The 72,089-nt window shown below is 36.7% G+C and overlaps 3 protein-coding genes across 3 annotated transcripts in view; 2 read left to right on the top strand and 1 right to left on the bottom strand.

The window, feature by feature from the left end:
• LOC131986310 (transmembrane protein 47-like) overlaps positions 1-9,359 on the bottom strand; it is a 12,955-nt gene extending 3,596 nt beyond the window's left edge. The window contains exons 1-2 of the mRNA XM_059351199.1: positions 9,028-9,359; positions 2,880-3,020 (exon numbers count right to left, since the gene is read on the bottom strand). Coding sequence (XP_059207182.1) covers positions 2,880-3,020; positions 9,028-9,244 — 358 coding nt within the window. The 5' untranslated portion in view covers positions 9,245-9,359. The remainder of the gene's footprint in view (positions 1-2,879; positions 3,021-9,027) is intronic.
• A 13,615-nt stretch (positions 9,360-22,974) lies between these two features.
• Positions 22,975-54,426, top strand: LOC131986308 (neuronal migration protein doublecortin-like). The gene is made up of 7 exons (XM_059351192.1): positions 22,975-23,114; positions 27,407-27,832; positions 31,972-32,306; positions 43,469-43,571; positions 47,137-47,223; positions 50,594-50,691; positions 51,584-54,426. The coding sequence occupies exons 2-7, from the start codon at positions 27,469-27,471 to the stop codon at positions 51,638-51,640; spliced, it is 1,044 nt and encodes a 347-aa protein (XP_059207175.1). The 5' UTR covers positions 22,975-23,114; positions 27,407-27,468; the 3' UTR covers positions 51,641-54,426.
• An 8,389-nt stretch (positions 54,427-62,815) lies between these two features.
• Positions 62,816-72,089, top strand: part of LOC131986303 (calpain-5-like) — a 17,063-nt gene continuing 7,789 nt past the window's right edge. The window contains exons 1-9 of the mRNA XM_059351186.1: positions 62,816-62,996; positions 65,727-65,915; positions 66,636-66,767; positions 67,784-67,992; positions 69,085-69,277; positions 69,366-69,556; positions 71,197-71,274; positions 71,360-71,555; positions 71,639-71,761. Coding sequence (XP_059207169.1) covers positions 65,751-65,915; positions 66,636-66,767; positions 67,784-67,992; positions 69,085-69,277; positions 69,366-69,556; positions 71,197-71,274; positions 71,360-71,555; positions 71,639-71,761 — 1,287 coding nt within the window. The 5' untranslated portion in view covers positions 62,816-62,996; positions 65,727-65,750. The remainder of the gene's footprint in view (positions 62,997-65,726; positions 65,916-66,635; positions 66,768-67,783; positions 67,993-69,084; positions 69,278-69,365; positions 69,557-71,196; positions 71,275-71,359; positions 71,556-71,638; positions 71,762-72,089) is intronic.

Below are 72,089 nucleotides of genomic sequence, written 5' to 3'. Positions count from 1 at the left end.
GTCAGTTTCTGTATCCTTTTCATTCTGGGTTAGATACATACAAAAATGTTTACCATGGCATGTTGGTATCATTTTTTTTTGACACAACCTCACATCTATGACCTGATAATTATTGTTTTACTTTGACTTACTAAAACACATTTTGGAATTGTTTACCTTAAAAAAAAAGAAAAGATCATGCTCAATGAAGAATTTTCAATGTTCAAATGTGAACACAGGTTGCAAATATAACATATCTGAGATAATAATATCTAGTTATATATTATATAATATCTATACTAAATATATCTGATCTTTACTCAGCCTGTCATCATCAAACACAAAATGGCAACAAGTTTAAAGCCAGAACTTCAGAGGGAAGCTGACGCCAGTTCTCCACGTTGCATTATTTTTATGTCGGGATCATAGACTGTATGAAATGTCATGAAGAAGTCATGAAGAAGTCATGTGTTATGATCACTCGGCCGACAGAATTATACATTACTGTCTAAATGCTTGTTCCAGCCATTCAGTCTAACCTATGAAAAGAGCCAAACCAATGCATCAAATAGAAAATACTAACTGTGTTGAGCATAGACTGTATAAGAGGACGGAGCCAGCGACGCTTTGTCACCATCAACTTTGGGCCTTGACGTGTTTATGAGACGCACCATTGACCGTAACGTCAATCTGTCACATGTTCATATTAGACGCCTGGAGTAAGTGACGTAATATAAATAGTTTGAAATCTGGGCAAGGTGGGTCAAACAAACCCTGGACTTCAACACAGGATCCATGTGGAACCAAGAGTCAGTGATGCTTTTTACAAGTTACCTGTGTAACTGCGTCTATTATTGAATTTGTTCATATTTAACCCCAATCCTGTTCTTTTACCTAAGTATAAGTGGTTTAATCCAGCTATTCTCAACCTTGGGGTCCCGACCCCAAAGATGATTTCTGGGGGTCGCCAAATCATTTTGGAAGTCAGCTCTGTCTCCACTGTGATAAAGTGTTCACGTGTTTTAGTCTTTTTAGTCATTTAGTCCAAAAATCTTTTTGGTCATTTATTGAGATTTCAGTCCTTTTCTTTTTTTTGTCATTTTGTGACTTTTTTTTGTCATTTTGTGTCATTTTTTTAGTCATTTTGTGTCTTTTTTTGGTGATTTTGTGTCTTTTTTTTGGAAATTTTGTGTCTTTTTTGGTCATTTTGTGTCTTTTTTGGTCATTTTGTGTCTTCTTTTTTTTTTTTTTTACCATTTTGTGGTCAGTTTGTGTCTTTTTTAGTCATTTTGTGTCTTTTTTTGGTCATTTTGTTTCTTTTTTGGGCCATTTTGTGTCTTTTTTCGGTCAGTTTGTGTCTTTTTTAGTCATTTTGTGTCTTTTTTTGGTGGTGTTTCGATTGTTATTTTTCGACACACCATGGGTTTGAAATAGTTAGTACACAACACAAATACACATTCTTGCCAAGAGTTAAATGAGTAGATTGACACCAGTCTTGCATGTGTGTGTGTGTGGTATTAATATTCTCTTCTACAGAAACTTTTACCAAGAAAGCAAATAAGAAAACAGTTTGCCAAAATGTCCGACTATTCCTTTACATTTAGTCCACAGAAACTGCAGAAGGAATGATATTTGTGATGCATGACAGGAAGTCTGTTTCTTATATAACCCAGTTTTGTTTTTCATAACTGGAACTGGACATAAACTGAGTAGCGGTAAGTGGTTAGTGTTGCATCACTGTTGTTAAAGTAAAGTAAGCACAGACAATGACTCAGTTATAACACGGCCTGCTTAGTGTATGGAACAATGTGTCTTGACTGCTTTGGTTTTAATTAAATGTTTCATAAATAGATCCTCTCTCACCAGTGTCAAAATGTGGCTTCACCCAGAGGACCTTCACAGAGAGCATGCAGGCAGCGCTGGGTGAGGAGTCTGTGGTGGGGTTTTTTTTTTCTTCAGTGACTTCACTTCGTTGGTAAGTCTGCAAATTCTGCGGCTGCTTTTTCTTGGCTCATGATCCAGCAGCTCCCCAGACTCCACACCACAGAAAGAATGAGCTCAACCAACAAGCCTCATTCAGCTGCTTCTTTCCTTCTGCACCCTTCTATTTAACGTGGAACAAGAAAACTCTATATGGAAATTGTTGTGGTCGCGGTGAACGTATATACACTACTGGTCAAAAGTTTTAGAACACACCAACTTTTCCAGAATTTAATTTAAAATTATGCCTCAGTGTACTCTGAAATGAATGCACATTTGCAACATTTAAAATTCTTGATTGAGCATGATAATGTTTTGAAAGTAAAAAAAAGATTCAAAATCACATTTTATGTTGGACTAAAGGACTAAAAAAAGACACAAAATGACAAAAAAAAAAGACACAAAATGACCAAAAAAGACACAAAAAGACACAAAATGACAAAAAAAGACACCAAAAGACACAAAATGACTAAAAAAAACACACAAAATGACCAAAAAAAGACACAAAATGACTTACAAAGACATGAAAAGAATTCAAAAATGGACAAAATAGCCCAAGACTCCATAGAGTTAAGTTGTTAACCCATTTCTTGTTCCCTGAAAAAGGCCTACTTGTATAATTCTGAAATGTACATTATTTTCCAGTTTTGGTTAACCTTACCTTTTTTTATTTACCTCTGGCAGTTCACCACTTACCTTTGTACCCTTTCAAGCTGTTCATTTGACTTGAACTGCTTGAATTTCAATAAAAAACTGGAAAAATTGGGGTGTTCTAAAACTTTTGACCGGTAGTGTATGTATAAATGTGCCGTCTTTCTGTTTCCAAATGTGCATGGAACATTGGATAAACATGCATACAGGACACAATAGTACAAATGATTTGAGAACTTTTTCATGGGAAATCAATAGAAAAGACGAACCTGCAGTGAAAAGGAACACAGCCACGGTGCGGTAGTGCCGTCTCTGCGTCCCCCGGCAAAGGGAAATCAGGGCCACCAGGAAGGCGATCAGAGTTGCCACAGCACCGGCAACCAGCAGCACCAGGGTGGCAATCTGCCAATCTGCAGGACGAGACGCACGCAGGTTAGAGTGCGGCAACAAAAGCTTGATTCACAGGATGCCACTGTTGAATTGAAGCGCTGTGTTGACAAACACAAAACAAGAGCTAATCCCACAGAGTGAAGTGAGTGAAGCAGAATGGACTCAGGCGTGTAGAGAGACAGGAACCTGGTTCGTCACTCAGCCGTCACAGATTAAACATAAAATGTACGTTGTTAAACGTAATTATATGAGATGCAAGTTAAGAGGGTTAACACTTCATTACCAGCTTGTAATTTGTAGATACATATACTGAAACCATAGCTGTTTCATTGGAAATACTGTCAATATTTTCATATTCCATGTAGACAAAGTCGACCAAAAATACAATTTGCTATGTTGTTGCACTTTACTTGAAGTTATCCTTGTTTTTACTTTAGTAGGAATGGTACGATACAACTTTTTCAGGTCGATACAGATATGGTAACCTTAAATATCTGCTGAAACCAATCAGATACCATCAACTAACTCTCTCTACAGCAGGTGGCCCAAAGTTTAGCGAAGCATCTATGTAATAGTTTAAGACTTATGGATCAGATTGGATTTTTTTCTTACGATATCTGATCCAGTGATTTTGGCCAATATCGGCCCGATACGGATACTGAATATGGGATTGGCGCATCCCTACTTTTACTCTCTAAAACTTTGATATTTTCTGATTTCTTGGATTTTTCCGAAGATTTCGAAATTTTCTGAAGTAGTTGCTCATCTATCTCCATCAAGGGGCAACCTCCGACTTCTGGCTTCCAAAAAAAAAAGATGGCAACTGCCAAAATGCCTAAATGCAGGTTTATAAAACAAGGTAAGACAACAAAGACCACGTCTCAAACACATCCCACTTCTTCACACAGAGGCTACTTGAGCATAGCCGATTCATTTCCCCCTAATTCTGTTCTCACAACCCTCCCCTCCAATCCTCGTTTTCTTTTACCTCTCTGTTCTTTCTCTGTTTGATTACAGATTAAAAAGGAACCACTGGGAACACGATCCGGATCAGTGCATGAAAAGACAGATCCCCCACTCAGATTCTCGACTTCCCTGGTTCCCTTCTGTCTCTTCACCGAATCGTAATCACTCTCTACCATGGACCAACGTCTCCCATCATCCCTTCATCGCCTCATCTTCCAATCGACCAAAATTTCAAATGAAGCTTCAGAAAGGTCGTACACAAACCAGTGGGTGATTCCTTTTATACAGTCTGTGATTCCTCCTGATTTTTACATGAAAATAAACATACTTTTGTCTATTTTGGTTCAATTCTGAGTGCTGATTAATCATCACTGTGGCGTCACATCTGATCCAGCGTGTTCCACACTGTGACATCACCTCGGAGTCGTGGCTGTCAGCCTTTCCATGTCGGTTCAGCCATGGTGGCCTTTCAAACAGCACATTTATTCAGTTTATTCCAAACAAACTCCTGGTGGAAAAGTTAAACTCGTGGCTTCTCCTGCGTCAAAAGATTATTTTCCTCGGAAAGACCTACACAACGCTAGGTTGTTAAAGCGCCGCGTTTCAGAAGCTTAAAACTCTCTATTCAGTCTGAGGACAGAAATGTATTCAGAAAAATGTTTTTCATTTTTTCGATTGCTGCCTGCATTGTGCATTCCCTCTTTGATGTCCCACTTGTCGGTGTCAGGAGAGCCTAACCTCAGAGGGCTCAGAAGGAGAATTTGCATGTGATGAACAATCTTCGCTGTGTGTGTGTGTGTGTGTTTGTGTGTGTGTCTCTCTCTCTCTCTCTCTCTCTCTCTCTCTCTCTCTCTCTCTCTTTCTCTCACAGCTCCTGATTTAATTGTCTTCAGGATGGCAGAAAGGACACATCTGAACTTGATTTGATTCAGCCTACAGGAAAAATGTTTTGCCTCACATCTTTGGTCCATTATGAGGTTATAAATCTGGTTTTGTCTAAAAAAAAACAAAAATCAAACACCTTCTCTTCAAAGAATATTAAACACTCACATCACAAGCATATTCTTCTATTGCTCGAAACTGCAACACTGTTTTCATCTGCATTATTCCAGTCGCCTGCAATTTATAATGCATTGAGTCACCTCCGGCCGATGAGCAAACTCCAAAGATAGAGTTGAAATTGAAGAATCTTGGGATAGGTATGAGAATGTGTGCATAATAAATCTACTTTGCCTTTTGGTGAACTGCCCCTTTAACCCCAACACGCCCCTCCACTGTTGCTTTAATGAGCTGTGCAGACACTCAAAGCAACCAGCACGCCTCCTTTTCACCCCGACACATTCCACAGCAGCAGAGATCGCTCCTTCACCCCGAAGATGTGCTCCCCTCCTCGCTGGGCATGTTTACATCACTCTGGCCTCTTAAAATTGGGTTAAAATCCAAAGTATTTGGCATAGTTTTGGCAATTAATAAGGACTAAGCTACAGGATATTTATTAAATGTACAAAAATAAATTATTTTTTTGGAAATTAACTAATATTTTACAGGGTTTTTCTAGTTTTTTTCTCCATTAAGTGCAAATGCAAAAAAACAACCACTTTCATTTCATATATTAATAATTAAATGGAAGTTGAAATCTTTTTTTTTACAGTATTATCCAAGTGCTTAATGGAATTGAATGAAACATTACAATGAACTATATGTTATCAATAAATAAATAAATAAATAAATAAAAATACATATTATATTGCCGAATGTTAATTTAAAGCAACTTTCTGTTTTCTTCCAGTAAAACTTAAAATTTAATGGGGAAAAACATGTAAAAATTAATCATAAAAAAAACAGTAAAAAGTTAAACACTTATCATCAAATAACAGTAAACAATTGTAAGTTATTTTACAGATAACAGGATGACTATATACAGTAAATATCTGTATTTTAATCTGTAAAATAACTAATTTTTATTATCCATATTTTTTTTAAAAATCTGTAAAATAATTTACGATTGTTTACTGTTATTTACGATTGTTTACTGTTATTTATACTGTTATTTGAGTGCTTTAAGACTTTTAAGATTTTTTTTTGTTGTTGTTTGTTAGTTTTTACATTTTTTGTTGTTTATGGCCTGGAAGTTAGGGATCGCCCATTCGAAACCCAAGGACAAGGACTGAAGTGCTCTTGAGCAAGGCACCTAACCCCTCACACTGCTCCTGAGCATGGTGTGTTCACTGGTGTGTAGGAAAGGATGGGTTAAATGCAGAGTTTGAATTTCCCCATTGTGGGACTAATAAGTATTTAGTCTTTTTATTGCTACTTCAACAGTCAGCCGTGTGTTTAATCCAGAGTAACCTACTGTTCCAGCCATCAGCCAAATGCTGCTAAATCTGCTACATTTAATGATTTCCTCCCGAGGTGGGGAAAGGAAACAGGGCTGGAGACATAAACTCTGGTCATGTGGCTTCTCTGGTGGGTCCAGGTCTGCTGAGGGGGGTGACGGGGAAGAAGATGCCGATGTCGCCTCTTCAAACCCACTCAGAGCCTTCTGGGGGTTGGAGAGGCTTAACTCTTTGTGTGCTGAAGTTTCTACATGCATGTGTTCAGCTTTATGTTATTTCTTATCCTAAACACAGAAACTGGCATTAAATAAAACAATGTAAAAGTGTTAATTAAACTCATAAAGAATGTATGATTTATGACTTACTAGGGGTGTTAACCCCCAGGTTTCATCACAATAGGATAAAGCTTGTAGCAGACAGATAATAATAAACTATAATAAACAAGTAATACAGATATAAATTACTTGTATAAATGCAGATCCCACTGTTCTCACTGCAAAAAAAGTTACTTTTTTACTCAGGTTTGATGCATATGATGGTGTCTTCTTTATACATTAATAATTTTCCTAAAATTAGATTTAAAAAATCTTACTACATCACCTTAGTTACAGTATTGCACTGTTTTGCAATATATAGAATACTGTATCATGATGCATATTGTATCCTCATATGCTGATACAGACCAAAAATTATTATTTAAAAATGAAATCAAAAATAAAAATATTTGTTATGCAGAATGGACCCACTCAGATTGTTTCATATATTCCAAATATATTGTCAGATTATTTGTATTTATGCTTTATGTAAGCAGTGTTTTAATTTTGTAAAGATAGCAGTGTTTTTATGTTAACTCTCAACCTTAAACATAACTAAAGCTGACAGCTAAATGCAGTGTTGTAAAAAGTACAATATTTGTCTGAAAATGTAGTGAAGTAGAAGTATAAAGTTACATAAAATGGAAATACTCAAAATAATATCCAAGTACAATACTTGCGTAAATGTACTTAGTTACGTTCCACCACTGAAACACAGTGATAATAGAACAAACAGATTAAAACAACAACAACAGCAACAACTGATGCTTCCTGGTGGATAAGTGGAGGCTTGCAGGCGGAGCGGAGCATCACAATGTGTTTGACACACGTCACTGCTCTGGTATGAACAGAGGACATTTATCAGCAGCAGAAGAAGAAAACCCTGAATGCCTCAGCTGCTGCTGTCTCTGCTGCTGTTTGTTCTTCTGCTACTGTTTCTGCTGCTGCTGTTTCTTCTTCTTCTTCTTCTGCTGCTGTTGCTGCTGTTGCTGCTGCTGCACAGGCAAAAACAAGCCAACCAAAACAAACTCTCCCTGGGAGACGGTGGCCAGAGCTGCCAGACTGTTCTTACAGTTCAACAAACATTCCTCTTTGTTTTTGTCAAACATAGGATGTGCAGCCTTTGTGTATAGCTCTAATAACAGACCCTGAAAAAGCCTGCTGATGACATGCTGCTTTAAAACCATACAGAGTTACTACACATGTCATAATTACTAACGTGTTGCACATTGTATATGACACTACTTCTTCTACTTTTACACATCATACTTTATATAAATATCTTTTGTATACTTTCTTTATCATATATGTTTTTCAACGCTTTTATACTATACTGTGTATATATTTGCATATATACACTTTTTATCTATTTATTTATTGTTCATATTACAGCATGCAACAACCTATTATCATTAATGTGCAATTTCTGCAATACAGGAAAAATACTACATGCATTATCAATAATAACGTTCAATAACAGCCATGTTAAGTATTTTATGTATATTTATGCATGTGAATAAAGTCTTATTTAATTATACTTATTTTTAAGATGCAAATTTGCTTGCAGTCTTTGTAAATCCTACATCTGTTTTGTTTGTTGTTTGGAAATTTACAAAATAGAACAAAAAAACCCAGAAATGATCATACAACAAAAGTAATATTTACAGAAAATGAAAAGCATAAAGGAAAGAAAATAATAACTAAAACAAAATATATGTTTAATCAGCAAACCATCGATAACTATAATATAATATATATACTATCTACTAATATACTATCAATATACTGGAAACTTTACATATGTCAAAATTAAGTATTTTATGTATAATGTTTATAATAATGTATGTATAATTGTGTATGTATATAAAGTCTTATTTGTTTTATATGAAAATGTACTTTTATATTCATTGTAACCAGTGGTGGAGTAAATTTACTCAAGTACTTTGTGAGGTACTTGTACTATACTTGAGTATTTCCACATATGTAATATGTAATATTATTTTTATACTTACACTTCACTACATTTTTAGGCAAATATTATACTTTTCAGGTCAAGATTTAACATGAAAAACATGATCAATCTAAAGTGATTGGACTTTAAAAAAAATATATATATTATTAAACCTCATAACAGTATATTAAGTAGTTAAAACACGCCCTATCTTTGCTGCTTACATAAATGCATCAATAATAATAATCCAATAATCTATTTGGAATATATTAAACAATCTGAGTGGGCCATTCTGCATAAGTGCTTTTACTTTTGGTACTTTTACTTACACTGCAGCCTACAAAATTAGAGTTTTCTCTCCATAAATACTTTTAAAATACTACAACCATAGCATTTTCACAATGCCTGGTGATTCTCTCTCCAACAAATAACACAAAGGACAGAAAGCTTTGATTCCTACCAGTTGTGAGGGTGGAGTAGCAGCTCCACCGAGCCTCCTCGGTCGGATGCCGTGCCTCGGACTGGGAGCAGGACTCCCACAGAGACAGGGAGAAATGCTCCGCGGTGACCCAGGCTGGGCTGAGCAGAGCCACCACGTCCAAACACAGCGCCAGGAAGACGCACAGCAGCGCGATGAGCTTGAAGGGCCGGAACACGTACACCTCGTTCACAGACATCTTCTCACAACCGGAGACACGCAGCCGCCGCAGGTCCGTCACAGGGGGAATGAGCTCGCTGGAGGTCCGCGTGCGTCTTCTCCCACCATAGCCTTCACTGCTCTGTGTGTGTGTGTGTGTGTGTGTCCAGCTGGAAAAGTTTAAAGGGAGACTTCCGTTTGGATCGGGTTTTCAAAATAATTTAACTTTTACTGGTCCACGTAACAAATACCTTCTATTATTCAAATATTTTTATTGGCTTTTTATGCTGAAAACACATACAACACAATCAACAAGACCGCAAACAGCAGTCACAAAATATATGGAAAATAAAGCCACAACAATAACATAAACATATACGTATAAAAAAGAAAATGGATAATAATGATAATAATAACAATAATAAAAACAACAATAACAAAACAAAAATAAATAAATAATAAAAAATAAAGAGTAGCCTACAAATTCTATTTTCTAGTCATGGTTCATCACGTTTTTTTTTCCACTTTGCAACTGTGTTTTGAAAAGTGCTATGCAAATATGTATTATATTACTATTGATATTAATGGTTGTGGTATTATGTTGTTACTTCTGTTTTTTTTTTTTTATTTTGAAGCCAAAATCGTTATTAATAATAATAATAATAATAATAATAATGATAATAATAATAATAATAATAATAATAATAATAATAATTTAAAAATGACTGCAAAAAAATTCTAATTCAAATTCAAAAAAATCAAATTGGCATTTGTAGCTGTCACCTAAAACCACATATTACTTTACATATAGTAATGAAGAACAATAAATCAAAAGAAAAAGAACAGCAATAGTTTCTTAATTAGCTTTTTAATTATATAGAACACAGTTTTACATACAATTAGATACATTTAAACAAAAATCCATCCAAGCATCCCTAGCCTATAACACCATTATAAAGTGTACCAGTGTGCTGAAAATAATTAATTCTAAAAAAAAAAAAAAAAAAAAAAGAGAAAACAGAACAGCAGTTTTAACAAAATGATAATAATGTTAAATTGTTAAATTTGAGATATTTCTTCATGGCTATCCTTTTCCATAACTAGATGGAATAAATTCATATTTTTTAAATTAAAATAAACATATATATATATTTATAACTTGATTATCATACTGACCATTGAATGAATGTTTCAATATACCATACATTTTTAATGGTGTAATAGGATACTTGTGGGATGTCACTAAAAATTATACATTACATTTTTTTTAAACCCAATCCCAAATTGATCATATTTAGTGTTAGCTTATTATATAAGGCTATTGGACACAGTTCTTAACCTTAGATGGACAAGATATCATCCAAGAAGAAAGGCATGTAATAATACAAACAAATTCAATCATTATAGTTTCATATGTTTTTGAGTAGAGTTCAAAATAGCAGTCCTGCTCAACCAGACCTCAAGAGCTGTGCTTTTATTTTGAAAGTCAAGTTAGGAAACCAGACTTGTTTAGGCTCTTTGGAGGCAGCAGCATCTTCACAGAGGAGCAGGAAGTTACAAAGTTGTTCCTAAACACATAAGGTTTGCAAAAGGTCAGAGGATTAAAATGCCGAGAGGAAACATAGGCTACTGATAATATACACTAAATACCTGTATTAAAATATATATATATATATATATATATATATATATATATATATATATATATATATATATATATATATATATATATATATATATATATATCTGTAACTAAAGGTGTTTTTTATTTTATTTTTTTAAACTTTAATATGACAATAAGTGTTTGGCATCATTTGCTGCCAGACTTTATTAAAATGTTTTTGTTTATTATTTCTTAAAAAAAAACTAAAAAAAAAAACGTTTTACATTAAATGTAATCTTTTACGATAAGAAAAGTAAAAATTGCCTTAATTTAACATTCAGCAACAATGTAAGTATCTTGATGTGTATTTGTATTTTACATAGAATCCATTGTAATTAAACATTCAAAACAATTAAGCAATTAAATAATGTTTTAAAAAATATAAAAAATCTTCATCGTGCCACTATATAATTTAACTAATATAATTTACAGATTTAACTTTTATTTAATGTTTAATATCATAGGTTGATATTTGCAATCAAAGTAACTTTAGCATGTAAACATGTAAAATAATACAGTACATTTTTGTAAAATAACTTTTGTGTTAAAAGAAAAACTGAACTATTTATTTAGTGTCATAAAGAAAGAGGGTTGAAATAAACATTGTAATGTTGTAATAGCCCAGCAGATGGCAGACATGTGACATTTTGGATGCTAAAGCCCTCTTAACTACTCTGTAGCACTAATACAGCAGGGCTGTATAATTATTAGTAGCAGATGACATTTTATGGGCTGCAGCAGCAGCAGCAGCAGCAGCGTTTATATGGACAAATTGATCATAAAAGACGTGAATAATCTGGGACCTTGCTGTAAATTGTTGTGACATAATAAGAATAGACATGTCTTTTTGCTTGCTGGTCTTTTCTTTTAATCCTATTTTGATGTCTTCACAAGGCCGGTGTGTGGGCCGAGCTCACAGATATATATATATATATTTATTTTATTTTTTTAACCTCTTTTGGGAAATAACGCTTTGATCCATGCTCAAACATACTTTGAGTTTAATATCTCCTATGAACAGCCACTGAATTCCAAAAACACCTAATAAATCCCCCCCAAATGAAATGACAAGTATAAAATCAGACTAGATTTGACTGTAGTCTAATCTGCAGTCAGTTAATATGTTTTGTGAAATATTTCCATCTCCTGGTGAACTAAATAACTGCAGGTTATGAACTCTAAAGCAGCACTTCACTAGAGGAAATGTCTCAGTCGAAGAATTACTGAGCTAGGAAATTGTACAACTATTGGAGCTTATGGAAACTTTTCACAAGCGGATATTAACTCAGAAAGTATTGAAATATAAAAAGTTCTGGCTGGCCGCCATGCCTGGATTTAATAATAATAATCCTAAAAACACGAGCAAAATTCAACAAATGTGCAGAATCTCATAGAAGGTAGACCAAAAAACAGATTAACTTTTTAATATAGACATAGGTACAAACATATCATGTTATAACCAGAAACCTCCCCAGTTTATACAACTTAGGAAATACAAGCTACAAATAAAGACTATATTGTTATTTCTCCTGTAAAAAGAAAAAAACAGTACAATTTCCATGCATTATCAGACATGAAGGCAGTACCCCAGACAGTGATTTTTATGAAAACAGAATGAATTTTTACTTCAAGCTATTCAGTATGAGTAAATATTGGAGCACAGCATTTGCTCTCAGAACAAAGTACAAACAAAACGTATTGGAGGACTTTGAATTGCACCTCAGCTGCCTTCTTGCCCAGTTTGGTTTAATTCTACCCCTCTCATTTGGAGCCTAGATTAGAGGTTTTCAGTATGTCTGACATAATGAGAGTTTCAGACTAATGCCACCCCTTCTCAGTCCTAATGGTGCTGCCAAGCTGCCAGCAGGGCATCTGAGTAGGGGGAATCTAGCATTAGGCGTATCCATGGACAGAGCGTTGCTCATTTCCTTTAAACGCCCCTCCTCCTCCCCGACAGAACAGGCAGAGCGCTCTGTCATCCTCCTCCAAAAAGCCCCTCATTAGAAAATCTGCCGAGCAGACAAAGCTACTTGAGACGGCACAATGGTGACTCCCCACATGGTGATTTAAAAGAGCATAAAAGGAATCCAGGTCATGTTTTACTTTTTTGGATCCTCTCTCCCAAAATCTGACTTATCCGCTGAGCCACCCACCTACAAACCTTCTGTTTAGCTCCATCCAGTTTTAAACACTCAGGTGATATTATTCAGACTCTAGCATGCCGACATAGGGGCTCACATGGCTGTTTAATTCAGTTTCTCTATGATAAAGAGTGAATAAAGTAATGGGCATTTGAAAAACTGAACACATGATGGTGATTCAGCCTATTTTATGCAGGTTTTATTGTGTCTGAAGAAGAAAAAAGCTTCCTCACAAACTACTCATCACATGACGTCACCCTTTATTGCTCATCACAGTCTTCCTGGAGTGGCTGCAGCTGATTCGGCTCGGGATAAGCCTCTCAAAGTTTTTTTCTTCTCTCCAGGCTATGAATAAGCTTCCATGGCAACTGCCGAGGCCTTGTTTAACGATGCTGTCATTTACTACAGAGGCCCGTCCGGCTCATCTCTTTCTTTACCGTAAAACAAAAACATCACACCATCACGAGTCATGCTGTGGTCAGACTGTGTGAGCAGATGTATTACCTGTAAAAACAACCTCACAGAGCAGGAATATTAACCCTTTATCGGGCAAAGAACTATATTTGGTAACTTCAGGTAATATTTCGAGAAAAGTTGCAAATTTACTAGATTAAAGAGGCAAATCTAAAAGAAAAAAAGTCGCAGATTTAAGAGATTTAAAGTGACAAATCTGTGCAAAAAAAGTTGCAGATTTATGAGGAAAAAAGTGGGAAAAAAGCAACTTTTTTCTCCCAGATTCATCACTTTAAATTTCATAAATCTGCACATTTTTTTCTTGTAGATTTGCCACTTTAATCTCGTAAACTTTTTTCTCAAAATATTATTTTCGTATGTATTTTTTACACATTCTGGCACTATGTAATATCCTCCAATATTCTCTAGAGTTGAAATTAGGAATTTGCAAGTATTTTAATGTGTGCCCTATTAAGGGTTAAGCCATTTATTCATACTTGTATTATGTTGGAGAATTGTGTTCTTCAAAATACTTTATTTGGTCACTGTTTGTCATTTTTCTACATTACATATATACATTTCATCACTATTTGTATATATGTACATTTTTGTTTATTATCAGTGCACTTTTCTTTATCGTATTGCTCAGTTTATTCTGTGTTTAACTGTTAGTAGTTTTTCTATTTAAGTATCTCTTAGTAAAACCCCAGTCAAATTCCTTGTATATTGCACACAAACTAGGCCAATAAACAGATTCTGATTTTGATTAAGATAATTACTTAATTGTAACAAGTTTTCTGCAATGTTATGTTTTAAAATGCAAATGGCTTTGAAAAAGCTAGGTTCACAGAGACAAATACTAGATTTTTTAAAGAAATGTATGTTTTCTTTGAAAGATCGCCAAGAAAACAGTATTTATTTTTTCAGAATTTGAACTTTCTGACAGTCCTTGAACAATTAAAACAACGTTTAGGATAACTAAATCCCGTTAAAAACATTAAATTCTGCTCCTCAGCGACACTGTGAAGTCATGATTGATTCTGCTGAGACAAACGGTCATTTGACAAATATTAACTGAAAATCAGTTTACACAGAGTAGAGAGGAGAGGACAGGAGAGATTGGAAGTAGATGTTGTAAAAACACAAATATGTCTAATATGTGGTATACTGCTCAAAATACACATAGAGGTACAGGACTGATATATTGCAGTGAAATACAAGGCCACAGTGAGTAAAATATCAAAAGAGCAAAAAACGCCCTTGAAGGTTAAATTATCTTTAATAATGCTTAACCAGCAAGTTTTTTGCCCGAGCATTAGATAAGTTGTTTTGTAGCTTAATGAATGACTTCATTTTCACAAAGCAGCCATTAAATGGGCTGATAACAACCTCCTCCACCTGCAGCAGCTACCTGGAACAGGCCACTACTCGCTTTTTCTTATGGGAATGATAAAAACATTAAAAACAGGTAATCTCACTTTCCCCTTATACTGACGGATTAAGACATAACTGCTTGTGTCTAATGTGTCACTAATGACACGTGAACATCAGAGCAGGTGGGGGTTTGCTCAAAGTCACCTTGAAACCTCAACCTGTTCAAATGTTGTCGTGACAGTTGCATTTTTTACTCTTCAGTGAGTCTTTCAAGTCAGTCCAGTTTACAAGTGCATCTCAGAGCAGCTGCGTTTGAAGTGCCTTGCTCAAGGTCATGTTGACAGTCAGTGTTGAGGGAGGTGACAGCGTGTCTCCTTCATTTCCTGCACTCAGATTTTAGCAGCTTGCCAGGGGAGTTAAACTGATGTCTTTCACAGTTTCCACTATGTGTCTACTATCAAGACTACTGCTGCTGCTGCTGCTGCTGTGATGACTCTGCAGAATGCTGAGGTGGATTATCAGAAGGACAGCGATGGATTAAATCGGACTGCTGCGCTGACGGCTTTCTCGCAGCATCATCATCACTGTCTCATCGTTTTCTGATTTTAACTTACGTCAAATTGAAAGAGACAGTAATTAGGGTGATGAACATGCTTAGGTTGCTGTATGTGGCCCCTTATAATCCATTTTAATACTTGATATGTGAATATAGAAAACACTGACCGCTGAAATTCTTCCCATTTGGATACAGAATAGTCAAATATGGGCCTTATTTGTGTCACAATGGCAGATGTATTTATGACTCCAGTGTGTGTACTCTACACTGCAAAAAAAGAAAAGTTGGGTGAACTCAAAATTTCAAGGCAACAAACTTCGATAAAATTTTAAGTTGGACAATTACACTAAATATTTTAAGTTTTGTTTTTGAGTCTGCTCAACTCTGAATTCTGATATTCGTCAACTCAACTGTAAGTTGTACTAACTTACAATTTTACATTGTAATAACTTTTAATCCTTACTTCTGCTAACTTCTGCAATGTGCTGAATTGGCACGATTGTAACGCCGCTATGAAATGTCAGCTAATGTTGCGACCTCAATTTTGAGTTAGCATTGATACGCTAATGGCTACTCTTGTAGCTGTAACAAGCAGCGCCGCTAGCATCAGTTAGCCGCTATCATCAGTTAGCCGCTAGCTTTCGCTAATGACCAAATTTCACCGCTTTCCCGCATTTCACAACAAAGAAATAAGAGTTAGCAGAACTATTGTCCCTTGTTGTGAACCCCAACTTAAAGATATAAGTAACAACAACTCACAAACTTGTTTTTGAGCAGACAACTGGCTTCCTTTGTTGTGCTAACTTACATTATTGCCCTAAATGTCAATCATTTATATTTCCAAGTTTTACCAACTTAAATCACTGTTTTAGGCCAAAAAATACAAGTTGGCTTTTTTGCAGTGTATATGCAAAGCTCTGCTTGGCTTCACAGTCACTCTGCAGTCCCACTGTGCTCCTGGATGTCCACCTGTCTCTCAGTGGCTCACCACTCTGGGCCTGTCTGCCAGCTTGTGGACATCTGTTTACTTCCTCCTCCATCAGTCGTCATGGCTGCAACCGCCCCCGCTGTAGCCACCAGACCCCTCCCCAGCCTGTCCCCTCGCTGGCCGGCGGGCTGGTCTTCTCCACCCCTCTCTCGTGTTTCCCCCCCAGACACCAGCTGTGAACCACTTATGCTTATCCTGCAGTCCACCTAATTCAGCCCTGTCATATTAAACACTCTTTCTGCACTTTACTGTTTCTACAGATACACAAACACCTTAAATAATGCACACTGTAATGTCCATTCAGCCTAAAAAAAAAAAAAGTAATGGTACTTTGTAAAAAAAGTTATAAATACATAAATAAACTATATATATATATATATATATATATATATATATATATATATATATAGTTTATTTATGTATTTTAAATACATAAATAAACTATATATATATATATATATAGTTTATTTATGTATTTTTATTTATTTTTCCAGAAATGTTCTATTATTTTACAATTTTGTCTCTTTCACTTGAATTATATTTTATTACAAATATAATAAAGAAATTATGTAATGGGACAATATAGATTATTTTTAATTTAATTGCTTGATGATATTGAATTTGAATTAAATTACAATTAATTATATGTTAAAAGAAATAAACTACAATGTCATATATATATATATATATATATATATATATATATATATATATATATACTATTATTTTACAATTTTGTCTCTTTCACTTGAATTATATTTTATTACAAATATTAACCATAAATAGAAGTTGAAAATAAATGATGTAATGGGACAATATAGATTATTTTTAATTCAATTTGCTTAATGGTTAATGCTTAATTCGCATTGCTTAATGATATTGAATTTAAATTAAATTACAATTAATTATATGTTAAATACTAAAATATATATATATATATGTAAAATGACGGCAACTTTAATTTTCCAGAAATGTATTGTATTATTTTTTCAGGATTTTTCTTGTTTTTTTCCTACATGTGTGTGAATTGCAAATACTATAAAAAGGTAAATTACCTTTATTACAAATAATTACCATAAAATGGAAGTTGAAAAAAAAAATTTAGCATTATAGAATTTTTTTCAATTGCTTTAATTTAAATATCATGAAACTAAATAACAGAGAATTCTATGTAAAAAAATATATAAAAAATACACATCATAGGCAACGTTCTGTTTACTTACAGTAAAACTTTGAATTTAATAGAAAAAAAGTAAACGTACTTATCGTTTAACAGATATACATCTTTAAAATACAGATATTTACTGTATATTATCCGTATTTTTAAAGAAATTATCTGTAAAATAAATTACGGTTGTTTGCTGTCATTTGACGATAAGTGTTTGGCAACTATTCTGCCAATTTTTTTACTGTTTTTGTTTTATCGTGTTTTTTTTTTTTACAGTGTAAACTGTACAAATGGTTAAATGGAATAAATCCACAGTATCAGTTAACTATACTGCAGGAAATTACTTCTACACATGATCCTTCTAACTTGTATTATTGAAGATGCACAATTATGTAGATACATAATTTATTGTGTGCCTGTTGCAGTGGAAAGTCTGGCTGACCTGACTGTGACACAAGCTGAAGGCTATAAATCTTTTGTTAAATTAAAAACCTTCAGTATAAAAGCTTGGTATTAAAAGCTAGTCATCATGAGCAGGAAGGACAATTGTGTAGCTAAGCCTCTTCATCACAATGCATCAACATTTAAGAGGCTGAATTTAAATCACTTCAAATTGTCTGTTATTATGGAGCTTTTTATTTGATGTATGAATGTGTTGAGGTCATTTCATTGCACTCTCAGTACTTTGGAAATGTTATTCATTGGTGTTTAAAGGCCCAGAAGTGACATCTTACTCTTTTCATATTATGCCTTGTTAAAAGATGTACAAAATGTTTGAAAGGCAAAAAAACAAACATGTGTATAACATGTGTGCCCACCAACTTTTCATATTGTATCACTTTTACTGTGGTTATTTCTCCTGCAAAATATCAGTGAAATTGATTAATATATGTTAAATACTTCCCATTAACATTATATTTATTCTTTTCTTTTTATCAAGTCTATGTTGGACAGTCTAACAAAGCATTTTACGATGATTTCATAGCTGAAAAAAGGGGATTATGTGGCCAGATTTGGAAAGTCGCTGATTACATGTTCACGTTTGGCATGAAACAACGTGTGACACAGCACCCGACTGAGAGCCAAATATCCAAATCTGCTCCTCCCTATGCCCCCAATCTGATAAACTACCTCCTGCATTGACGGTTTCTCCCCTCTCCCTCTGTGTCAGACTGCAGGCAGGGGACAGCAGCCCCTTTGGGGAGCTTGCTGAGGGAGGTGCGGAGCAGCCAGTGATCAGACTGAATTAGAGTTATGTGTGACATGCAAAGGAGAGGCTCCAGAATGTGACAACAGCTGAGTTTTAAAGTGAAGCTTTTCCGCCTGAGGGGAGAGGAATAGACGACAATGAGAGTGTGGCCTGCTGTGAAAGGAGTCAACTCCTTTTGTTGGCTCCTAAAAAAACACAGACCTGTTATCCACTGGTCTGCTGTTTAAAGCAGGCTGCTCAGTGATGTCTTTGCTATCAAAGAAGAGCCATTAACCAACATGGCTGTGACTGTTTAAATCATCTTCACTGTCCTTAAACCCAGCATGGTTAATACCCTCACGCCTTCAGCACTTCAAATCCCATGTGGCACTTTTATGTTTTTGTGTTATAATCAAAGACTGTATATATTTTGTAGGATTACTAGTTTGGCATTTTGGCATCTTAGCTTTTTAGAGTCAGAAGTGGAGGCTGGGTAGCTAGACTGGTTAGCAAGGTGCAAAAAATAACTTGAAGTACTGAGCCATTATTTTGAGATATTAAGCCATTATTTTGAAATATTAAGCCATTATTTTGAAATACTAAGCCATTATTTTGAAATATTAAGCCATTATTTTGAAATATTAAGTCATTATTTTGAGATACTAAGCCATTATTTTGAAATATTAAGCCATTATTTTGAAATATTAAGTCATTATTTTGAGATACTAAATCATAATTTTGAGATATGAAGCCATTATTTTAAGATACTAAGTCATTATTTTAAGTTATTAAATCATTATTTTGAGATACTTAGTCATTATTGTGAGATATTAAATCATTATTTTGAGATTTTAAGTCATTATTTTGAGATATTAAGCCATTATTTTGAGATACTTAGTCATTATTTTGAGATTTTAAGTCATTATTTTGCAATATTAAGTCATTATTTTGAGATATTAAGTCATTATTTTGAGTTATTAAGCCATTATCTTGAGTTATTAAGCCATTATTTTGAGATATTAAGTCATTATTTTGAGTTATTAAGTCATTATTTTGAGATATTAAGCCATTATTTTGAGTTATTAAGTCATTATTTTGAGATATTAAGTCATTATCTTGAGATATTAAGCCATTATTTTAATGGATTCATGTTATTCTGAATTGTGTGTGCAGCATGCAGGCACTTCAAGCTACCCCTGCAAGCCAACCCTCCAAAGTCAGGGCCCCACTTGAATCAAACCACCCTAATCAAAAAAGTTAACCAAAATTTTTGTTTAAAAAAAGGGTGTTGAGAAGACATCTTTCAGACAAAGAAACAAGTCCCTACATAAACTATCCTTTCGTGCACTAGTATTATTGAAATGATAAATAAATATAACATACAGACACATATACTTGATTAAACATATCAGTGTAACAAACCATGATTCTGAGAATGAAACTACTCTTTCATCTGGTTTGCCCTAAAGTCAGTGCTGTCCAAACACTGGACTGAAGATGAACTTTATGGAACCTTATACATTTGTATTGTGGCCCAGTTTTGAGGCCCAGAAGTCTTCACTGTTCAAGGAACATTATAACAGTGGAGCTCATTTGTTTGGGGATGTTACGGTTGTGTTTCTCTTGCCGCATTTTAGCCTGTCAGGAGTATCGTGTGGCACCTTTAAAACTCGACATCTCACCTTTCCCTGATGTTTGACACTGCTTGTGGAGTCTCCACTATCCTGTCGGAGCTGTCAGTGAAATCGATACTGCACTACAATAACTAGCACAAAGTCTTTTTATTCAAATTGGTTACATAGCCACGAGGTAGAAAGAGAAGTTTACATCCCCCAGCTTACAATGACCTATATGGGCATTATAGTGACAAGGTGTTTTGGTTTCCTTCGTGTGACAGTTCTTATCTGTGTAATATCTTAAAAATGAACCTGACAGCCTTGTCCATACAGTGACACATCCCTTTTGCAGCATCTATCATGCAAACTGTGCAGAAGTTCATGCAGAATCAACCACAAGCATTTGCTCCCATGCTCCTCTGGGATTAGTTGTCATTCCCATCACCAGGTATTTAATTATCCCCATGCAAACATGTAAAATTACTTCAAGAAAAGTAGAATACAATAGCTAGTCTTTGATGTACTTTTCTTTTGAATCTGTGCGACATATTTTCAGAGTACAGTGCAGGTGTTCTGTCAAAAGCGAGAGTAAGAAAGTAGGCTGAATGTGTCACATGAATGAATGTGAGCAAAACTTGATGTTAAGTCATTGTCATGAGTTAAAACACTAAATATATGGCTCCCTGACAATGGAATAGTCCTTTAACCAGAAAGGGAAGTCAAACACAAGCACTGTGGCATTCAAGCTTTTATCTTCTACCAACAAAGAGCTGCAGCAGACCGAGAGCATCAAACTGTGGTTTTTGTCAAAGGGACTCAGATGATTGCACGGACACACACAGAAAGCCAAAACCCTGTAGGGTGATAAGAAAATAAAATCAAGAGTTAAATTAGATGGAAATTTAAGTGAACAAAGTGTGCTTTCTCCTCTGGACAGAAAGCAGAAGTGCCTTAAACACACATATTATGTTGATCTCTAATATGGAAGCACATTTCTGCCAATCTGAGGAAAAAGAAAGTTCTGTAAGGAGTAATTTTATCAAAATAATGACAAAATAATATGTAAATATAATGACTTATTATTGTGTATAATGAAGGACTTGCTAAAATTGATGACTAAGTATCAGAAAATAATGACATATCATAAATAAGGAACTCAAAAACAATGACGATTTCTAAAAAAAATAATGAGTTAGTGTCTTTAGAGAACTAAGATTACTAAAATATTAAGTCATTATTTTGACAAAATGTGTCATTATTTATGATAGTCAGTCATCATTTTAAGATACTAGTTAAATTTTTCGGAGAAAGTTTCTCAACATTTTGAGATAGTCAGTAGTTTGAGAAAGTTCCTAACTATTTTTAGATAATTATAATGATAATTTTAATTTAAGTTTTTCATTATTTTGAGATACCAAGTCATTATATTGAGGTTTCTGAATTATTTCCAGTAACTGATTATTCTGAGAAAGTATTATTTTGAGGACATTTCTCATTATTTATGACAATAAGTCATCATTTTGAGATACTAGTTAAAGTTTTTGGGGAAAGTTTGTCAATAATTTGAGATGCTTAGTCATTATATCATGGTTTTTGATTATTTCAACGTAATTAACTGATATTCTGGGATACCAAGTTATTATTTTGAGGTTTCTCATTATTTCGAGATAAGTGACTGATTTTTGAGGAAAGTTTTACATTTTTCTTTAGATACTAAATTGCTATTTGGAGACAGTTTTTCATCATTTCGAGCTACAGTACAGGCCAAAAGTTTGGACACACCTTCTCATTCAATGCGTTTCCTTTATTTTCATGACTATTGACATTGTAAATTCATCAAAACTATTAATGAACACATGTGGAATTATGTACTTAACAAAAAAGTGTGAAATAACTGAGAACATGTCTTATATTCTAGTAAGCAAAGGGTGGTTACTTTGAGGAATCTAAAATACAAGACATGTTTTCAGTTATTTCACACTTTTTTTGTTAAGTACATAATTCCATATGTGTTCATTCATAGTTTTGATGCCTTCAGTGAGAATCTACAATGTAAATAGTCATGAAAATAAAGAAAAACGCATTGAATGAGAAGGCGTGTCCAAACTTTTAGCCTGTACTGTACATAACTCATGATTTTGACAAGGTTTTTCATTTTTTTGAGATGCTAAGACATTATTTGAAAAAAGTTTCATTTTGATTTCCAGTTTCCATTGATTTTATGACATTTTATAACTTATGTAATTTCCCAGCTTGGGATAAATAAAGTATATCTATCTATCTATCTATCTATCTATCTATCTATCTATCTATCTATCTATCTATCTATCTATCTATCTATCTATCTATCTATCTATCTATCTATCTATCTATCTATCTATCTATCTATCTATCAAAGCTAGTCTCATGTCATTTTTTTTTTTTTTTTTTTTTTTTACTGGTAAAAGAAATACTTTGATCTTCCACCCATAACTGTAAATAATAGCTTGGTTTCTACTGCTCGTCCACTACCTAGAGCTCCGGCCCAGCCCACTCTGACTGGTACCTACCTACAGTATTTCCACAGTGGGCGGGTCCGGCTGCTCGTTGGCTTTAGGACCCAGTGGCTCCTCCAGTGAGGCAGGCAGCGGCTCGGCTCTCAGACTGAAGCAGACAAAGGCGAGAGGAGAGACGGCGTGCCGCTATCCTGCAGCATCGACTCACACATTCACGCACACTCCCCCCCAGCACACACTCCCTTCTCTCCGCAAGCAGCGACGCAGGTGAGTCCGCTTACTGGGTGGGATTATCCACACACTTTTACTGATTTCAGGAGAAATTTAATTGGCTTCTTTTCATTTTTGGAGTGGGCAAGTTGGCATGACATTGCAGGTATTTGTGTGTGGAAGAAAAGGATTTTAGGTTTTGAGCAGGTGGATTGTGTGAGTAGGTGTGTGCGCACACCCAACCCCCTTTTTTGTTTCCTGGAGAGAAACTTGCATTTTCTGCCGCTGCTCTCTGCCATGTGGCCACACTCATCTATCATAAATGAGTAGTGTGGCATCAGAAAACTTTTTTTTCTTCCTTTTGCGATTGTGATTTGACACTGTCTGTGCGTGGCGTGGGCTTTTCTAGACAGATCAAACTGCGTGTAGATCAGCAGCTCTGGATGAAGAGTCATAGTGTGGTTGCTGGCTAAGGGTTGTTGTGTGGGTGGCTCAGCCAGGAGCACAGAAAGAGCCAAAAATATCAGTAATAGCACACAATGTTGCTGCAGTGCTGCTTAATTGCTTATTTTGGGGGAGAATTATACATTTTGCTGTTTTTTTCCAGCTGATAATAAAAGTCTGCAGTACCGATCAACCATAAAGGGAGATAATGATGATGATGTAGAGGAAGATGTCATTCAGGTTAACACTGCAAAGCTGTGATAGTGTCCAAACCATTGAACACTTTCTGGACTCCTCCAGCAGGAGCAGCAGCACTGATGGTGATGTCACTCTGAAGGCAAGGCACCCAGTTTGAGACAATGGACTGTCCTAGTTGATGCTCCATGGGGAAGGGTCACTGTTAGCTCTGCCCATTAGTGCGGCAGATGGGCCTGAAACCTGGCCTTTGTCAGCTGAGGAGCCCCGACAGAAGTCCCACCCCTATCAGATCAGCCTGCCTGTCATAAAACCCCAGTCAGCATCACAGCCAGGAGTTAACAGGGGATTGGAGGGCCCCGCCACATGGATGGGTGGCGGCAGCGTGTTTTCTTCCATTCTATTTTAATGGCTCCTGTTTGCCAATGTGGTCCTCTACAAGAGGCTTCATTTTATGTAGGACATTAAACCTTGGAGGATTACATATCATTAGAGCAAATGAGCATTGTTAAACATGGCTTCTTTCATTGGTTTACGTGTATTGGATGAAAAGGGTGAAAGAAAGGCTTCTGAGGAGATTATTTTTATTCTTTATTTTGTCAAATATTCATTAGAAGTTGTGATATGTTTGAGATCAATATCACAATATAATATTGGGGTGATATTTGATGCTAGGGCTGCAACCTATGATTATATTTCCTATCAGTTCTTCTGAAATTTTGTTGATTTGTAGATTAAACTAAGACTGGGTGATATATGTAACATCAAAATGATATTATGACGATGGTATATATTTTTTCTACTTAATTTCTATGGTGATGTTCAAATAGCATTACAGCAATATTTATGTCACTTTGGTGATTCTTTCTGTTCTGATCCTGAAACTAGAGTGAACCATAGAGGTGCTGTTTTACGAAAGGGACAAAAAGTATACAAAATTAGGCCTATGTGATTATTTCTTTTTTCATGAATTACCGAAAATGCTATGAATGATTTTATCGAGATATGAATGGACCTATATGGTATTAGAAAATGTCCACCATATCACCCCCATGATAAAATATCAGGTAATAGTGAGAAGTGTCCCTTATCATTTCCCTAATCAATGTTTATATTGATCCTTAACAAATCCTCACACTTGAGACACTGGATAGAGAGAAAAGTTGACACTTTTGTTGTAGAAAAGACTCAAATGGTTAATTGATTATCAAAATGGTTGCAGATTATTCTCATGTCTATCAGCTAATTGATTTACTTGCAAAGTATTTCAGTTCGTCAAAGAAACAAGTTTTACGCAGTTGTGCATAAAGTACATGACAATAAAACACTTCCCTTTAGGTTTTAGAATATTGTAAAACAATCACAAAGTACATTATTACAATATAATTCCACTCTAAGTAGATACGTTAGAAATTGCCCTCCTCTAATTAGAAAAACTTCTCACTGATGGTTTGGTTGAAAACTGCTAAGAAAATGGAGCAAAATATTAAAAATAAAAATTAAATTAGTTAAATAACAAAAGAAGAAAAACCGTGAAGTCATGAATGTCATTAATAGTTAACTGCGTGTTTGCGTACACAACCGGCTGCGTTGTGAACATAGACTGTATATAATAAATAATAATAATAATAAATAAATAATAATAAATAATTGTGAAAGGATTTGTTCAGTTACTTGCCTGTGGACAACGTGTGTTACAGGAGGTTCTCACTAGGGGGCGCACCAGAGAAGTCAGACTGTACACAACTACCTGATTTACAGGATTTAGATTACAACACTCCATGAGGTTACTATATTCAAAGATACTAGACACAAGCTTCTGGATATATTAATTCTGAGATTACAGCAAAAGTGACGGCGGCATCATCGTAGATAATATATAAGGCCCTTAACTGAAAGATGTCGTGAAAATGAGTACTCCTCTTACACTGTCGCTGCCGTGTGTTACATCTTGGAGTCATGTAGCGTTATTTTCTGCTGACGTGCAAAACCAACGCTTTAAACACGTAGTTAACAGCAAGTATATCTCCGATCTAAAAGTCATAGTGTGTGTATTGTAAACAAGCCACTCAGTGATGAAATGAGTTAAAAAACAAATCATACCTTATTTTAACAACTCATGAATTTGAAGTGAGGAAACACTCGAGGCAGGATAAGAAATATTCTGGCCTTTAACTAAGCCTTATTCATCAGCCGTTTTAATTATGTACTTGAAAGGTAAACTACATTAAAATATTGCACATGAAGCTCAATTTAAAGTGAGACCATAAAGGTAAAAAAAACCAATAAAATATTAGATAAATAAATTAATAAATAAAGCTCAATTAAAGGCCAGAATAAACTGGTAAAATACAATAAAATATTAGACAGATAAATACATAAAGCACAATATATTTGCCTTATTTTAAAAGGTTTTATTGTCATCAACACTGGGTCAAACTAGGAAATGAAGTTCTACTATGGCAAACCATAGTAGAACCAATATGAAGATAAGGATTTAAATTTAAAAGATAAGGATGTGATCACTAAAAAGGACAGTATTGAAAGTAAAATTGAGCTCAGCTTTAAACTGGGCACTGATAACTACCTCTTTTATGTGGGTGGGTGTGGGTGCTTTTTCTGGGTGTGTATCAGTGTATGAACGCTATGGTTCAATGAGTTTCTGTGGCTTTTGCAGACAGGAGCTGACGTTATCTTTTTACTTTTGGTCCTTACTGCAGCTGCACTGTAGTTGAAGTATGAAACATTTGGTCCATACTATTCATCATGGCTCCTTGAACTTTGACATCATTCATAGATGCTGTGCAAAGGACTGTTAGTCAGAATAGCTTGAACAGCATGCTGGTTTGCATACTGCACATTGTGACTGGATGTAGTTGGCCACCCTGGTTCTTTTGGCATACTATTATGTATTGAGACTCGTACAATCTTTTTGTGGCATACTAAATAGTGTGTTAGTATGGTTATTGGAACACACAGTGAGTTGTGGTCATCAGGTGGAAGATTAACAGGAAGAAACCAGTCTTTTAAATAGAAAAGCTGCTCCAGCCTTTTGGCCAGTCCACCCCACAGCATAAGTGGTTTATTGTTTGTTGGCCGAACAGATGCATCTTTTGCATAATTTCTAGGAAGCAGGAAGAGCTGGATCGCCTGTAACATTCAAATCGCCACTATTTTTGAAACAAACAACAGAGATAACATTTTCCTGCTTATGACTCAGCATTAATATGGTGAAATTTGACATAGATGCACTGCTACTCGCATACTGTAACACCTAATCCACTTTAATATCAAACACTACTCAGAGAATACATGATTTCTACTGAACAGCGCAGATGTACCAATGTGCAACAGCATCACAGGACTTTGATTTTGAAATTCAAAATAATCAACAGGACCTGGCAAAGATTCACTCAGTGTTCCCTCAGGCGATGTTGTGTAGTCTTCCTAAACGATGAGTAAATGACACAGAGGAAACATTAGATGGCAATCTGCAAGATAAACAAATAATAATAATAAAAAAATCAGTTTTTAGTGATCAACTTGACCCAGACAGACATGACCTCTATAAGTGGTTTGGATTGATATGGCGAATCTGAATTAGTATTGTTGTTAACTGGTTTCTCTAACTTGCCTTGTATTATTATAATTGCAGTTTTCTACCTAATGGATGCCTACATTAAGTCCATTGTTGTCCTTCTTTTCCCCAGACTCTCCGGAGCTGGTCCCCACCACCACACATCTGTCAAAACCATCTCAACTTTCAGTCATCATGGAGCTAGACTTTGGACATTTTGATGAGCGAGACAAGGCATCTCGTGCCCAGCGGGGCGGGCGCCTGAACGGACTTCCCAGCCCTACCCACAGCGCCCACTGCAGCTTCTACCGCACGCGCACTCTGCAGGCCCTCACCAACGAGAAGAAAGCCAAAAAGGTGCGCTTCTACCGCAACGGGGACCGTTACTTCAAGGGCATCGTGTACGCCGTGGCCAACGACCGATTCCGCACCTTTGACTCGCTGCTGGCCGACCTCACACGCTCGCTCTCCGACCACATCAACTTGCCACAGGGTGTCCGCTTTATCTTCACTATCGACGGCACGCGCAAGATCGGCTCAATGGACGAGCTAGAGGAAGGTGAGCAGGATGCACCAGGCACTCCTTATCTTACTAATGTATCATGATGAATAGTCAGGCGGCTTAGCCAAATAAAAGGGACACGTCGGACAAAAGCACCAATTCTTTTCCACATACTCTCTATCACCATAGGTTTCAATTTTTGGTAGGAGCCACTTCATCAAGATTGCGGATCAGAGGTGGCAGCCATATAAAGTCTATGAGAAATGCTATATCTTCCTAGCCACTTAGAAGGTCAATCTTGGTGTCAAAATCTACATTTTCTGGGTCAAGGAATCATTTAAAGCTATTGAGAATATCACTAGATGATTTTTTTGATCAAATATATATGTTCATTTTCACCCAGACTGGTAGGCAACTCGCTTCAAGTGCTGCAGCAGAGAATCCTGAGTTGAAAATGTTTGGAATCTATGTTCACGGCAGAGTGCGGATTAGCTGCCATGTACACTGCAAAATAAAATCAAGGGAACACTTTCATCTCATGTCAGATCTTGATTAACACATTATTTACAGTGAGTCATCTAGTGATATTCTCAATAGCTTTAATTGATTCCTTGACCCAGAAAATGTATATTTTGACCCCAAGATTGACCTTCTAAGTGGCTTGAAAGATACATTGGTTCTCATAGACTTTATATGGCTGCCATCTCCAATCCACAATCTTGATGAAGTGGCTCCTACCAAAAATTGAAACCTATAGTGATGGAGAGCATGTGGAAAAAATGTGGTGCTTTTGTCCGACGTGTCCCCTTTCTCCTCAAATCTGATACTAAACCGCCTGACTAGAAGAGATCATTTGGTCTGTCAGATTCTTTGTTCCCCAGTAGAACTTCTGCATTGAGTTCACATTGAGACATTTTCAAGCCACCATGTTGAAGATGATCTGCAGCTTCAACTCCATTTCTGTGCGGAGAAGATTTAGAAGCATAACATTTCCACTTCTGAGATTAGAAGTCTTATCTTTTCGGTCTAGACTCCTGTAATCTCCAGCATGTGATGTATCGACTTCTAATCTGCGGAGTTACTTTGGGGTCGATTGACATGGTCCACTTCCCTCAACTGTTTAGACAATGTAGGCTATTTCAGAGGAAATAAATTAGGTAGATGGATGAGATATGTATATGAGAAAATCATACATTATTTTAACAACTCATCAATTTACAGTTAGGAAACACCGGAGGCAGGATTAGACATAGATTAGAACTCTTAACTTTGGCATATGACAACATATACCAAGAAGTAAAACAGACTTTAAGTACATAAATAAAAAGGCGAATGAATCAAGTTAAATTAATGGCAAGATGAAATTGTAAAATACAATAAACATAGCTCAATTAAATGCCAGACTTTAAGGTAAAAAAACAACAACATATTAGTAGATAAATGAGTAAATAAAGATCAATTAAAAGCTCAAGTATTAAAGCAAAATATTAAGGGAAAATAAAATGAATAATTGGCAAGATAAATAAATTAATTAAGCTTTATTAAATCTCAGACTATAATGGTAAATGGCAATACAATATTAGACAGATCAATCAACATATAAATAAATAAATAAAGCTCAATTAAAATCCAAAGCCAGCCTATTAAGGAAAAATACAATAACTAATTGGAGAGATAAATAAAGCTAAATGAAATGCCAGACACAAAGGGGAGGTCTGAAGTTTGCTTCTAAAAATATCATCATACTCTGCTGCAAAACAACATCACAACCTGTTTCTTAGAGAAATTGTATTTCATGGGTCTACTGTCTCGAACCTGCGTGTAAAGCAGCTCTTTTGTCTTTGTCTTAATTAGACTCAGTGGTCTCTGTTTTGGGGCATTGACTGTAGCAGGTTCATACTGAGCCGTGAAGTCGGCTCTCTGCAGCTCAACGTGGGATAAATGGTTTATTAACTGATGACATTAGCATCTAACTCATAAAAAAAAAAAAAACTCCAGTCACAATTTGAGAGGTTTTACTGTCATTAGTAACAGTGGGTTGAAATCTTTGAAATGTATTTACATTTGCGGTTTTATGATTGAACAGTCAAGATATTTTACATATTTCATGCTGATAAATTCTGATAAATCGGGTAGTTTAAATGTTGTTCTCTATATCGGAGCACCAGAAGGCTGATTAGAAGTAATTTATGTTCTTACAGATTTATGAAAGTTGGGATAATATCATTTGAAATTCTTTTGGTGATTGAATACAATCTATTCTTGGCACCAGACAAGATGATCCACGCATTAGTCGGCCTGAGGATAGACAGATTTTAGTGAAACTTTTACCGAGATGCATCTGCAACCATCAATCAGATGTTTCTCAAGAATAATTCATAAGACCCAGTTAGATGACCCAACTTTAAGTCCTGGTCCACTTTATGAGATCGTTCTAAAGAAGTGGGACGAGGTGGACCAAGTGAACTAAAGCTAGGAGATAAACTGCCGCTTAATTTGTTCAAAATGAGATGATCATCTCTGCTCCTTGAGCTGCTTAGGAAAGATAGGAGCGTTTGTGTGTGTGGTGGGTGCAGTAAAGAAGGGGCAGCACAGTCAGCACTGTGGGTGGTGGTGGTGGGGCATTTCATTGTGCTTCCTCTTGTGGGATATAATTAATTGCTCAATCTCCTCTGCACTGTGTAATCCTGTTCTGTGCTTTTGTCTTTGCCGTAATTTCTCCACATTTGCCCTAATTGTTGCCTTCTGGATTTTCCCCCTTTTGTCCAAATTTCTCTTTCTCTCCATCGCTCTCCTCCTGCTGCATTTTGCCTTTAATTTAAATCCTCTCCCTGTCTGAGCAAGAACGGCACAGTCTGCTGTGGAGACTGTGAGTTGATAAACGGCAATGAAAATGGAAGATTATTTAGAGAAGTGGATGAAGATCGGGCAATTAAGGAAAAGTACATTCACAAAGAGGCTGTAGAACAGCTCAGACAGATTTTATTTTTCTTTTAAAAATGGAAAAATATATTATATATTAAATAATATTGCTTAGACTAGTATTTCCCCTAGTTAGACTACTTTGGTTTGGCAGCATAAATTAAATCCAGCACACATTTTGAGAGAAAATTGTCTGGTGCAACACTGAGGCTACACTAAATTACTGCAGCTATCACCAATCTGTTTTAACCCAATATTCCCTGGTCAGGGGACGGAGAGTTGTTCACTATAGAGTCTTTATGTTTTTCTGTTAAATCTGATTCATGACAACATTGCACATTACTCAGCGATTTCTAAAAGAAAATAACGAGGATTCCCTGACTATGCGAGTAAAAATGGAAGAGCCGTGTGCTAATAAAGCCAGTACAGTTACTGGGGAACCAAATAATGTGCAACAAGAAAGTCGGTCAGTCTTACAACAGGCTTTATCTGCAAGGCTGTTTATAATTTTAGTCTGTGAAGCAATTATTGTTGGCTGATCAGTGTTATGTGGCCTCGTGGGAGAACCTTAATGTTTGAACAGTTTTTTCTTCAACACCAAACAAAGACAAGTGCAAACATAGTCACACAGCAACATGGTATCTGTTCATGAAAATGCTCTCATTGTGTATACATTTTAAACCATAAAATAGTCTGACAAACATTAACTTGAAAACTTCCACTTTCAAAGTTTCCAGTCTCAAAAGGATTTTGAACTTGACTTTAATCCACTGATATTCTTTCAAATAACAAAAAAAACCAACACATTTTCCAGACGTCCCACTGGAATCCAACCAAGCAGATACTGTAGTTTTTGTGTTTTCAACATCCAATCCCGAGACTCCTGCTGTTCCCTAAATGCAATAGGGATGAATGACATTTAGTTTGTGTTGATCCAAGGATCAAAAATAACACTCTGAAAAACTCAATAGGAACATGTCTCTGCAGAATCAGTCTGGTTACTGAAAGCCTGTCTGTTAACAGTTTCTATTGACACCATCTGCAGTGTTTCCTTAAACAGAGTGATATAATTTTTAGTTGTGACATTAGATAAATGCCAGATGAAATCTGAGATGTGAAAGCCCAGAGATTCCCCCACTGGTCTTCATCTCATTATTTGCGTTCTTGCAGGTTCAAATGTTTCTGAGTGGACACCTCTGGGAGTCTCAGGTGTCAAAGTTGAATAGCTGAGTGTGTTACAACACACTAACCCAATTTTTTTTTTACCGTCACAGGGGAGAGCTACGTTTGTGCATCAGAAAACTTGTACAAGAAGGTCGACTACACAAAAAACGTCAACCCCAACTGGTCCGTGAATGTAAAGGCCTCGGCGAAGAACATGCAAGCCTTTGCTGCCAAAGCTGCCGGCGAGTCCAGAGAAGGCAAGGACTTTGTTCGACCCAAGCTCGTGACGGTGATGCGCAGCGGCGTGAAGCCACGCAAGGCCGTGCGTGTCCTGCTCAATAAGAAAACGGCACACTCCTTCGAGCAGGTGCTCACCGACATCACAGAGGCCATTAAACTGGAAAGCGGCGTGGTGAAGAGGATCTACACACTTGACGGCAAGCAGGTATGTCTCACCTTAGCCATTGCCTGGCTTCCATCATGCTCTCACATAAAAGACATTGTATCATGGGTTGCTGCAAAATTCATATGAAAATGAATCCTTTTTGATTCAAATGAGCCAAGCTGCCAATGCCTCTTGTTCTGCATTTCCGTAATGTCCTGTAAGGCCCTCTGTTCTTGGATAACTGGAACACAGCTGGTACAAAGAGTATGAAAGCAAAGCTACATAATAGGGAAATTTGTGGTCAGTATTGAGTTCATCATTTAAAACCTGCACCCACACCCTTCCAGGTATCAGGATCAAAGATAAGCAGGAAACAAATGTATTTGCTTGGGAAATGCAAAAAAAAAAAAAAAAAAAATGCAATCCATCTTTGGTACCATTTACCATAATGTACTTTCAAAATGGATGCAGGAGGTAGAGGACAAAATGTTTGCTCCTACCCTCAGTCAACAGTGAAACTGCAGGTTCATGAGAACCTGCAGCATCCATGAGAACAACCTGTGTACACAATGACCATCATTGTCTGCAGTCTTTATCCTGACTTTAGTCTGAGGCAACATGTTCTCCTGTGTTGTGGTTCAGGTCATTAGTATCCTGTCCACCAGCTTTTGTTGTGCAGTTAGTTTTTAGGCCATGAGTCCATCTGTCAGTGAAAAGCTCAAACGTCCGGGGAAGTTCTGTCTTCCTCCCACTTTGGTCGTGTACAAAGGGCCAAGCCCATCATTTTGTCCCCATTGTTAATCTATTTAGGATGGTGCACGCTGGTAATTTAGTAAAACGGTGAGAATATGGGACTAGAAAAAAACCTTTATTAGTGTCCACTAGGTTAACCAACTTTGCAATTAACTGTGCTCAAAATCCTAAATGTTATATAGATATATATTCGAGTTGGACGTGATGTGTGAGATAGATTATAGCTCTTTTTATAGATGAGGTTGGGGCTGAAACATTTTTGGAAATAAATGGTTGGTTCCCTTATCTGATTGTCCTAGAGGAGGTCAATCTATCAAAGACACTGACACATCTGGATTCTTGGCATGAATTCTCATTTTGAGATGATAAGAATTAAAATGCATACGTTTCTTGTCATGTAGAAGAAGAAGAAGAAGCAGCTTAAAGGGCAAACTGTCTTTAACAACCTTGATGATTCTCTGGTGTTCAGTTAAGTGCTCCTTTGGCTGTTGTCGCCAAATCAGGGCAGTGAAATCCCCACGAGAAGAAATGTTTAGTTTAAACCTGCTGGCAGTGAGCAGTAGAACCTGCACTGACATCACACCTGTATTTTATACACAAACGACAGTAGGTGATGGTGTCTCCTGAATTAAAAAATCAAGATGAAATCTCCCATTGCATATAAACCAAATGAACACATAGGCAATTGTTAAAGGATCAACCCCTAAAAATGTTACTGGAATTTGTGAAGAAAAGTCCAAAAATGGTGAAAATCCTTGATGAATTGAAGTAAATGTAGCACAAAACTTTATTTAGTTCTTGAAGAGGTGTTTTAAATAAGAATTAAGCAAATTGTTATGCTTTCTGTTGTTAAACGTGTCCACCGTTTACTTTAAATTATCAAGAATTTTCTCAGATTTTGGATTCTTGGTTCACGTGGAGGCATTCAAGAATTCAAGTTAACACTGCAAGTAACTGATAAACAAGGTCATTCTAGGAGTGAAGTCTTTGTTTACCATTTAAGCAGGGAAAGATGCATATCACACATTCATACACTTTAACTTGAATTTGGTATTTGGTTTCCGAAGGCTACCCTGTTAGCTTCTTGGTGGGCTACAGAAGCATAGTGCATACAGTTGAAAATATTATTTTTTTATTTGTCTCAATGAATGACTCAATTAAAGATTTTTTTTCCCCAAATCTGCTACTGTTTTCTGAATGAATTACGTAATTATCTCATTAATTCAGATAAAGCAAATATTATTTTTCAAGTGAATGCAGTTCGCTATATATATATATATATATATATATATATATATATATATATATATATATATATTTATTTTAGGAATCTCTTAATAGTTTTTTTAATTTCTGTTTGAGTTTCTAGCTATATCCAGTTTTATTGGATGGTTTCCCAGCGTAGATGTTAAACAGCACGAGTCATGCTGCAGCTGCAGGCCTAGCAGGCAAGTAAATGTGCCTCAATACGTAATAGTGCTGTTATAATAAATACATTAATCTAGTGTAGTCTAGTACCTCCAATAAAGGTTAACGATGAATATTAGCAGAATACATACTGTGTAGTGGGACACAGCTGTAAATTCAGCTGAAATAAAAGCACTAAAATAGTGAAATCAAATCAAATGATCCATATGAGGCACACAACATGCTTTAACTTTCCTTTAAAGTCACTCCCTGGGGAAGACTATTGTTTTCTCAACACACTGGCAAAGCTAAAAGGACATAATATTTTATTCATAATCATGCTTTATTGGAGCAGCCACCATGCAGGGTCACCCACCTGGAAGGCTGAGGAAAGGTCTGTGAGATGGACCGTCTAATATGTCCTTTAAATCGACATGTGTTCTACATTGTAAAGTAATAAAAAAAAATGAGGTGCAGGATAAAAATTTGGTCCTGAATATTATTTGATGCTGTAGGGAGTGACTTTAGCAACTATGATAAATAAGTATCTTCCAGATAAATGGTATTCATCTGTCTTTTCTCTTGATAATTTCCAAACACACGCATGTCACACCTGTAACCGTCTGCACAGATCAAATACCTGCTTTCTAGACTATTGAGATTCACAGTTAATTAACGGAGGCGGAGATGTAGAGCAAGCGTGAAAGCATGTGTGGAGACGAACACGGACATCTGTTCCTCAGTCCTCTCTTTGATATGGTTAAATGTTCACTAATTCTCCTGTGGGGACCTTTTTTCCTGTATTATTCACTACAGATGGACTGGGGATCATGCCCTGCTGAGCTCCTTTAGCTGGTGTACTTCAGTTTTTTTTCCTTCCTCTGTATTAATAAGGCTGGAATCACATGTGTGTTGGAGGAGGGGAGGTGCACTGAAATGATAGATGAGGGAATTTGATTTTAATGCTCTCTCCCAGGGGTGCAGTCTGGCTGCCCCAGGTCTCATACTGGTTTCCCTGCAGAAACACTTGCTAAGATGTTTGGATACTGGAATCACCTCATAGAATATGACTTTTAATGTTATATTTCAGTGTTTTTATCTTTGTGGTTTTGCTGTAGCTGGTTTGGTTTCCTCTTCTTGCCATTTTCCATAAATTTTTAATGATGATGTACTTCCACAAAATTAACGTAATAGCCACCATATGGTAGCGGTTTCAATCCGTGCATATTGATTCATTTGTCATCACTGCACATTAATCGTTTCATGATTAGTGTCCGCCGGTGCTGGACTCATGCCACTCTCATTGCAATGCACAGAAATGCTGCACACATTATTACGGCGTCTTTGTGTGCAGAGGCACACTGCAGCTGCTCTGTGGTGGAGGTGATATGGTAGAAGCAATATTGATGCAGTGCCCGCCCCTCCCTGACTCTGCGCCTCCTCTTCCCATTGCATTGCGATAGCTGCTGGGACCGGTTGCTAGGAGACCACATCCCAGGCACAAAGAGAGCCCAGCTGGTGTGGACTGGTCTGTCAGATACCACATCCTGTAGTGGGTGTGAGAGTTTACTATCAATGCAAGCCTTTGGTTTTAAAATCACATGTCATGTTTTTTTTTTTTTTTTACCTGGGTGTGGATTTGGACAATAATGTTGCTGCATATGGAGTTTCTAAGCATCAGTTTGTTACAGAGATAAAAGGTGATTTTAGGTTTTAATTCATTTCTGAAATGCCTACTTTCCACTCTTGATCTTACTCTTTCCCCTCAGTGCTGTGTCGACTCTAAGGACAGCCTGCCCTCCTCTCTTTGTCAGTGTTGTGAACAAAATCACTCCCATTTTCCTCTCAAATGCTGCTGCTTTTCACTTCAATCGGGGAAGGGTGGGGCCACGGGATTCAGGAGTCATTTTCCATTTCAAGAGCAAAATTAGGATAATTTTATTTTTGCTGATGGGTAATAATAATTGCCTGTGCCTAAAAAGGAAATGGTACATTTCTTGTATCTGCCCTCACTGCTTCTAAAGGCTACATTAAATCAGAGAGAGTATTTAATTGCTGGCAGCCATTTTGTATTCATTCCTTTTAGATAGAGGTGTCTGCGTAGGAGAATAGTTCTGATTTGCATTTAAGATGCACCGCTTGTTCGTCTGAATTGCACTTTGGCACGGTTTTCGTCTAATAGATGCCAAATCCAAATGTCATTTGTGAAACATGTTAAAGGTAAATTGTGCTGCAGTGGGAGTCTGCAGCTCTGCAGAGGGCTCTTTAACAGATCTGAGTGGCCATTATCATGACCTGACATGAGGAAATGAAATGAGGTTTGCATTTAAGTCCTTTTTTTTTTTTTTTTTTTAATTGATTTGTCAACAAAGAGCCAAAGAGTAAAAGAAAGGGATGCTTCAGGCACAAGGTCACACTGTTATTGTCAGAGAACAAAAGATTCAAATTTGCTTTAAAAGTTAATAAGAAATGATTCAGTGAATAGGATACGGATACAGGCACGGGTTTAGGGCTTCTTAACGACTAAAATACATCCAGTAATGGGGAAGAAAAGCCTGCTTTTCTTTGGTTATCAGTGCTCTTGCAGTCTGCCTGCTCTTTGCCATGCTGCAGAAGCAGTTGTCATGGCAATAAGCTCCGCCGTGATGGATTCAGTTTGTGACAATGGCTGTAATACGCTGAGTGTGCTCTTTACACTGGGTCTTACCTGCTGGTTCTCTGCTCCTCACCCGTCACACACACAGCTCACTGAAGCCACATCACTCACACATGCACGCCTACCACACACACACACACACACGCATACATGCAGGGTTAAACAGCGGCAGACAATCAGGCTGACAGAGGGGCGTGGTCCCTGTGATGAAGCATCTCATGCAGGCATGGAAGTCTGTGTGCATCTTCTCCGCCTCCTTTTCCCCTTCCTGCACGAGGACCACATCAACAAGTGAGCATGACCTGGGGGGGAAGAGAAGGAAGCGCAATTTAATAATGCTAAGGCCACATCAGTCAGCCAAATGGAAAGCCTGCTTCCTCGGGGTTGGGGAGGGGTGGGGTTAAAACAACATCAGGCACCAGCTGCTCCCCATGACTGTGCACTTATCGCTGCCTAACTGGCTCATCTGTGCTCCAAATGCATCCTGAGCACCTAGACACAGACACTGTACCAGTGCAACAAGGTCACAGAGGGGTCAGAGAGTCAACCGGTCATCATCAGAGGAAGAAAAAGTGACTGCTCATGCTCAGATACTGGCTTTCTTTTATATTTTCATCTACCACATTTGACTTTTGTGTGAAATTATATCCATCAACTGGGCTGCTCCTGCAAAATCAGACAGTCTGACATGATACCTCTGTACTGTCTGAGCTGAAATGGACAAAATGGAGACGCTGTGTGTATTTGCAAGGAATATTCCACTCGGTGCAGAGGCGCTGATATCGATCAGGTCTGTGTGCCTACAGTGAAGGAAATAGTGTGGGAGTTTCCCCGTGGGTTTGCAAGCAAGGTCTTACTGGTTCTTTTTCAGCTGCTTTCTTTTTTTTTATTTCTTTTTTTTAAATATGCCTCTGTGACAGCCGTGGCCAGAGGCATTATGTTTTCGGTTGTCTGTCCGTCTGTCTCATTCTCTCCTCCTCTCAGATATGCCTTGAGGGAATTTCTTTGAGTTTTGTACAAATGACTTAAGGATTAAGGAAGGGATTAGATTTTGGTGGTCAAAGGTTTCTGTAACCTCACGTCCCTTTCCATTCTTGCTTATTCTCTTTTGTGCATCCATGTTTTAGAAATTGAAATTGAGCTATGGCTACACCCTCTAGAAAGAAAAAACAAGTCGCCAGCGGACCGCTGAGGGGTTAACGAAATCAAGTCAAATCAATTTTATTTATATACCCCTGTATCACAAATAAAGAATTGGCCCCAAGGAGCTTCACGATGTGTACAGATAATGACATCTTTTTTCCTTTCAACTTCCAGTACATTTGAAAACACAATGAAATAGCAAATGCTGCAGTGTGCACCCTCTTTAATTTCAGCTTTTTTTTCATTAGATTTTTCGTAGTTTATTTTGTTTCCATGCATTCCTGATTTGTTTGGAAGCAGAAGGTCTCCTCTGTGGTGTCTGCATATGCTGTAATCAGTCAATTTGATTCTACTGACTGGCAAATTGCTGACTTGTTTAACACTGCCTTTACTGTTTGTCAGATAAGTGCTGATTAGATGAGTCATGACAGCGAGTCAAAATGCCGTAATGCAACATTGAGTAGCTCTTCTTCTGCACAGAGATCAATTAACTCGGCCGTGCAGACTCCCAGATAAGACAGATACTGCTGGACCTGAGAATCATCAGCTATTCATTCATTCATTAATGCTGCTGGAAGGATGAGCTGAAGTCAAGACAAGCAGCTGCTTGTAGAAGACAAAGGATGCATGAGCTTTGTCTGGAGATGTTTCCTGCTCCTTCACATGCAAGCTGTGGCAAGGAACTGCTGTCTGAACATTATTATCCTGACATATTTGTTTGGCAGATCAAATTGTACAATAGGTCGGCATTTATATGTGTAAATAGTTTGAGTTGCACCTTTACAACATAATATACATTATACTGGAAATATATGAGACAGAAAACAGTGAGGCACTGGTCAACCCAGATCATGATTGCTTTTTTCTATTATTACTTTATTATATACTGTATATATAGAGAGGAGGGTATGTCATTTGTTATTTATATCATGCATTAATGTTTTATGATACTGGATAAAATTGGTATCATATGGTGCAGTTATTAACTTTCATAGAGGCGATGCTGTATGTTGCGGTGAATTTCTCTGGTGTCTCACATAGCTTGTCACCTTGTGGTTTGATGAATGAACCCTATAAAAGGTGAAACTTCTGAGGTAATTACCAGACATTTTCTTTTCTGTAGAATCTGTCAATGAAGCACCGCAGGGAGGAACTATAGAAATAATAATAACTTGGCCAACTCTCTCTCTCTCTCTCCCACCATTCATATTCACAACTCGACTGCCATGACTTAATGAAACGTCAGCGGCCTGTGGACAGTTTGGCCGGGGTCAGGCCAAAGGAACTCTGAATAATTCAGTTGTTGTAGTTGGTGGATCCCTGCATAGCTGCTGGTGCTGTTGGTGGTTTTTGGGGGGTCATGTGGTCCTGACAGCTGGTGAAGCAGAGATTAGGGATGGGCTTGGTGGGACAAAGAGTCGGGGGCACCTGGAGTCTGGAAGGAGCCAGTTTTTCAGAAAACCCCACCCAGCTTCCTCAAATAATCACACAAATCTGTGTATATATATAGATGCATAAGCACTAACTCTATGCATTGCATGGACATTAAATATGCAATATAACAGGCTTTTGATTTGATAGCTTGGCTTCTCATATTGCCCTTCTCCCAGATTCTGTTGCCAGGTGGGTCTGATGACGCAGTTGACTGACCTTTTCAAATTGAGAGCGGATACTTCTTAACCTATATCCAAATGTTCCAAGCCAGCCTGCCCTTTCCTCACTGCAGCCAAGTTTCAAAGAGACTCTGACATTTTACATTTGATCTGATCACATGCACAGCAAAGCGGTTTTCCCACAACATTTCTATCAACTGTAGACAGATGTCAGGCCTGAAATTACTGTGACAGTTAACCCATGATAGGCATCCCATGTGAGGGGAGAAACAAATGCCTGGGATAATGTTATTAGTCAGAAGGCTGTGAGCATGCAGGACAGGGCTTTGGTGATAGTTGGAGTGTCTGAGGGCCATTGGATACACACTGTACATTAATTATTTGTGTGCTTAATGATGCAAGGAGGACTGGTCAAAGATCTGCACTGTAACTGTACAGATAATCTGGATCTCAAGTGATCTCTGTAGGGAATAGGATTAGAAGGATTCAATGTTTTTGCTAAGTACTTTTAAGGAGGATGGATGCTTTCTGAACCATGGGGTTAAACCACGGTAATCGAACCCAGGTCTCCTAAACCAAAACCTGCACATGAATGCAAAATCTAAAGCCAACAAGACCAGATCTTAATAGCAGAAGCATTCCGGTTCCCATTTGTAGTCTGAGTTATATTGAATAATCTTGTTTAAGATGGTTTTAGTTCAATGTAGGTAAATGGTTGATGTGGAGAGAAAATAAGAAGTAACGCACTGGGTCTTTATCTTTGATAATTAAGCTTTTTTTTTTTAGCTTTTTAACATTCATCTGCAATTGTATGCAGATATCTGTTAAAGAGATGAACTTAACTGCCAATGACATGCTAAACACCTTTGAAATGTTTGGATGAAGTTGGTAACCGGACTGTCAATGACCGGCAAACAGAAGAGGAAGTCTGAACCCAGGTATCCATTCTCCAGATATCTGCTGGCTACACCGGAAACCCCATAAATATTGGCCCTAAAATAGTCATCAGATCAGTAGCCAGCAGGCTTAGAGATTGAACCCAGTTATCTCAGAGTGTGCTATGTTTGTGCTGTGTCACCATACCTCTCATGTTTCTTTGTAAAAAAAACAAAAAAAAAAGCAACGAGCAATGGCATTACTTTGAGGTATTTATATTGAATTTCCTGAGTGGAAAGATTGACTATGAGGAAATAAACTAGTGGTGCCTGTTAGAACCCAACAGAGACGACAGAGTCTTCATTTCCAATGGAGATTCTGTTAAAGGAGATTAAAGTAGCAGTCTGTTGGATAAACACTTTATCCCTTTAATCAGCTCTGTTCATAAAGCTATTAAAACATGGACAAGCCTTTAGCCTCCTGCCCCTTCCCATCTCCTCCCCTCCACCCACTGGCCTTGTGGGGGAAAAGAGCGCTTCCTTAATGCTTCCATCTTATGATTAACTGTCAGGTGCCCTTGTTGCTGCACAACAGTTTAACCTAATGAAAGTAACATGTATCTAATCTCTTGATAATGAACACGGAAGAAAAACCCACATTCACAGCCTTTTAAATTAGGCTGGAAAAACCAATTAGATTTTGATCCCTGGAGTCAAAGCACCATCTCTGTACCTCAGCAGGGATCTTTCAGGCCTGTATCCAGGGAATCTTGTGGCACACAGAGAGGGGTACAGCTGTTGGATGCCTCGCCAGCGAGTCACCACCGCACACTTTTAGCTTGTCGAGCAGGACAGAGAATCAACATGGCAGCTGCTGGGGTGGGGTGTTCCCAATTTATCTGCAGCTCATAGTTTAGATGTGTATCACAAAGGAAACCGTGATGCATCTTGACTATCCTGGCTAACGTCCAGTCACAGGGAAAACTTTCAGGGGCCATGTACCTCCTCAGAAAGACTTGCAAGAGAGTCATGAAACAGTGGGAGTTTTTTTTAATTTTTTAAATTGCTTTAAATGTATAAATGAATAAAAACAGTGAGTCATCTGTACTTCAATTAGCTCATCTTGATCCAATAATTCAAGTGAGAAATGTTATCTGGTGTTGAAAGGCAAACTGGGAATGTGGATGAGATGCTTTGTAACAAATCTCATCTGCACCATTTTAAAAAAAACAAGGGGAAACAGCTTTTAGCTTGAATGGCTTTAATAGGCGTGCCTGAGCTGGTAACAGCGTCTGTATAATGGAGAGCAGAGGAGAAGGTGTGGCCCAGAGACATCTGTCCACTAAGGCCATATTGTGTCAACAGCTGCTATAGAGTGAAAAAGACCCTTGGGAAGGAAGTCGAGTCATTTAAACATTACAGCTAAGGTGTAACTTTATACTCTTTGTTTGGGCTTTTTAGTGCCTGTGTGTATGTGTTTTGTTACATGCAGCTACTATAGCTAAAGGCATGTTAACATGACATGTAAAGCACAAAGCTGGCCTACTGCTACCTGGAGCTGACTAAATCCTTTTGGCTGGCAGACAAGCAAGACTTTACTCTGTGAATTCATCCACATTAAGGGTGTGTGTTTACAGAGTTCATCCCTGTTTAAAAAAAAATAAAATCTTATTCGCATTTAAGTTTTTCATTTCTGTCATCACATCATCCATGGTGGTTCCTCTGCACGGCTATTAGCAATGCTTCATCATGCTGAAAATGTCTTAATCGGTCCTGAATCAGCATTTAAAATGCATTTAATTTATTTAATTAGGATTAATTAAAAACATGGAAATAATCAGATTAATGTGAGCAGATAATTCTCTAATGGCATTTGTATAGTGTTGAGTTCTGTGACTCTCTCAGTCAGTGCACTAAAGGTATTGATTGGCATTTAAAACTGATTTTTGGCTGCATGGAGTTAAAGATTGATAAATAGATTTTCTAATGGCCAGCAGGGGGCGACTCCATTGGCCGGCCCCTGCTGGCCATTAGAAAGAATGCAGGTTTAAGGCCCAGAGGTTGACCTTGTGCAAACATTACACTTGCTTACCATCAACATTTTGCAGAGTCATTGTACACATGTGAGCATGCTGATGTTAACATTTAGCTCAAAGCACTGCAGTGGCGGTTCTACACAGGGGCCTACAGGGGCCACTGCCCCCGTGAAGAAGCCCTTGGCCCCTGCTGTGGCCCCTGTGTCAAATTAATAATAAAATGATCAATGATCAATGACGGAACAATTCTTACCTATTTTTTGTTCAAGCAATATCTCATTGTACACAAAATGAACCCAGAATTGTGCAATATAAGCTTGTGTATATATAAAAAAAGATCATTCTTACTGTACTGCACTTTCAAAATAAAAAAAAGTAATTGTGCACAAAAATGAGAAATGTCATTGTCGTACAAAAATAGTTATTATTGTTGGTAAGTCTCATTGTTTCAATCAATGTATTTGTATCTTCCAAATATAGGCCTACTTAAATTAGATTGCTAAATAACCTAAAATGAAAGGGTTTGAATGCTTAAATATGATCTTTGGCGTTTTTTTTTAAGTGCCCCTCTGATTAAACACCGGCCCCTGCTTGGCCCCCACAGTAAAACTGGTCTAGAACCGCCACTGAAGCACTGTTTTGCTGAAAGTACAGCCTCAGTCGTTAAAGTTGCTTTAATATATTGTCTTTCCACAAATTCATGGAAGATTATTAAGTTTTCTGTCTGCTGTCTTCACAGGTTACTTGCCTTCAAGATTTCTTCGGTGATGACGATGTCTTCATTGCATGTGGACCAGAGAAGTTCCGCTACGCCCAGGACGACTTCTCTCTGGATGAGAACGGTGAGAGTGAAATCATTAGTTTATATGGTAACGCTTTATATTAAGGTCCTTGTAATAACCATTAATTAACAAGTAATAAGGCCCTTGTAAGTCCTTACAAGATGCTTATTAACATTATTGTGTGTTTATAAGCTTATATAAGTGTTAATAATGGCATTACAAACACCCATGACCCACCCATTATGTCTTTGTCATGCCTTTATTAATCTTGTTTTGTTTGCTTATTGATATTAAAATATACTTTATTGCTCATCTATTATAACAATGCCTTATTACTTGTTAATTAATGGTTATTAAGGACCTTATTATAAAGCGTTACCGTTTATATTATATTTATATAGAAGTACAAGAAAGGGTCATAGTCATAACCCTGATTATTTTTGTCACAAATTGAGATGAATATTATTTGACATGATTACTGATTTGACTTTGTAAACATCAGACATTTATTGAACTTTAAAAAAATACAAACTTTTTTAACAGTGGATATAATTGTACTTTTAACATAACTGAAACTATAATATAATTATAAATATACACATTTCAATAAAAAAAATATATATATATAAATACAGATAATTGGGTAAAAAAATGATTGTTGAAATAATATAATAATAATAATAATAATAATAATAATAATGTGTTGCCTGTATTTTACTGCACTTCCACCATCTATTGAAAACTATTATCACAATTGTTCAATATACCAATTTGTCCATACACATTAAAACATTGGCAGGGCTCTAGCACTTAAATTTTGGATTTAACATAAAACAGCATAACATGGTCCTGATAATAATGTATTTTGTAATTGTGATTTCAGAAAAATAATGAGCAAAATCCATAACATTCAGTTTAAGGTAACAATTTCCTGATATTCTGCTCCTGGTCTTCAACGTTGCGCTTGAGCATCTAAAATCATGTAATATGTATATAGAAAATAAAAATGTCCACATAGAGTGAGAGCTTGGGTGTCATTTCATATATCAGTGTCCTATTAAATACTCTTCAGACGTATAATAACATTATATTCACATACAAAGCTGTGTGCCTGTATGTAGTGGGGAGAAAAATGATGTATGTGAGAAGGAGGCCAAGAAAGAGGGAAGTCTGTTATCTGCAGCAGGCAGCAGGGAAAGGAAAAAGGTAGAGAAGAAGGAGAGAACATTAATCTGTCCGGTGACAGGTTTAGGCCAGCTGATCTGTTGGTGCTGATACTGCTGAGGAGTCGAGGAGAGAAAATGTAAAAACCAATCCTCTCACAGAGTCTCACTGCTCCCCACAGACCTGAAAACCCTATTTTTAACAACCCACTTCCCCCTAATGTCCCCTCCTCGAATCATTCAGTGTCTCCTGAATGTCTTTTAATCTTAACAGCGCTGATACAGGACTGATTTGTCATTATGCTCCTTTCATCCCGTCTCTTCCCCTCAGTTCCTCGTCAAATCTTAGCAGGGCGGAGATGCCAGTATATTTATAATGATCTGGGTCCTTTCCTTTCAGCGCACTCCCCCCGATGGAACCGGAGCTAAATTGTTTCATTCGGTCTATAATAACCTTTGGGCAATACTAAATAAAATGGCTGAGAGTCTGGGCCATCCAGACATCATTGAGTGGAGTCTGTGATACATCAAATGGACATAACGTTAAGACAAACAGATTATTCTGAATGATTTACAGTCAAATCCTGAAGTTTTGTAAAGCCATTCTCCCTATAAACTTGAATCATGAATGACATGTATTGTTTTGGGGCTTGAGGTGAACTTTAAATGTATTTTTTCTTCGATTCACGATTTAAAGCTCTGTCGGAATGACTAAAATAGATTTAAATCCTTTGGGGGGTTTTTTCACACTCCTTATGTTAAATACGAGACTATGATGGACATGCAGACAGAGAGGAGGACATGTGTACCTGCAGCTCTGTTTACGCCGAGACGGCATCAGTTGAAGCTGCGAGGGAACCTGCGTGGAGAGACTCAGGGCTATTTCAAGACCACTGAGTGGAGCAGACAAGCTGCCAGTCTGAAGCACTGTCAACAGCGTTAGTGGCACACCTTGCAAACAATAGTGCGTCTGTATCCAGCAGTGTGTGAAGGTTAAGAGAGAGAAGACAGACGTGGTGCGATCCCAGGAGACGGAGGGAGGACAGATAGTATAATTAGCATCAAAAGTGGAAGAGAGCAGGGAGGGGGGAGGAAAGAGAGAGAGAGGGAGAGAGAGAGAGGGAGAGCCTGGCAGTACAAACAGAGGGGAAAAATGGGAGGGAGGAGTAGCAATGTCTGGAGTCTGTCTACCCTGATTAATACAGTGACCCAGAATATACTGCCTACATTATTGTATGATTTCTACACATAAATACATACACAACATATATCAGATTATATTAGATTAGATGTGACTTTATTAATCCCACAATGGGGAAATTTCTTTGTTACAGCTGCAAAATTTCACACAATTTTTAAGATAAGATAAAAAAAACAATCTAAGAAAAGACATTTAACAATATACAAAATCTACAATAATATACTATATACAACTTAGTGCAAATTAAGTGGAGAATGTGCAGAGTGCAGATTATATGCAAAAATGTTGCAGATTGTGCTGGTGTTGTACAGTCTTATGGCAGCTGGAATGAATGAATGATACCCATTAAACCTAGGATTATAGAGAGGGCAGTTATTTACAATTAGGGCTGGGTCATTGTTCAATTTTCTTTTTCTTCCTTAAATTATACTGTAAAAAGCTGAACAAAAATAAAGAGGAAAACAAATAAAACCATAACAGACATGCAATCATGCCCTACTACAACACTTGCATACTTGGGAACAAGATTTACTAAAGAAATATATACAAATATATAAAATGTATTTTATATTGTATTTCTGCTGTATTTCCTCAAATGTATTTTGTTACATAGCCAGTATGAAAACCTGCATTTCCAAACAGATATCAAATTACACAAACCTGCTTTCTCTCACCACATTATTTCCATTTTATAAAGGAAGCAATAGTTCTCCAATTTCAAATATTTTTTTGGTCCACATTTGTCTTTTTTTTTTTTTTTTTTGGAAAGGTCACCTTTTCTATGCATTTTAGCCTTACATCCACATGTAAAATGCGTTTGTAAAACTCAATGCACAGATTTTCAGAAACTATTTGATATGATGCAGGGGATAACAGAGTTTTAGGCTGATAATGTCAGAGTGTGCACCTTATCATCTTAGTTAGACGTCACAAATTGGGCATCATTTTGTGCAATGGTGGTTCCAACTTTGTTAACGGGACTTATAAATGTATATGGTTACTCTTCCACTATATTAAGGAACAGAGCTGTCAGAAAGCAAGCGATACTGAATTTCCCCTCTGGGATGAATAAAGTAATTTTGAATTAGAATTTTGAAATTGCAGCCTGGTAGCCTTCGCTCTTTTTCAAGATTTTGAAGACTGAGGCTTAGGGTTTTATCACTGCCTTTTGTTTGGTTGTTTGGCATGCTTTTCAAAATTATTTTTATTAAAAAAAATGTTTAAAATGATGTTTTCTAACTTTTTCTGCTTCTTTCCACAGAATGCAGAGTGATGAAGGCTAAAGCTCAGCGTGGTTCAGTTAAGAGCCCTGGTCCGATCAGCCGCATCAAGTCTCCTGCCGAATCAAGTGAGCCCATAATTATCTCACCCACACTGTAGTGTAACACTTCCTGTTTAAAGTTACAGCAGGAACTCACCTCAGCTGCTTCTGTAAGTCAAAAAAAAGACTGCTGATGGAAAATATAACGTGCATCTGATGTAGTGATCAGATCCTGGTGCTGGTCTGTAGCTGACCTTGACCTTTGACCTCACTGCTTAACATACAGATGGATTTCTGCTTTCTAGGATCAATACTATAACATCAGGTGGCTAAAAACACCAGTCAAGCTTCCAATGAGCAAATTTCAAAGCTGCTAATGAGAGAGGAAATATCCAAACTATTATTTGCATTTTGTTATCTCAAGCCGAGAAGGAATTAAAATCCTGGCTCCTCTCTGTGTTGTCTGGCTGTGCTTTGAGAGCTGGAGTCGGACTGTTTTTACTAGGGGGGTCCATCCAAACAGCATCAGCTCCTTAATCTTACAAAAACACCTCATAAAATCCCTCTAATACTTGAGAATGGGGACAGTAAAAAAAAAAAATCCAGCCTTTGTTCATAGAAGGTAATCTGATGAGATTTAGAATAATGTTGCTATTGGAGGTTCCTTTTTAAAAAAAAAAAAAAAAAAAACACATGAATAAAATATGAAAAGTAAACATATACAGTGTAAACAGCTTTCAGCTATTTGTTTGACAATCAGGAATTTTAACATTTAATAATATCCAGGAGGCGATAGAACATAATAGAGAAACTGGTGCCTGCTCGTGTTTGAATCTTTTATGTGTGAAACCGCTTTTAACAGCAGAAAACAGTCCTCCACCTCTTTGTTACATTGCTGTCTGAGTTTATATAGCTGGCTGAACAGTTGGTGCCATGAAATCTGATCGGTTGCAGGCATGAGAAAAAAAAGCTGTTTTCTTTGACAGCTTTTACTAAACTATGAACACTGGAGAGAGAAAAAACTTCAAGAGATATGTCACATAACCGGTTCAAATTATGCACGTGTTAGACTATATATTTTGTAAAACTACATTAATTCTCCCACTGGTTATGCCACATGGAGGTTTTGGCACGTTTGTCACTTTCTCATACATCATCAGGCTTTACGGTGTCTCTCCAACAGTTGAACAACTGAGCAGGTGAGTTTTTTTAATCCCCAGGAGGATAAATGAAGATGCTCAGAGTTGGCAGGGTGTTAGCAGCAGGTAGCTTTTGTTTCACGCCACTTTACGCAATAGGGGGGTGTTGGCGTCTCCAGCACTGCAGGGTCCCTTAGTCCTTTAGCAGTCTTGAATATTTTATTGATTACTGATGGGGCCGATGGCCTTTAAAACAGCAGATGGTTGGCTAACATGCTGTGGAGGCAGTAAAGTGTTGAGCATTAACTACATCTGTAATAGCTGAGAGGTCAGCAGGGTGAGAGCGGGTCGCAGCAGTGTGTGACATGCATACGCTAACTGGGATTACTGCGTGTAAATAAGGATTATGAGAGTCTCAGTCATTCAAAAAGCACTTACCAGAAGAAAGAAGAGGCTAATTTCTGATACTAACTTATGATATCAATTTCAAACTGTAAGAATAAAACAACAACTGCACAAAGCCAATATACACTACCGGTCAAAAGTTTCAGAACACCCCAATTTTTCCATTTTTTTATTGAAATTCAAGCAGTTCAAGTCAAATGAACAGCTTGAAAGGGTACGAAGGTAAGTGATGAACTGCCAGAGGTAAATAAAAAAAGGTAAGCCTAACCAAAACTGAAAAATAATGTACATTTCAGAATTATGCAAGAAGGCCTTTTTTCAGGGAACAAGAAATGGGTTAACAACTTAACTCTATGGCGTCTTGGGCTATTATGTCCATTTTTGAATTCTTTTCATGTCTTTGTAAGTCATTTTGTGTCTTTTTTTGGTCATTTTGTGTCTTTTAGTGTCTTTTTTTGTCATTTTGTGCTTTTTTTTAGTCCTTTAGTCCAACATAAAATGTGATTTTGAATTTTTTTTTTACTTTCAAAACACTATCATGCACAATAAAGAATTTTAAATGTGCATTAATTTCAGAGTACACTGAGACATTAAACTGCATCATTTTCAATTAAATTCTGGAAAAGTTGGTGTGTTCTAAAACTTTTGACCAGTAGTGTATATGCATCCATTTATTGCAAGTTTTCACTTTAAACATTTCCTGGCATCAATTTAAAGCATCACATGCACAGAACCTGCACAGCATGCCACAAAAAGTCTAGTATTAGATTATTATTATTGTTGCAGTAATATGCATTGAAATATTGCAGCTGGCTGCATACATATGTACTGTTTGTAGTTTAATATGTTGTACAAAAATGCATCGTATTTTATATACTCATAGCTTTTTATAATTTGTATAATAATAAAGTGTAATAAAACGGAACAACAGTACTTTAATCAGTGTACTAAGTTACTTTCCACCACTGTATATATGTTTGTGCAGTTACCCTGCTGACCAGCACTTTCTCCAGCCTCTGACATCTTAAAGTAACCACTTGTATCAGAGTGCACTGGGTTTATTAAGCTGAATGCACTGAAAGTGTGTTAGCTGTGGCTCTGGGATGGAGGCCTACAATGAAACCGTGATCTTTAATTAAACATGGCCACCCTGGAATGGGTTTTCTACAGGGGGATGAATAAATCTCTCAAATGTAGAAAGAGACAAAACCTGAACAATGTGGACAACATGGCTGTATAGAAAAGGTTAGTGCCTGTGCTGCAGCTGAATGTTTGGTCTCTAAATGAAAGGGCTGCACTCTGTTCAGTATGTGTGGCAGAGCTACTCGTGTTTAGATATACTGATTTTAAGATTCCAAGATAATAGGATTTCAGGTTTGTCCCTCAACAGCTTGTAAAGTCTACATTTGTAAATGTGGCTAAGTGGTTAAATGAGGCCAGTGGCATTAAGTTGGTTAACAATGAAGCGTTGTGTTTTCAACACTCATTGGCTCAAATTTACACTGGCCATCTGGCTCATAGTCTCCAGAATTCTTTTCATCTCTTATAGACAAAAAACTCTTTTAAAGCACTTAACACACACAACTACATCACATCGCTCGGCTCTTAGATATAAACACAATGTTCCTCACAGAGCGGATCCTAGCAACGTGGCAGGACGCAGAGCGAGTGAATAAAATGTCGTCGGACAAACAGAAAGTCTGCAGCCCACCTAGACCTGCACCAACAGCGTCCCCCTGCACTGAAGCCAAATGAGGCCACAGTTCAGGAATGACTTTTCTCCAGAGCCAATGAAAGAGCTCCAGGCCTCTCTTACACACTTTCCAAACCACTACTGTTTACCTCTTTTTCTCCTCTTTCCCTCCTCCTCCTCCTCCTCCCCCCTTATCCCTCTCCTCTGTGGGCTCTCTCAGCCAACGGGACGGGCTCCAGCAGCCAGCTCTCCACCCCGATTTCCAAGCAGTCCCCCACCTCCACCCCTAACAGCCCAGGCCTCAACAACAAGCAGAAGGTACCCTGACCTCTGTCCCTCTCCTCTCCTCTCTCATCTTTTTGCCCCTTTGTCTCCAAATCCATCACTTCTTTAGACGCTTCAGGTTTAAAACATTTAACTAATATTCTCATGAGACTTCTCTAGTTGATTACTTACATTAAGACTAATATTTTTTGTGTTCCAAGTTTTCTATTTAAATATGCAAATTAGGCATTATCTTATTAAATATGTGATAACTTGGATATATTTCCAGAACAGAAATTGGATACATCTTACCTTAAATTGATTGAAATAATAACATGTTGACGTCAAAGATTTTTACAGAGGAAATCTTGGATATCTCTTTTTATCACTTCTTAAATCTGTCAACTGCTATTAAAACAACAAATTTTCACCATATTAATAAAATATTCCTTAAACCAGGCTACGATTGATATAAATAGACAAACCCATCTGTAGAAACCTTCAGAATATAGATTGGAATAAAAACAAACCGTTTGGTGTGTGTAAATGTTACTGAAATTGAGATTTCTGGCTCAGAGTTTGAAAAAACTCTCATTTTGAGAAAACAAAACCTTTTTAAGACATGTATTGTAAAATTCCATTCACTTGCAAGGCGGTACAGGTGAATAGGGTAAAAAAAAAAAAAGACGACTCCAGTTAATAACTTACATTATGACAATGTATGTATGATAATTCATTTTTAAACCTAAGGATGCAAACAGACAAAGTGTAGTGAAATAAACACCTAAATATGTATTTTAGACTTTATTTCCTCTAGTTTGAAGGAATAAAGCATAATAGCCCATAATCTCAAAATTGAGCAGTGCATTAACATTAACAGTGTTTTATGCCTGTTGTGTCTTGCATTTAAAGTGAATTTACACATGTAGTTTTCCTCTGTTTGCAGGATCTCTACTTGCCCTTATCTCTGGATGATGATGACTCTCTGGGCGAATCGATGTAGACCCTCTTCCTGGAGCCTGCCTCCTTTTTGGCCTGAAACACAGAAGTTTTTATACCTCTGCTGCTTTCCACCTTCACTCACAGTGCCACCTGTTGTCTAGGAGAACCACTCTTTGTCTCTTTTTAAGGCCTTAGCCACCAGGGCTATGACGCCATTTGCTGCTTGAGAATAACACAAACACAAAGGTTTTTTTTTTCTTTTTAAAAAAATCTGTTTCGACCACGTGGTAACAATCAGCTCATTAATGTTCAGATATATGTTTCTATGTGGAGATTAACCACTATTTCTCAAAAAGGGCACACAGTTCACTGACCAGCAGATTTCACGGTGTAAAAATTTCACTTTGGTCTCAAAACGTTTTGTTAAAGGATGCACTCTGACTTAAATATTTCAGTCACACAATTTCCAAGCAGCAAATGGATATTTTTAGGGTGTTAGTCAAATCTGACTCAACTTTTGTATCACTTGTATTTGTGACGTTCCTCCATGTCCTCCTGTCCTCCGGTTAAAGATGTGAAAGGTAATGGGTTCCTTGTCAGAGGAGATCTGCTAAGCCAGATAATGTCTTTCTAACCCGCTGTAAATACTGTGTATAGCTATCCATCATAACATCTCTGCCCACTGTTCATCGCTGTGCTTCCATAACGTCACTACAGTGTCTGTCTAACATTTGCTCAACATAAAACAGGGTATGGTCAAAGTAAAAGAAAAAGAAGTCCCACCACAGAGGGTGAGGATGTGTGTGTGGGATGCAGCTCCTGTCTGCAGAGGACCGGAACGCCTCCTCAATTCACGTTCCCTACTGAATACATAAAGAAGAGATTATGAAACCATCTATAAAATGACACTTTTAAAACCACCCTAACAATGGTGGTTTTATTATTTGGCAATAATTGGCATGTATCTTGTCTAATCAGGGACAAGAAAAAGCATCCCACACAACCCTCAGAAGTCTTTGTGTTGGCGTTTCCTCTATTTTGACCCTCTACATAGACAGTAGGCTATACATGGTATATACCCTCTGTGTTTTAGATTTTCACAAACTGCAGTGCATGATATTGATGAATGATTATGAAACTTGGGTCATGTAAAAAGCTCATCTGAAGGACCTAATGGTGCATAAAAACAACCAAAGGAAAAAGAAAGATCTTAGGCCCTTTTTTAAGTGTAGTTTCTATTGACCAATTCAAAATAATTCCCTTTTAGACCACTTGTGGTGACATGTTATCGTACAATGTGTGAAATTCAAAGAGAAATAAATAAAGGTCTTAAAGCCAAAGTATGATTTTTGAAGTATGATGAAGATTTTTTTAGACCAAGACTTATAGAAAAGGGGAAAATATGTAACTTTTATTAGTTGTAAAATTCTTTAAATATTCTGGAGGAAGCACACTTGGAGATTTATGCATGTTTTAACGTATCAAAATAACGTCAAATCATAAATCATGCTCATCTGAGGAAATTAGAGTTTTATCAGGGCGCTAAACAGTAGTTGGGTTTCTCCTATTTTGCATGGCTCAGCATAGTTCTCAGATACAGGGGAGATGAAAACGTAACTGTCTAAATCTATGTGTGGGTTTTAAATTTTTATAAAGTTTTATTAATTTATATCAAGGGTACTTGTCTAGGATTTCTTTCTAGCTGCTCACATGAGCTCTTAACACTAGTACTTTTTTCAAGCCTCTGTGTGCAACTTTCTATGGCCATATATTTCTTTTTATATCAACAGAGTTTTCTCAGATTTTTGCAGGGAATCAAGCCTGAGAATCGCTAAATTTGGACGGCGCTGAAGCACAAAGCAGGGAGCTACTTATTTATCACAGCAACAGACACTTTAATGTCTACTTGCCAGCATTACGATGCGTGATCACAATTCATTTCTCCAAATATTGGGAAAAAGTGCTGCACATGTAGCATCCTTTTAAATTAAAATCTATGCATTTGGATTCAAGAATAGTTAAAATTAGTTTTTCTTCTGTAGAAATGGCCTTTTTATACCCAATGAGAAATGAAGTAAAACAGGAATTTACATGCTTTTATTCCATTGTGATGATGTGACAGTCTGAAAGTTGTATGTCTTAGGAGTGGTCCGGTGCCCTTCCTGTGGATTAGCTTTGAATAGCCACTATTAATGCTCACCAAACTACCCGGTGCTGTGAACTACACCTCTCTCCTGCAGGGAGTGCTGCCACGCCAGCACATTTGCTTCTAAAATCAGCTAATCCAACAGCAGGGACGCCTCACTTTACCCACTATTCTGTACAAAAACCCAATTTGTTGTCAAACTCTCAGTTCTGTATAACCTTACATGCTAATACTGTTCTTGTTTCCTTGGTTTTTCTACAGCTTATTACAGTGCTACAGCATATAAACATAAACGGAAAATGTTGGTTGTCTTGTGTTAACCTGCCGCCACCATGTAAGACAGATGGTGTGAGTTCATCACCTACAGTGGTGCCTTTTTTTTAGATTACTGTCTTTTGATAAAAAATAATGAAACGGGACATCGAAGGCTTGATCTTTGTTAACAGCTGTTTGTAAGACATTTTTAATCGTCCAACACACTTTGTTTTGTAGAGCTACAGGACACTTTATCATGGTGTAAATATGCTCCCTTCCTGTTCTCTTTCATATGTATGCCTTTCTGATCGAATGAATGACTTTTCTTTCTTGGAAATTTACAATGTCCTTTTTAGTGGTATTTTGCAATGTCACAGTGGCTTGTTTCAGTGCTTCATTCAATGTATTAACCGGTATCCTTTTGCAATTAAAACAGTTGTATTTCACCACTCTTGTCATGAGTTTATTATGACAACTACAGATCACAATCACAGATCTACAAACATTTTAGTCATGTTAAATAATTCAGGATTTTCCCAACCAATTCAAAGGAAACGTACTATGGATAGATTATCAATAGACTTTCCTTTGTGTCTCTTAATTAGTCTTTTTGCATGTCTTTGTTGTTATTTTCTCTCTTTGTAACCGTTTTCAGTCTCTTTGTTGTCATTTTGCATCCCTTATTAGTTGTTTTGTATATCTTTGTTATGGTGTTGTGTCTCTTTCTAGTCTAGTCTTTTTGGATATCTTTGCGCTTGTTTTTTTCGTGTCTATAGTCGTTTCAAATCTTTGTAGTCATTTTAAGTCAGTTTTCTACTTAGTTTTTTTGTATTTCTTTGTAGCTGTTGCCATTGTTTTCTTGAATCTATGTAAGAATACTTTGCTTTTTACAACTCATTTCATATTTCTGATAAATCCCCTATCCATAATTTTCAAAACCATTCCAAGGAATCATATTCTGGATGGATTATGAGACAATGGACTTTGCTTCGTCTCTTGATCTGTCTTTTGTGTCTCTTTGCAGTGTTTTGCTTCTCTGGATTGTTTTGAGTCTCTTTAAAGTCTTTTCGGATATGTTTGTGGTTGTTTTTAATGTCTATGGTTTTGAGTCTCTTTCTAGTCATTTTATGTCATTGTTGTTTTTTTGCATCTCTTTGTAGCTGTTTGTGTCTCGTTGTGAGGACATTGCCTTGTGTATCCTTGTAGAAGTTTGACTTTCCAGCAAGAAATGTTGATGAAATCACTTCAGAGACACAGGCCCATTCTATAATCCATCCATGACTAATATGTAGTGTGTGTGTGTGTGTGTGTGTGTGTGTGTGTGTGTGTGTGTGTGTGTGTGTGTGTGTGTGTGTGTGTGTGTGTGTGTGTGTGTGTGTGTGTGTGTGTGTGTGTGTGTGTGTGTGTGTGTGTGTGTGTGTGTGTGTGTGTGTGTGTGTGTGTGTGTGTGTGTGTGTGTGTGTGTGTGTGTGTGTGTGTGTGTGTGTGTGTGTGTGTGTGTGTGTGTGTGTGTGTGTGTGTGTGTGTGTGTGTGTGTGTGTGTGTGTGTGTGTGTGTGTGTGTGTGTGTGTGTGTGTGTGTGTGTGTGTGTGTGTGTGTGTGTGTGTGTGTGTGTGTGTGTGCACCCCTAATGGCCAATGCTCAATGTGTGCAACAAATCTACTGAGAGGTGTATAAATAGATAAAAAGGTTTTTGAGTTAAAAATAGTGTTGCGTTCATGATGTGGAGATCACTACATAACCATCTTCATCACCATGGGAACAGGAAATCAGTCTCACACATTTTTCAACGGTGGCCAAACAACAGCTGAACTGTTAACAGTTTATTAAGCATAACATAATTAATGAAGATGTTGAATTATGATACGTTATGTTCTTGTCTGTAATATCAACACTTCAAACAATTAGCAAGCAAATTCATATAATTTCTTAACTTGTAAACTGCTTAAAGAGACAAATACTGATCAGGGATATAGTATGTGGTCTGGGTTTTATCCAGATTTTATTAATTGATAAAATATGTGATATGGATCAGTGGAAGTGTATGTATATTAATGAGTGCTCCAGTCAATGCCATGTTGAGGGGAGACACTATAGGTGAAAGGGTTTTTTTAAATTTTATTTCTAGATCTCGCCATGAAACTTCCCCAGGTTATTTACATTAAGACAATTTTTTTTTTTGCATTACACGTTTCCTGAATCTTATGATTATATGTTTAGATATGCAAATAAGGTGTGAACTCATTAAATATGCAGAAATCCGCACATATTTCCAGGACATAAATCTGAACGCTGGATAAAGCCAATTCTTATTTTATTTTGTTGTTATATTATATTCACCGTTTTTTTTACAGAAGGAAAGTGGGATATCTCCTTTTATCATTTTATAAATCAGAAAATACTGTCCAAAGCCATAAAAAAATACATTTCCATCATGCTTTTAGGAACATAATAGTGATATAAATTAAAACATTACACATAAACATTAACTAAACTGCTTTAAATTTGGCAACTTGACTGTTATTAGTCACAAATACAGTTTGCAGCTGTTCAATGATCCATACATGTGTGAAATATAAGCATTATGTGCCCATATATATATATATATATATATATATATATATATATGTATGTGTGTGTGTGTGTGTGTGTGTATGTTTAATTTATACCTATTGTCTTAATTTGGATTTATTACAGAACTTTCTTTCCAGACCATGACTTCACCTTTTCACTGTTTATGTATTGTCTCACTAATATAATGTGACACTTGATCTGAAGTAGTTCTGCTGCTCTGGCGGCCTCTGCTGCCCGGCTTGAGTGTGGACACACAGATGCCATTTTAGCAACACATGCTGTAAAGTAAGTAATTTACCTTAATGAATGTCCTGCCATCTGCTGGCTACAGTGTGTGCATACTGCTCCCGAATGGACGACAAGTCTGAAGGTTCACTTATAATCTGAGTTTCAATAAAATTGACACACCAAAATCAACTTTTTGGTGGCAAGATTCTGTAAACAAATTAAGATAAACAGGAACTTAAGTGTTATTGGTCACTATCTCATCCTGAGAATGTGCAATAAAAAGACTGTAAATGTTTAACACGGGCACTGATATCGAATGTTGGCCAACCATTCTAGATCATGCAGGGTCAGGGACAGGTCTGATTTTTTACAGCTTAAAATCTTAAAAACATCAGCGGCAAAAACTATATTCTTCTGCAACTCCAGTTTAAAGCATCTACAGACGTAGACTGTTGTCCCATAAACTCTTGAGCAACTAATTTGTTTTTTTCAGTCTCTCGTTTCAAACAGAAACTAGCAGTTTCCTGGAGGTTCTACTGTTAATGAGACATGATGCCAATTGGTCTTTGAATGGTAAATGTGACAGGAAACTGCTACAGTCAATAGGAAAAGAACAACTGTAATAAAAAGGCTATGTAGAAAGACTTAACCCATTTAATCCCACCGGTCACAATCGTGACCGTGAAAATATTTCTTAGTTATAAGGCTCTATTTCTGCAGAATATGTCAAACAAAGCTGCCCTGAGCCAATGGGTGTTCTCCTCCTCCCACTCTCAGGGAGATCACATAGATAATTGACAGATAGATAATTGCTTTTTTTTGTTTTCTCTATGTATTGTCCTCTCAGTATTCATATTGGTATAGTTGTATATTTGATAATGTAGGCCAGAAATGTCATTCTAGTGGCAATGTTGGAGACTTTCTAACTGGAAAGGGAAATATAATGTTTTTTTATGACTCCATAGGAGAAATATGTTAATGTAGTCTATAAACCAAATTTAATCAACCAAAATCACTATTGTGACCGAACATAAAACACACTTTTTAACCTATTTTTCCATGAAAATCTTTTAAAGTAATGATTGAATATTTCAAAGAAGTAACCTACTAATGAAACATGATTTTGGATATTTTCATGTCTGGGAAAAATTTGGGATTAAATGGGTTAATATAATAAGTCATACCTGTCATTCCTGAGGGCAGAAACAGTCTGTTGGAACAGTCCAACAATATTTGGGAACTAAACTCTAATCTCTGATGACATTAGGATAAAAAAATCCTGAGCAGTTCAGTTGACATTGTGCACTCTACTGTTTATTTTGTGCCAGGGAATGTACCTTTGTGCTTCTCACATCTTGACGACAATAAGGGTTAAAGTTCAAACTTCTGGCTTCACTATTGACCGAACAGATATTTCTCTTTGACTCGTCTTATTCGCACAGTCTCCATTATATATCACAGACTTGATTTGTCTCTGAGGTGATGACAGGTTCTCGTATCAGAGTGGACAGATCACTCCTAGCGTACAAGCACAAAGCTGTCAGCTGCTGCTTTTGTAAAAGCACAATGAAAACTCCAATATCTGCTAATAGCTCCTAGAGACTGTCATGTACCTTACATCTCAAGATAAAGTGGGGGAAAGAATGGGGAGATACAATAATTGTGCAATTCAATGGAAATATATAAATATATATATATAAATATTTTGTTGATAAATATGCTTTTGTCCTGAAAGAAACAGCTTAAAATCTTAAAAACATCAGCGGCAAAAACTATATTCTTCTGCAACTCCAGTTTAAAGCATCTACAGACGTAGACTGTTGTCCCATAAACTCTTGAGCAACTAATTTGGTTCTTTCAGTCTCTCGTTTCAAACAGAAACTAGCAGTTTCCTGGAGGTTCTACTGTTAATGAGACATGATGCCAATTTGTCTTTGAATGGTAAATGTGACAGGAAACTGCTACAGTCAATAGGAAAAGAACAACTGTAATAAAAAGGCTATGTAGAAAGACTTAACCCATTTAATCCCACCGGTCACAATCGTGACCGTGAAAATATTTCTTAGTTATAAGGCTCTATTTCTGCAGAATATGTCAAACAAAGCTGCCCTGAGCCAATGGATGTTCTCCTCCTCCCACTCTCAGGGAGATCACATAGATAATTGACAGATAGATAATTGCTTTTTTTTTTGTTTTCTCTATGTATTGTCCTCTCAGTATTCTTATTGGTATAGTTGTATATTTGATAATGTAGGCCAGAAATGTCATTCTAGTGGCAATGTTGGAGACTTTCTAACTGGAAAGGGAAATATAATGTTTTTTTATGACTCCATAGGAGAAATATGTTAATGTAGTCTATAAACCAAATTTAATCAACCAAAATCACTATTGTGACCGAACATAAAACACACTTTTTAACCTATTTTTCCATGAAAATCTTTTAAAGTAATGATTGAACATTTCAAAGAAGTAGCCTACTAATGAAACATGATTTTGGATATTTTCATGTCTGGGAAAAATTTGGTCATATCTGTCATTCCTGAGGGCAGGAACAGTCTGTTGGAACAGTCCAACAATATTTGGGAACTAAACTCTAATCTCTGGTGACATTAGGATAAAAAATCCTGAGCAGTTCAGTTGACATTGTGCACTCTACTGTTTATTTTCTGCCAGGGAATGTACCTTTGTGCTTTTCACATCTTGACGACAACGACAATAAGAGTTAAAGTTCAACTTCTGGCTTCACTATTGACCGAACAGATATTTCTCTTTGACTCGTCTTATTCGCACAGTCTCCATTATATATCACAGATTGATTTGTCTCTGAGGTGATGACAGGTTCTCGTATCAGAGTGGGACAGATCACTCCTAGCGTACAAGCACAAAGCTGTCAGCTGCTGCTTTTGTAAAAGCATAATGAAAACTCAAATATCTGCTAATAGCTCCTAGAGACTGTCATGTACCTTACATCTCAAGATAAAGTGGGGGACACAATGGGGAGATACAATAATTGTGCAATTCGTGGTGAGCCTGAAAATTCAATAGTTTGTCCTCAGGGTGGCACTAGAGGAAGGGACATGATGTTAAAATCTCTGTGGACAGATATAAATATATATATATATATATATAAATATTTTGTTGATAAATATACTTATGTCCTGAAAGAAAGCTCACAGAGTCCAACAGCGAAATCCTCATGGGACCATGAATGTGCTTAACAAATGCTACAAATTGATGGTTTCTGTGTGTGTGAACGTATAATTTCATTTCATTTGGCCGGGATATGATGAGATATTTTTCTCTGGACCACATTGTTGGCAGAAGAGACCAACTGACTGACATGATTATCCTCAGACCCCGCTCTGTGGGCCAATATGACCAAATATGTAATGAGCCCTAAAGTGTGCAGTATCAAATAAACAAATAAGACATGAAAAATGTGTATAAACAAATTTTGTGAAATTATTTAACAATGCCTGTTCACTTTTAACCATTTTATATGTTTCTTTTGAATAATGCCATTATTCCCAATTTAAACTTTTAATTTTTAATTTTTTTTTATTCCATGTTCTATTTCATAATGGCACATCACAGTAGTGTTGTCATCAGGTACCACACACTCAAAAAAAGAATTAAGCCAAAAACGTGGACTTTATGTAATTAAATACATGTAAATTTTCCATGTAATTTTGTCACATACGTTGAATGTAAAAGGTCAAATTAAATGCAATGTTTTTCTTTCATTTAAAAGTAATATAGATAAATTAAATAACTTTAATGCAAATTTCTACATAAACTTAATGTGTAAATTTACTTAAAGTTTATGTATACTTTTACATAAACCTTATGAGTTCATTCAATATTACAAAAAAAGTTAAAGAGACATAAAGTCCATACAAAGTAAAGCATATTAAGATCATAACTCATATACAACAACTTCCTTACTTACTACTAATAAGCAATAATTCTGAGGTTATTGAGGGAAAACTCTTAGTTAATGTCTTACTGGTTGTATAATAAGGCCATGCAGAATAAGGCATTAATAACTACTTAATAATGACTAATTAAGAGCCAATATGTTACTTATTTGCATGCTAATAAGCAACTAATTAATGTTGAATATGTGTTCCCTAAACAGTAATCTGTTGCCCCAATGTGCTTAATGCTAATAAAGAAACTTTTTCATAACTGCTTGCGTATGAGATGCTTGAATAAACTCATAAGGTTTATGTTAAAGTATACATAAACTTTAAGTAAATTTACACATTCGGTTTATGTAGAAATTTGCATTAACGTTATTTAATGTATCTATATTACTTTTAAATGAAGGAAAAACATTGCATTTAATTTGACCTTTTACATTCAACTTATGTAACAAAATTACATGGAAAATTTACATGTAATTAAATTACATAAAGTTCACGTTTTGGGCTTAATTATTTTTTTGAGTGCATGCTGACCTTACCTCAATAGCTGCTACAAAGTTAAGCCAGTAGGCTCGTGTTAGCTAGAGAAACAACAGTTCCAACTAGATGTTGCCCAAGATAACCAAAGCTCACAGATTACTCTGTTTCAAAGTGAGGAGCTGGTGTTAATCACTGTCCTGACCCAAACGACAGCTGTGTAGGTCGCCTGTACAAGCAGCTTATTAGGACCCATATTTCTGGAAGGCAGGTGTCGGAAATGAGGAGCAACAAAGTTCAAGTAGGGAGAAAGTCAAACAGCCAAAGGACTCTCACCAGAGACTGCTGTCCATGTCCTGGGAGCAACAACAAAATGTATCTGGTCAAGAAATAACCAAAAGAAATAAAAAGTGACATGAATGAAAGTTTCACTGTGAATAAGGGCATGATTGTTGCAAAAACAGACGGTTAAATTACAAAATGCAACTTAATTTAGCTCCAATTAAACAAATTAAACCTGGACACTTCGGGGCTCCATAATGAGGAGATTTGATATTAGGCTATATGGGTGAAATTTAACTTGACTTGAAGGACGTAATTAACTCACAATATGCTGAATTAATAGTTTAAATTCTGAAAAATATTTAGAATAGTGAAAATTGTGTACACAATTCATCCAAGAAATTGAAGTTTTGTGATGCTTACTGTTTGATTTGGTTTGTTTCTTCCCAACAATTCATAAAAACGAATGTCTTCTTATGGCATTTTCAGTCATATGCATTGTCACGAGGAAGAGACAGTTTGGCTGCCCTTTTATAATATAGACAGTATAATCTTTTATTTATCCAGTGTAATGATGTTGAGTGTCAAAGGGTTACAGTTACAGCACTGTCTTCTTTATGTCTCACAGTGTGTGACAGGATAGTTTATTTCCCATTTCTCAAACTTGCCTTTTCTCATGAACTTGTGATCATATCTGAGACTTTGCATGGGTCCTTTCTCATATCACTGCTAATCCAAATGATTCCCTTTAATTGTATACTTTTCTCCAGCGTCTTCGTCTTCCTGTCTACTTAGCTCCTGCACAGCTTTGCCCTATTACTGTTGGCTCCGTCCTCCTAACATTCTTCTCCAGCACCAAGTTTCAAAGCTGGAATTATCCAGACAAGATTTGTCTGTCTGAGGGAGTCAAAGTGCCTTTTGTGCTCCATAAGCTCAGACCTCTGAGGGGCTGCCAGTTTGTCTTATTACCACAGTTCTTTTAGAGCATGAGGATAGCACATGGCTGGGTTCGTTGAGATTGACCGACCTCCGGCTAGCTGGAGGATGTATTTATTTTTGATGAGGCCAAACAAAAGAGAACAAATATTTTCACAGAAATAGTGACAAAACAATAAGTGCATACAGTGAGACATTAAATGGCAGTTTTCTTTTGTTACTGTAAATGAACAGAGACCGAACGGGACAAGTTATAGCTCGTTTCACCTATGAGTTGTTGGGTGGTGGGAGTGAAGGTGTTCAGTTTCAGTCTCCCCTTCCCTCCCCTACGGTAGCTGTCAGCCTTTGCACAACACCTCCTGCTGCAGGGAGGTGCTCGTCAGACCAGTTTTCAGCCTGCGTTTGTGTACAAATTAATGTGTCCGGGGAAGCCCTGGGAGCCAGAATTCAAACTCAAGAAACTGGATTTGGTTGGGAGAAAGGAGTAACAGACTGTTGTTTAATGTTACAGACCTGATAGAAATGTTGGATTGATTTGAACATCATCTTTTAGGAGCTAAAGTGGATGTTGAATGTGTTTGAGCTCACCACAGGTGAGTGTTTCCTTTTACTTTTGATTTAGTACAAGCTGACTTGGTTTCTTTGTGTAAGTTTTAAAATCCTCGTATATTTTGCTTCACTATAGTTTCATTGTGTTAGCATAATGTTATTTATTGTGTTTTGTTTGACAAATTAGCACCATTTAAATCACAAGACATCTTCAGTTTCTTGCCTGTTCTTTCCTGCTAAATGACATGTGCAAACTTGTGCCAATGTTTTGAATTTCTCTGTGGCCATTTAATGATTCCCTAATAGCTTCTCTCAGGTATAAGTCATTACAAATGCTTCATCAAAACATTGCTCTTGATCTGAATCATTTTATTGCTGCAACGAGACTAAAAAGCTCGTCCCTAACAGCAGCACCGTGTACCGGCACGTATGATGACAAACGTCTGGAATGTGAGCTGCTGTCACCTTTACACATATTACAGAGATTAAAAACTGAAGACCAAAGCCTGTAAAAAGATATTGTCTAAAAATGAAACTTGTGAAACTGTGCTACGCTTATGGTCCACTAAAGAAGAGCAAATAACCGACCAAAAATAACCTGCCTGACCACATTAGCCAGGAACTCTCAAACAGATAACGCTCACACACACAACCCTGTCTAACCTCCGGTCCAGAGCCACTAAAGGATTTATATCTCACTCAAAACTATGTGGTAGCTGTGACATTTCAAGGTGTTTAGGCCCTTATGTGAAATGTCACGTTAAACAATAACACTGGAAGGTAATAAAATCCAAGTCTGAATAGAACAAACACAGTCTGGGTGTGGCTCTGACAATGCACCTGAATGACTTGTGCGGGGGAGGGCGACACAGACAGGTAAAGCACCTGGAAACTTTCTGACTGTAGTGCAGAAACGCATAAAACCTTCTGCTATCAAAGAGGTTCAATGGGCATTTCTTGTTTATTCTTCTCTTCACTTCCTTCTTCTTTCCAGCTGTTAATTCCACCTTATTCCTGATTTCTAGTTGGAGCGATTCGAGTTCCACATATTTTATTTCTCTCTGCCTGCAAGTTCTGGTTAGTCTGCTGCACTTTCTTTTTTTAATCTGCAGAGATCAGGGTTCCTGTGGTTGCTGGATATCCTTAAAACGCTTTAATTTTAATGTGGCGTTTTGAAAAGTGCTGGGTTTGTGCTTAAAACTGCTTGAAATTTAGACTATAGAGCTGCAACAATTACTTGACTCATCGGCCAACTGTTTTAATAATCTAGCATTAACAATATATTATTAGCAATATAATTAATTCATTTGAATACTGCTTTTTTATGTAAAGTGTCTTTGGGTAACTAGAAAAGCTGATACAAATGTAATGTATTCTAATAATAATAACAACAACAAAAACAACATACAATATGCTGTTATCAGCATATTATAATAATTATAATTATAATATGGAGATATCCTGCTTTTCTTATTATTATTAATAATAATAATAATAATAATAATAACATCTAAACTGAGTATCTTTGGGCTTTAGACTGACAAAACAAAGCATTTAAAGACATCTTAAACTATTTTCTGACATTTTATAGACCACTTGATCAATTGAGTTAATAATCAACAGATCAATCAATGATTACATTGATAACATTTTGAACAATTGAACTTTGTTGTGTTTTACTTTGTCACCCTTCGGTAGAATGCTGTCATAAAACATAATTTTGGTTGTTTATAGCACAATAATCTTTCATTTAAATTGACGAAGTGAAAAATTCAGTAAACCGTATATAAATATGTAATTTACCACAGCTGGGGTGCTGGAAAAGCCAAAAAAAAACACACCAAATTTAACTTTGGCTGATGCATCAGATTTTTCTTGATTATATTTTACTGATTCATTTTTGTAACAACGATTTAAATGAGCTGATTACTTGGAATTACGAACAAACTTCCTGTCATTCTCTTGCTGCTTCCAGTAAAATAAACTCTGCATCCTGTATTGCGCTTTTCTTGGCAAACATTCAAGTATTATCCAAAGAATATAAGCTTTATTTGGCACATCGTGTCCAAACGCAGCTCTGAGGGTTCAGCGTGAGGGGACAAAAAGATCAAGAGTTATAATATCATCAATCCCCAGAGATTACGGCTGTGTTGCTTCTCACTTCCTCTGTCATAAATACAGCTATTCTTTGTTTCTTTTCTTTTTTAGGCAAAATTCAGCTTTAAAAACATATTCTTCTTTACAATACTTGACAGTTTAGGTCAAAACTGAAGCACAATGTGCCGATCACACACACTGCGACAGCCTTTGTTGCCTGTTGTTGATGTGTGAAGGACGTGTAATTATTTCTTGTCAGTTTTGATGGATAAAAATAATAAAATTTAAAAGACATTTATGAATTCCCCTTTTGTCCATTAGACAATTGCAGCACTCCAGACTATCAAAAATAAGTTGCTTTAGTTAGATACCTTTAGAGAAGTTACTTTCCACATGTGGGCTGGCATTTACAGTATACACAGCCCAGTTTAATAGTGTTAATGACTTTAACATATATATACTGCTTGTTCATCATTGAATCCGTCCGGAGGAACTCTAGGGAACAGAACAATCTGTTATTCATCTGGGAATAAAGGAGTGCACAGTTTCATGAGGTGCGTGTCAGTAGGCTTTGCCTAAAAATGAGTCATAAGTTTGAGGGAAATCCTGCGCATATAAAGTAGGTTTAAACACTATATAGAGTCAGACAACGTCTGGTGTCTCTCATTGCTCTGCAGCTGTGAGGCTTTAGCATCTGGACCATGTTCTCCTCCGCCACCCCGTACAAGAACCAGCACTACTCTGAACTGAAGAAGGACTGCATCAATGACAAAAAGCTGTTTGAGGATCCAGAGTTCCCACCAACCAACTCATCGGTGTATTTTAAGAAACCGCCGCCTGGTTTTGTGGAGTGGAAACGACCAGGGGTGAGTGTGCTCCAACACAACCATCTATCATCAAGTTAATATACACTACCGGTCAAAAGTTTTAGAACACACCAACTTTTCCAGAATTTAATTGAAAATGATGCAGTTTAATGTCTCAGTGTACTCTGAAATGAATGCACATTTGCAACATTTAAAATTCTTTATTGAGCATGATAGTGTTTTGAAAGTAAAAAAAAGATTCAAAATCACATTTTATGTTGGACTGAAGGACTAAAAAAAGACACAAAATGACCAAAAAAAGACACCAAAAGACACAAAATGACCAAAAAAAATACAAAAAGACACAAAATGACTTACAAAGAAATGAAAATAATTCAAAAATGGACAAAATAGCCCAAGACTCCATAGAGTTAAGTTGTTAACCCATTTCTTGTTCCCTGAAAAAGGCCTACTTGTATAATTCTGAAATGTACATTATTTTTCAGTTTTTGTTAAGCTTACCTTTTTTTATTTACCTCTGGCAGTTCACCACTTACCTTTGTACCCTTTCAAGCTGTTCATTTGACTTGAACTGCTTGAATTTCAATAAAAAACTGGAAAAATTGGGGTGTTCTAAAACTTTTGACCGGGAGTGTATATATATATATAATTATTTTACATAATTGCATTGTATTGTCTTGTAAAAAATCACTGCACTACAAAGACACATGAACTGAGAAAAAGTGTGTAAAGTCCATCACGTTTACTTTTCTGTTGTAGGAGATCAGCAATGATCCCCATCTGTTTGTGGAGGGCATCAGCTCCCATGACCTGAACCAGGGAGTTGTGGGAAACTGTTGGTTTGTTGCTGCCTGCTCCTGTCTGGCTACCAAACCAAACCTCTGGAAAAGGGTGAGTTGATTCTGTTCTGAATGTGTGAGCGAAATGGCTTGCGTATTTAGTGTTGGTAACCAAATATTAATAAGGCTTATGCACTGTTTGTCTGATAACATAGCATTGAGGATATTGGTTAGGGGGTGAAAACATGTAACCACCTGTCAGCTCAGATTAAATCATGACAGCAACTATTCACCTGAAGGGCATGCATGATCAACAGCAAAATCTAATTCCTCAGCCAAAATTACCATTATACCTTTGCAGTTAAATTGTCTTTGTTAGTAGATGGTATTACCTGAACTACAATTTTTTCTAAAAAAAAATTCTACAATTTCTATAAATGTATACATAATGTATTAGAACATAATGTTATACCGGATATACATGAACAAAAATAGGGCAGTTCTACAATAATGGAAAAGGAGCTGGAGAACTTTAGTATCATATGTCAGTCGTGTTTACAAAATCTGACAGGGTTTTTCCACTCCTGAACATACAAAATGTAACCGACACAGCCAGTGTAAGTCTCTGGATGCGATCCAGTGTCACATATTTTGATCTTATCTATCAAAATGTTCTTTCTGGTTAAACGTTTGCAAATGCAGCATTTACTATCAGCAGCAAAACAGCAAAAAAATATTTTTTAAGCTTCAACAAGAAAGCCACAAATACAAAGTGATAAAAGCCAAAACTACTTCCAGCTGATGATTTAATTATTTTCTTGACATTTTGATTTTTGAAAAAGAAAAGTAACCTCCACATTTGACTGCAACAGGGAGTTTATGAAATTTTATTGCTCTCCATTGCACTCCAGATCACCCCAACTTTGCTCTAAATGCTGCATCATACACTCAATACTGTGCAATGAGCAAAGATATAATTAAATGGTTTTTCTTGTGTGTAAGTCTGCCAATGACATCACAATAGATACCATGTGTTATTCCACTTAGCGGTAAACTTTAACTGTTCCCAGTACTAAGTGAGTAATCACGCAGGGGCTTGTTGCTTTGTGTTTGTGTGTGTGTTTCCAGGTAATTCCTGACCACAAAGAGCAGGAGTGGGATCCCAAACACCCAGAAAGGTATGCTGGAATCTTCCATTTTCAGTTCTGGGTGTTTGGAGAGTGGCTGGATGTGGTGGTGGACGACCTGCTGCCCACAATCAACGGTGAGCTCATCTACTGTCACTCGAAAGACAACAACGAGTTCTGGAGCGCTCTGCTGGAGAAGGCCTACGCCAAGTCAGTAAAACCTTAAACAACACTGTCTTTTTTGCAGAAATATTTATCCGTCTGTCTATTTATTCTTACATTTATTTTATACAATTTACATGTATCTCATATTTTAATAACTGCATTCAAATGTATTTATATAAAAAATATATTATATCTTTTTTCATACGAAAATTAAAATATGAGTTTATTGTCATGTTCAGAACTACATTTTAATTCATGTTTAATTGAATTTAAGTTTAAATTATTTATTTTATATTTAAATTAAGATATGAGTTATGTGACTAATCATTAGTTTGCTATTATAAAAAAGATTACAACACATATAAATATAAGTAATATAAATAATTACTACTAAAAGTTCTACTACTTATAATAACTTATATGCAATGCATGATATAAGAAAACAATTATTGCTGTATTATTTTATATTTAAATTAAGATATGAGTTATGTTACTAATCATTAGTTTATTATAAAAAAGATTACAACAAATATAAATATAAGTAATATAAATAATTTCTACTAAAAGTTCTACTACTTATAATAACTTATATGCAATGCATGATATAAGAAAACAATTATTGCTGTATTATTTTATATTTAAATTAAGATATGAGTTATGTTACTAATCATTAGTTTGTTATTATAAAAAAGATTACAACAAATATAAATATAAGTAATATAAATAATTACTACTAAAAGTTCTACTACTTATGATAACTTATATGCAATGCATGATATAAGAAAACAATTATTGCTGTATTATTTTATATTTAAATTAAGATATGAGTTATGTTACAAATCATTAGTTTGTTATTATAAAAAAGATTACAACAAATATAAATATAAGTAATATAAATAATTTCTACTAAAAGGTCTACTACTTATAATAATATATTTGCAATACATGATATAAGAAAACAATCATTGCTGCTTTTTATATATTGTACAAAGATTTTAAGAATAAGTGTTTCATATTTTTGCAGACAAATTAGAATATATTGGAATATGTTAATATTTGCTATCTATATTTCATATTTCTGCAACACGTCTTATTTACGAAGTAAACTTGTGATTCCTCTGTGCGTTCTGTGTCCAGGCTCTCCGGCTGCTATGAGTCCCTGGAGGGGGGAAACACTGGGGACGCTGTGGTAGATTTCAGCGGTGCTGTGTCTGAAGCCATCAGCCTGGAGACGAAAGATTACTATAAGGATCCGAAACTACAAGAGCAGCTGTTTGAGGATCTGTTAAAGGTCTACGACCGTGGAGGAATTATAAGCTGCTCCATTAAGGTTTGTTCTCTTCCTGCATCGTGTTTGCTTCTTTGCTGCTACCGTATACTTCAGAGAAACTGAACAGTTGTTTTCATAATTTCATCAGGCACAGCCTCATGAATATGAAGCCAGGATGGCTAATGGGCTGGTGAAAGGCCACGCATACTCAGTAACTGCAGTGAAGAAAGTGCGCTTGGGTCACGGGCTGCTGGCCTACTTCAAGAATGAAACCATTCCTCTGATCCGCATGAGGAACCCCTGGGGCAAGACTGAGTGGAAAGGAGCCTGGAGTGACACGTGAGAATGGGTTAAAGTTCATTTCTTCTCCACTGTTTTAGCTCTGATAAGAGGTTAAATCATATTTTGTATTGTTACTCTGAATCTGCAAAGTAGCAAAGTTATTGTGTCTATATATTGGAGTACAAAGTGCAATATTTGTCTCTGATTAGAAGTAGAAGAAGTTTGTTGTGTATAGCACCTTTCACAGAAATAAAATTCACAAAGTGCTTGACAAAAACAAACAACAACAACATTAACGACAACAACAGAAGACCATAAAACATGCAAATAATACACAAAAGCAATGGCAACATACAAACAATAAAGCACTTACAATAAAATAATAATCAGAACGTATTACATGTATAATACATGTATACATACAGGGCCATATAAACAAGCAGCAGTAAAATGATTAGGTAGCAGCAAATGAAATACAGTTCAGTAGCTCAAAATTGCACCTCAGTATAATTTTACAATTTATTTTTGCAAAGCATCACCTCAGTGTATAAAAATGAACGTGACAGCTCCCCTACTAGCTGATGAGGCCACCTTGATCGCCCCCTAGAGGTGGGCTGCAGCATAGGTTATATATCCCGCCCGCCATACTATAAATTAGTAATATACACTCTGTCAATGTGCGACGATATGGCAGAACAATCAGGGACAAGCGAAATCATTTTATCGGATTTGTGAGAGATCCTGAAAGATGGTTAAATGTAAAACGACAGTGAAATGCGGTGGAAGTGAAAACTGAGAGACAGGACCAAACAAACAATGGCGTCCGGTTGCGTAGCAGGTACAGCACATAAGTATCCTATTCATTTATTTATTATTTAGCAGACTTTTATTTCTGTCCTAACACAACTCAATCATTTCTGACCACCACTCCTGGCTTCAACCAAGGCTAAAGCTACATAGTGGCTACTTAGCACCTACGCTGTCTATAGTTAGCACACAGATTAACTCCATTAACGGTTTGAACGTTGCTAATGGTAACGTTAACCGTTAGTAAGGGTAGTTAGGTGACACTTACCCTTCTGGAGACACAAACATTATTTAGCTGGTGGTTTCCAAAGCACAAATCCAGATTTCGTCCATTTCTACACTCCTCTTGACTTTTGTAGACTTTTAAAGACTCTTCGGAGTAGAATGAGGTTAAGTTGAACAGGTAATTTGTAGATGTGTGATTACCGCAGGTGTGCAACGTTTCCTTTTAACTGCCAATATGGCGGCCTAATGATTTAAACTAGTTCCTTGACACCGTGTTCCCAAATAACATACCAAAAAAAATAGCTCCACCTAGCCTACTTTATTATTCTGAAATGAGCCATTCAGCATTTTTACACTGTAGTATAAGGTCTACTGCTACCCCCGTCTTTTTTTTTTTTTTTTTTTTTAGATAAAGAAAAATATCTGAATTCTTCTTCCAACACTGGTTATTTGGCATAATAGTATGTGTGGGACATATTAAATATGTGAAGGAATCACTCTTCACTTCTGTTGTGTATTCTTATTGAATGTATCCTCTTTAACCAAGCTACAGGGTACATTTTTGTCAAGAAGCCTAATAAAACGTTTATAGGCTTTAAATGATTCTAACTTTACTAAACTAGTGCAAACTAGTGTATTTACCATTTGTTTTTGCTGTTTTTCAGCTCTGAGGAGTGGTCAAAGGTTGGTGATACAGAGAGGGGTACCCTGGGCATCGTAGTAGAGGATGATGGGGAGTTTTGGTAAGTGATTTAAGTTCCTCCAATCACAGCAGTCTGCATGTGGAGTTTATCTCATTCAAAATGCACTTTCTCTTTACATCCACAGGATGTCATTTTCAGACTGGTGCAAGTTCTTCACGGATGTAGATGTCTGCCGTCTTATCAACACCTCTGTGATCAGCGTCCATAAGACGTGGCATGAAGTTGTGCACTTTGGGAGCTGGACCAAAAATGCAGAGCCACTGTTAAACCGATGCGGGGGCTGTGCTAACCACAAGTTGACATTCCTGCAGAACCCACAGGTAGGCTGGATGGACTTCTCACATCATCTGTGTTTATGCACAAATATACATTTATATTCACTCCTTTTCAACTTATTTTACAGTTCCTGTTTGATGTTACAAAGGAAGCTGATGAGGTCCTAATCTCCCTGCAACAGAAAGACATGAAGATCCACAGAAAATATGGTCAAGGAGAAAATCTAACTATGGGCTTTGGTGTCTTTAGGGTAACACTCCTACCATACTTCCATCACACTTTGCAGATTGAATGTTGATATCTGATCTGTTACTGTGATAACTGTGGTAAAAGATATGATGAACCACAGATAGGTCAAAGGTTTATTTGGGTGTTTAAGTGTTATTTCATCACATTTTGGCTTTGGCTTCATATGACTTTTTGACTCTTTTGTTTGGCAAACTGTCAATAGTTGTGTGTTTTTAATAACAGTCAAAGATTTGAAGGATTTGTGACCAGAGATGAGTTCATTTCAGAGGAAATGGTGTTCATGTGGAATGCAGACGTTAGTCAAAGGTCACTTTATATTCGGGGAAAAC

The sequence above is a fragment of the Centropristis striata genome, chromosome 15, assembly GCF_030273125.1.
Source record: "Centropristis striata isolate RG_2023a ecotype Rhode Island chromosome 15, C.striata_1.0, whole genome shotgun sequence".
In the NCBI taxonomy this organism is placed as follows: Eukaryota; Metazoa; Chordata; class Actinopteri; order Perciformes; family Serranidae; genus Centropristis; species Centropristis striata.
The sequence above is the reverse complement of the archived record's forward strand: the minus strand, read 5'-3'. Positions and strand labels throughout refer to the sequence as shown.

Bases quoted from the DNA above. Each gene is read 5' to 3' on its own strand.
- LOC131986308 (XM_059351192.1), top strand. From the start codon at position 27,469: ATGGAGCTAGACTTTGGACATTTTGATGAGCGAGACAAGGCATCTCGT. The intron at 27,833-31,971 runs GTGAGCAGGATG...TTACCGTCACAG, and splicing joins AATGGACGAGCTAGAGGAAG to GGGAGAGCTACGTTTGTGCA. The intron at 50,692-51,583 runs GTACCCTGACCT...CTCTGTTTGCAG, and splicing joins GCCTCAACAACAAGCAGAAG to GATCTCTACTTGCCCTTATC.